Source organism: Gossypium raimondii, chromosome 7, assembly GCF_025698545.1.
Source record: "Gossypium raimondii isolate GPD5lz chromosome 7, ASM2569854v1, whole genome shotgun sequence".
Classification (NCBI taxonomy): Eukaryota; Viridiplantae; Streptophyta; class Magnoliopsida; order Malvales; family Malvaceae; genus Gossypium; species Gossypium raimondii.
In genome coordinates, this window is record NC_068571.1 from 38083264 (window position 1) to 38155352 (window position 72089).

The following is a 72089-nucleotide window of genomic DNA, read 5'->3' on the forward strand; positions in this document are numbered from 1 at the left end:
AAAGTTTTAATTCGGATGAAATTTTGTAACTCGGTTTAATACGTATGCAAATGTATGTCTTCTAGTAATGCCTCGTACCCTATTCCGGCGTCGAATACGGGTAAGGGGTGTTACAATGTGACATCACCAGATTCGGTCATAACGTTTAGACCGAGTTTGGGGTGTTACAAATATTTTATTGATTTCGCTCTTTTATGGTGGCATCATAGGTTCACTGATGAGAGACGAAGCGATACCACTATTGAGACTTTGGTGGAGTTTTAGGATGAATTTAGGAAGTAGTTTTGCCCATAATATGTCGAGGAAAAAGCTCGGGATAAGTTGCATCGACTTATGCAATAATGCATTGTTTGGGAGTTCATTGAGTTGTTACTCCAAATATTTGATTTGAGTGAGAATGAGCCATTTTACCGGTTCAAGGATGAGTTTTGAAGCCTTGGGCAAAACAAGAGCTGTATCGGCTAGGGGTCAAAGAGTTTACCAAAGCCATGGTCGAGGCAGAGTCTTTTGTCGAGCTTGGCCCAAGAAAAGACAAGTTCTAGTATTCTAAGCCCAAAGAGATGGGCAATAGTAGGGGAGACCATAAGGAAAAATAAGATAAAAATGGTAATGGTGAAAATGATAAGAATGGTGGCAATGGGAAACCACCTAATGGGAAGATTACTTTTGTCTTGAGATTAAGAAGATTGCTTGGATTTCAAAGACACCTTGAGAGGCTTAGAGTTTATAGCCATAGATTGCTCACTTTGTCCCCTTTTGTGAGTTTCTTCTTATTGTCCTTTTTCGGATCTTGGAATGAAGGCTCTAGATTTCCAGAAATTGCCTTACTCAACTTCCTATCACGAGCTTGAGTGGCTAACTCTTCAAAGGTTTTTGGCTTAATGCTTAGAAGAATGTAGCGTAATCGCAGTTCATTTCATGGATACACATGTCGAGGGCTAAAGATTCTGACAATCTTTCCTTGCAGTTCAAATTTATATTCCTCCAACTATAGATGTAGTCAATGATTGGTTCATCTTTCTACTATTGTGCGATAGTAAGTTCGATCATGCTTACAATGCGACAAGTGCTGTAGAATCTGTTGAGAAATTCACATTTAAGTTGTTCCCAATTGTCAATTGTTCTAGGATCAAGGTTAGTGTATTAGTCGAAGACATTTCCTTTTAGTGACCAGACCAATTGTTTCACCATGAGATCACCACTAGTTCCAGCATTATTGCAAATCTCCACGAAATGAGGACATGATGGCATGGATGTAACGACCCAAAATAATAGAAAGTATGGTTACAGGACTCCGTTTTCGTAAAACTGACTCGTAAATATTTTTATTAAATATTTTCAAAGATATCTTAGAAGTGAATTGAATTTTCGAATAGGTAAATTTGACAAAATAGTGTTTAATTGGAGTACAAGGACTAAATTGTGTAAGTTAATAAAGTAAGATTTTTAAAGAAATTATAAATAGAAATTGAATATCTAGGACTCGTAAAATAAATATATCATTATTGATATGTTTTAATGATGGCTGGTTATGTTTTGTAGTATATGTAATATATATTATATTATAATACTTAGTTATAATAATGAGTAAATGAAATAAAAATAAAATGAAAACAAGTAGCATAGTGGGGAGAAAGGGGAACAACTTAGCATTTTTCCATTTTCTTGCATGTCAAAGATGGGAAGAAGAACATGGGAGAAATGACTTAGGGTTTTGATTTTTTAAGGTTGAATTGGTTAGTCAATTTAGTCCATTTTTTTGTAATTTTTATGTTTTTGGGATCTTGATATTATGAGTTAGATAACCCATGTCCTATTTTTCAGTACTGCTTAAGATTTTAGATGTTACCATTGTTGAGTAGTTAAAACTTTAGGGACTAATTTGATAGATTTTTAGGTTAGAAGTGAAAAATGACTAAATTGTGAAATTAATTGTTGATTTTGGGGAATAGAGATCAAATTATGAAAATTTTGAAATTTAGGGGTAGAAATAAGAAATAGAGAGTTAAATTTGACTTACAGTGAAATTTGTATAAAAATTTGAGGTTAAATGTGGAAGTTAGGCTAGTCCCGATTTAAGGACTAGATTGATTAAAGTGCAAAAGTTATATAAATTAGCAATTGAATGTGAAATTGTTTGTGTATTAATGAAATGTATTGTTTGTTTAATTCTGTAGCTAACGTCGACCCAGATTTTTCGAAAAAAGAAAAGAAAAGACAAGGTTGTCGACGAATAGCTCGGAGTTTATAGTTTGTATTTCTATAATCCAAACTATTTAAAATGTTGCTTTTGTACATTGCATCATTTGGTAAAGTATATATATGTATAAGGTGAGTTAGCCTTTTGAAATGTTATTATTGAGATGTGAATTTGAATTGGAATCAGATGATTGAATGATTATTAATGAAAAGGTGTTAAATTGCATAGTTGTAAAGATATTGTATAATGTGTATGATATTAGTTAGGCACTTCATAACACGGCCATGTGTCTTATTGATTTTATGTGCTGGATTTTCCACACGGCATCAGGCTGTTACATGGCCGTATGACCTTACTTCGAATATACACACAGTTTGCGACACGGGCGGACACATTGGTTGGAACACAACCGTGTGACCCATATTTCGATTTGTATACGATTTGGCCACATGACCATGTTTATGAGCCACACGGTCTAAGTTTTGTCATACGACCTGGTCACACGATAGATTCAATTAAAATTTATGACTAAATAATGTTGTAGCATTTTCCAAAATTTCTATCGATAACCAAAAAATTATATATAAATTTAATAAATATTTAGATTTACTACTAATAAATTAAATTTAAATTACAAAAGATTCAATTAAAAACTCTAGGATCGATGAGATAATTGCGGAACTTGATTCCATCTCCTCATGAAAATCCAAGACCCTGATAAATAAGGAAAGCCAGCCAACCTTTGTGTGGATAATTACGTCATTTCACCTCACGCACATCCATCGCCCTGTACCTTCCCTAATCCCTCACTCCAATCAATGGAGCTTGCACCACAACCCACGGCTAAAAAGGTAAATTGGAGTTGGACCTCCGCGTTAATCGGAGCAGCCTCGGCCACGGCGGCCGCCGCTCTCATCAGTGCCAAACCCAAAGACCCAACTTTCCACCTCATCTCCATCAAACTCACTTCCTTCAAGATCAACCTCTCCAACATCAACGCCGACCTAACCCTCACCGTCCACGTCACCAACCCCAACATCACCCCCATCCATTACTCTTCCACCGCCATGTCCATCTTCTACAACGGCTCCTTCCTTGGGGAAGCTCATGTCAAAGCCGGGTCCCAACCGCCCCGCTCTTGCCGGGTCTTGGAGCTACCGGCTCGTCTGGACGGGGTAGAGTTGGCTCACCACGCGGGTAAGTTTTTCGCGGACGTGGCCAAAAGAGAGATGGCGCTGGATGCTAAGGTGGAGATTAGCGGCACCGCTAAGATGTTATGGTGGGAACATAGGTTTAAAGTCCACGTGGAGTGTCATGTTACCGTTGATCCGGTTTTCCTTGATGTGATTGATCAAGAAAATGAATCCCAATTGGAGCTTTTCCTTGCTTCGTAGTTAATTGCTGTATATGCTCTAACTTACAATGTCTCTGCTTTTGATTTATGGTAATAAAAAGTTTACATCAAGTTATTGAGTTGTCATATTCAAGCATGGATAAGCTCTGTTGTTGAAGCATATCTTTTGAAAATAACCCAGCTTTGGGTGGAGAATCAAATGTATAAGCTTCATAATCATTGCCATCTGTGTGGTGTAAAAAATCCCCTTGTTTATCAACTATGATGTTTGCATTGGAAAGTACTGAAAAGAATGAAAAATGGTGTTAGTTTCAGAATTCACGTGTCGAAGGTGGAGATTAAGATGAGTAAGCTTTTGGTGTAACAGTTCAACCCTTTTTTTTTAACTATCCAATTCATTCATGTTTTGGTATGGTACCTGCACAAAAATCTTATTCTAATTGTTATAATAAATACTTACGTTTCCTATCAATTTGATCCAAATTCTAAATAATTCAATAAATTTAACCTTTTGCATTTACAAATTTACAAGCTTTGATTCTCAAAAACTTTTAATAAAAAATTTCAACTTTTAAAAGAGAGAAACTCTACATCAATAAATTTGTAAACCACCCCCTACCAAAAAAAAAAAAAAAACACTTGTCCAATAAAACAAATGGTAAGAGGCTCTATATTGGTATCAAAGTAACCCAATAAAACATTTTCTTTTTTAATTTACAACGCTCAAACTCAAAATTTTAGATATTAAATTTTTAATCCATATGATTAAGTAAGCAATACAAGGGATATCTCAAGAAAACAAAGACACCCTTTTATATCCCGTACAATAAAATATACTCATGCAATGCATGGGCTAAATATGCGACTATTAATCAAAATATATTTAATCATTTTGTAGTTTATAGATATGGTTTCTAAGTGTTTTTTAGAATAATTACATTGGTAGCCATCCAACAATTAATAAATTTACAATAATTTAAATTTTTAAGTGAATGCTTGAATTTAAATTTAACCTATGTAAAACAAAAATATTTTCGAAACAGATTAATAAAAATTAAACTTTTAAAAAACTTAAAACAGTTTCTAAAAAATTAAACAAATTTTATAAAGACTTTTATAAAAAATGTTTATTATAAATAGATTTCATAAATAAAAATTAATAAATTTTATAAACGTTTTTCATATATATTTAATCTAGGAAATTATATATATCATATATAATAATGATTTAATACATTAATTTTATCAAATAAGATATTGAATTACAAAATATATAAAATGATTTAAACTTAAATATAATATCAATTATAAAATTTATACAAAATCATACAAATATATTTTTAATTGATTTATATAATCAAATTCATGTATCAATTAATTATATATCCAACTATTAGGATAAATTGCACGGGCTAGATGTGTGTTTCTTTTTTTTTTTTTGGCATTTTACAAATTTATAGATGTCGAACGCCTCTATTTTAAAAGTTAAAAGTTTTGGTTAGGAAGTTTGAGAGTTAAATTGATAGAATTTATAAATGTAAATGGTTAAATTTATTGAATTATTTAGAATTAGGATCAAATTGATAAAATATGTAAATATTAAGAACTAAATGTGTTATTATACTAGTTAGAAAATTTTTTATCAATTTAACGACGATGAAAATAAGAATGAATTCAAACATTAATATTTAAATTAAAAAATTTAAAATTAAATAACCAAAATAATAACACGAGAATAGTCGGATCGCCGTTTGTTAAGTTACCTTAATAGAAATAAAAGACGGTGATATCACATGATGAAGATCTCAAGTTCTTTCATATGTCATCTTCTTTCTTCTTTTTTTTTCCTTAAATTTTGATCTTGCAAATTTCTACCTACAATTAATACTGTCTTTTCTGTACATTATTAAAATTTATTACTATTTAAAGAAAGCAAGAAAATTGATAAAAATAAGCACTCATCTCTAAAAATATTATTGAGGTACTTATATTATGAATCGGATTACATTTTGTCTTATTTACTAAAAAAATAAGCAAATTAGTCACTATACATTAGATCAAAGAGTAAATTTGTCTTTCTGTTAAAAATTTCATCTATTTCCATTGATAAAAACTAGCATCTGTACGTCAACATGAAGTATAAGTGGCACAACACATGTCACTATTTGGTTATTCTGTCAGTCATACCAGTTATTAACAATAGAAATGGATGAAAATTTTAACAAAAATGACCAATTTACTTTTTGATCTATTGTACAGGGACATTTACTCTTTTTTTTTTTCGAGTAGAAGAAGCAAAATGCAATATGACACTTCGGAGGTGTTTGGTTCGTTGAATGTAACATTACGACCTATAATGTTACACTTTGGAATGAGATTATGGTGTTTGAATTTCAAATTTTCGGCTATCTCGTAATATACTATGTCATCTTATTACGGTCCATTCCTTAGATAATCTTAGATATGAGTGTAATATTAAATTTTAGACCAATTTGCCCTTTGTTTTTTTTATCGTTCTAATCAATTCAGTTTTTTCTCTTAAATAAAGGTTAAGACTAATTAAAAAAAATATTTTTTCTTAATAGTGTACAAGTCTGTTTTTTTAACATCAATCTCATTATAAGTTTTTATCATATCTACTTTTTTTTTTATACAATTGCTAGAACTACCCATAACACCTCCCCAACTCTTAAATAAGAGGATAATGCGTTTTAGCACACTCGAACCCATGTCATCCTGCACTGGCAACAATGCCAATGCTAGTCGAGTTAAGACTCAATTGGCAATAGTGAACAAGTAGATATCATACAATACAATTTTAATCATTATATTTTATTTAATAATTTATTTATTAATATATTAATTATGGTTGGTGTTGCAATCATTTTCATAAATTATTACAATTATGATTTATAAATTTATTTCAACACAATATATTTACTAATTAATATATATAAATTGTAATAAAAAAAGATTGTAACAATTTATCAAAAAATTTTGGAAATTGGGACTAAAAAAATTAAAGAAATTAAACTTATTTAAAAAAAAAATCTATAACAATGACGATTAAATAAAATGTACTTATAGGTAATCTTACATTTCATCAACCAAACACCTAAATATTACATTACAGCCAAATGAACAACACAAAATAATCTCACATTCCACCCGTAATGTTGCATTCCGGAAATCTTATTATGAAATGTAATCTAAAATTAGGTAAAGCAAACACCCTTTAATACAAGCACCTCCATAGTAACTTTACCCACATATGTGAGATGCATAAGCGATTGTAAATATGAAGATGGCAAGCCAAATCTAACTTGAGAAAAGCAAAGTCAGATTGGGAATGCCTAAATCAAATGAAAAAGGAATCTAGAGTTTTGTTTGGCCTAATCATAAATGCTATCATTGCACTATAAAATGGAACATTCATTCAAATGGGGGTGAACCAACAATCCATTCTCATATGATATTTTATTTATTTTATGTTTTCCAGTTAATTACATCCTCCTCATATGTCAGTCCAACCAAAACTTAAAATAGGTCCTAAGATGAATGAAAATTTGTAAGTGCTAACATTGAATCAAGAGATTTTTAATGGATTATTGTTCATATTTTTCCCTAAATGCTGTTATTTTTTTAATTATTTTTCAAATGTGTTCTTTTAAAATGTCAAACACATAGGATATGATGACATTATCCTACAACAATCATTACTGCTAAAGTCCAAACTATTAGATCACATCCCAAACTTAGGCTCTATCTGATTTTTCAAAAAAAATCATTTTCAATTTTTAAAAATTAAAAATATATTTGATAAATAAAAATAAAAAATGTTTTCGATAACGAGAACACTTCTGCTAACTATTTTCTATAATCGATATATGAAAATTTTAATATTTAAAAATTGTTAGCATTTTTTGTGTATATTTATACGAGTTTGAACTAGAATCATTTTATTTAAAGTTAAAATTATTGTTTTCATCATTTTAGTTTTACATAGCTTTTTTAGTGAAAACAATAAATATAATTTTTTATTTTCTAAAAATCATTTTAAAATTTCCAACGTTTTATTCAATATTTTCTGTTTTCCAAGAAAATAACAACTTCAATTTCTTAAAACCAAATGAAACCTTAGAGCAACTTAAATTTAGGAATTACCTTAAGCCTCTCATATCAAAATTAAGTTAAGCAGTTTCAAAATTTTAAATTATCTCTTACAATTGATAGCTTCGATGTGTAAACATTTCAAATTTAGTAATTAAGTTGAGCAACATTACAATGAGGTAAATGTTATAAAAATTAAAAAAAAGGCATAATTTTTGAAAATATCCTCAACATTTATAGGTTTTTGGGTTTGAACCCTTAATCTCTTTTTTTTAGATTGACACTTTCAACGTCATGATTTTTCAGAAATTAACTCAATTTTAATGATAAACGTTAGTTGACCGTCAGTCAAACTGTAGGTCAACTAAGTAGTCTATGTGGCATGCCACATAAGCACGAGGTGACATCATTTAGAAACAAAATTGTTTAACATTTTTATTATTATTTTGTTTCAATCTTCTTAAGCTTCCCCTCATACTTCTCTTTCAAGCACAAATCCACCAATTCAATAACTTCCTTCAATGTCTTCGAAACAACATGCAATTGTTACTTACAAAGAGCATTTTTCGAAAAGCAAGAATGGGTCAACAAGTTCAATAAGCATGAAGGGAGTCGTTCCAGTTCCAAAATTATCATCTTCCACCTACTAGGAAACCCTTTCACTTCCATTACCTTATCAACTGCCATCGGAACAAGCTTTTTGTGCGTGCACCTATCTTTCATCCTATTGACAAAATTTGAGGAAAAGAAAGAAAACCCAGAATAAACCTAACCATTAACAATCCACATAGATCATAAACAGAGCAATGCAACAAAGGCATGAAACTAGAAATGAAAAAAAGGTACTAACCTTATCCATGAAAAAAGGGCCAACCCATTTGAGAAAAACAACAACCAATAACCCTAGAAAGGTAAGTAAAATTCTCAACTTTTCATCCCTCATCATCATTGTTATCATCATTGAAAGTCATGAAATTTTCAGAACAAGAACCCAAATTTCCCCTATTTGGTTCCTGAGAAAATTAGAGAAGGTGAAACAATAAATGGATAGATTAATTGAAAAGCAAAGAAGGGTATCAAATATATCGAGAGCAAGCAACCTTAAACCAAACAAAGCAATGTTTGATTTTTTATTAATTTAAAAGAAAACCAAAACCCTAAAAGGGGTTACAACAATTAGTCCTCCTTTTGCTTTTTACAAAGGTGAGGAGTGAAAGGGAAGGGAAAGGTAGTGGGGGTTGGAACAGTGAGGAGTGAGAAGGAAGGGGGCGGCGGTAGAGGTTGGACATAATGGCGACAGTAGTTAGAGGGGAAGAGAGAAAGAGGATAAGAAAGAAGAAGATTGAAACAAAATGAAAAAAATGGTTAACAATTTTGTTTATAGATAACGTCACCTTGTGCTTATGTGACACGCCACATAGGCTACTTAGTAGACCTGTAATTTGATCGGCGATCAACTCACATTTCCTGTTAAAATTGGGCTGATTTCTGAAAAATCGTAACGTTGAATGTGTCAATACTAAAAAAAGGTTAAGGGCTCAAACCCAAAAACATTGAGGGTATTTTCAACATTTATGCCAAATAAAAAGTCCTATAAGCTTGTCGTTCAATCTGTCTCCATTAATGTAGGATAAAACTTAGTTAAAGATCAATAGCACTTCATTTGGCTTGTAAAATTGGCTCAAGCTAAAGCATGTATAAAATTTGATTTAGGCTGAAATCTTAAGCACTAATTACTCATGGATGAATATCAACTAAAATTGTCATTCTCCAACTTCCTTAAATTAAGCACTCAATTCATTTTCGACTCCACCCTTTTTTCACTTACTTCTTTATCTCTCCAACCTTTAAAATAAAGCATGATTACAAACGAAACAACTAAAATGAATTTTCAAAAGAAACTAACTAAATAAAAGAAACATTCATTTAAAGACACAATGAAACCGTTTACTTTTGATTTTCTAATAATAATATGTGCTTTCACTTCTATTTCTCTTTGATTTTGTGCTTTTATTCTTTTCCTCTTTTAATGGAATGAATATACATAATCAAATGAAATAAAATAGAAAAAATTACAAAGAAAAAGTAAAAATCATGTTTTATCATCTTTCACACAAAAAAAAATCCATATTCATGTCTCTAGCTATTCCAATTGATACTTTAAGCTAAAATAATGAATCTATTCAAGCACTGAATACTTAAAGTAAAAAAAAAGGGACTGAGAAGGGTTAAGCACTAAGCCTTAATTTGCCTAGGCTATAAATCAAACATTTAAACAAATAGGTGAATAAACAAAGAAAAGGGCCTATAAATGTTCAAATCATGAGCACTGAGGATATTTATATATGTAACGTTAGCTTGAAATCTCAAATGATCCAAAGATAGCTTAAATCATTCCTTCGATTAAATTTCACCTCAAGACAGATTCTAGGTTCAATTTTAATACCATTTACACACATGTAATCAATCTCTAGCTAACTACTAATTTGAATAAGTGCTCAAAGTTTTAGGGAAATCAATTGTAGAAAAATAATATAAAACTTGAATAATGCAAAACTATCTCTTAATCTTAAAACATGGCATGGTGTATCATCATCAATTAAAACTAGTTGATCTCTTTTTCTTACATATTTTTCTTTTATTCACTAAAATATCCTAACTTTAAACAATCAAAAGCAAATGAAAATAACAAAAAAGACACTTGAAAACAAGCAACTTAAGTAATTAAAAATAATGAAAGTGTACTTCTTTTCCCAAACTTAAAATCACATTGTTCTCAATGTGAGAAATGCATGATCTATACAAAAAAAAGGAACTAAAAATATGACAGTAAAGAAAGAAAACTCATTTAATAATTAGTTATGGTGTCATCTGTTGGATCTAATGCCCTAAGTGTAATATTTTCGTCTATTTACACTCGTAATTTTTTTGAACAAATTGGTTAATAAAATTATTCATGAATTGCATTAATATCCTTTGTATATTGTCTCCATGTGGTTTTTGCATGTAAAGTAAAATAAAGAAAAATATTGGCTCACTGGTTGTCTAATGTTTAAACTAATACAAAGTGGTATGACGTGGTCGGATCGTAATACAAAAAGACAACTTATATTGGTAGATGAACCTAAACATGTCCTTATATTAGTAGAAAAACCTACACATTTCCTTAGTCTAATTGAAAATTAGTAAACTGATTGAAAGATTAGTATGTCGCATATCAAATCCAATTGGGGAGATGCCTTGTTTTAGGCATCGAAGCAGATAACTCTCAAAAGATAGAGACATAGATGTGACTGACTGGACTAACATTACATCGGATTGGACCCAAGAAGAATAGATTATGAATCCGTTTATGGATTTATTCACTTGTGATATTTAAATTGTAACATACCTTAATCTTGAGTTGTAACAACCCAAATTTTGCTAAACCGGAACAGTGGTTTTGGAACCACAAATCTGAGGTTGTAAAATTTATTTTATTATTATTTTAATATTTAAATAATGATATTAGAGTTGTGTGAAATTTTCGTAAATAAATTTTCTCGTTTAAGTGTTTAATTCGGTAAAAAGGACTAAATCGCGTAAAGCATAAAAGTTGTGTTCTATAAGCTAAAGGTATCAAATAGCTATAGAACTTAAAAGTGAAGGTCCTTATGTAGTAAATATTCCATTTATGAGATAGTGGATGATAGTGAAGTGGCAATTGGTGTTATTATTAATGTTTTTAAAGGGTAAAAGGGTAAATAGGTAATTAAGTTAATAATAAATAAAACAAAGCCAAATATCATCATCTTCCATCCATTTAAAATTGAAAATAGGGTTTAAAATAGCCATTTAAGAGCTTGACATTTGGCCATGGTTTTTTGCTCAAATAGGTACGGTTTTAACTCTGTTTTTAATGATTTTTACGTTTCTGTGATCGTTGCAGCTAGAACTAGTTAGCCTAGGTCTTCGATTTCAAAATTGTTAAAGATTTTGATAGTTTACATTGAGGATTTTATGTGGTCTTTGATGTTTAATGATGAAATGTGAATATTTGATGTTAGATTTTTCATATTTTATAAAGTGATTTTGATGAAAATCTAAATTAGGGATTTATTTGTGAAATTTGCAAATTACAGAGTTGAAATGTGAAATAAATGGAATTAATGGGCTGCTAGGGACCTAGGGAAGATTCGACCAAGCATCGGTTTAATGAAATTATGTGTATTTTGTATTGTTCTGAAATAGGGACTAAATTGAAAAAATGTGAAATTTTAGGGGCTAACGTGAAAAATTCCCATTTATGTGTTTTTGGATGAATTTAAATGGATATGTGATTAAATAATTTAAATTTGAATTGATTTAGATCAAGAAAGAAAGAAATCAGAGTTAGATCGGGAAAAGTCAAAAGTTGTCGAATAGTCGTTCCGATCCATTCGTTTCCGAACGAGGTAAGTTCATAAGTAAATAAATGTTCTTAAATTAAATTGTATATACAATACATATGTTTCCGAATTGAACTGAGCATGGAATGACCTGTTTTGAGCTTTAATTGATTGAATTACGACGTCCGAAAGCCCGTATGAACCACAAGAATAGTATAGGATACGTATGTCATGATGTTAGGACTTTCGAGGTGTGGTTTCATGTAAGACCATGTCTGGGACATTGGCATCGATATGAGATTACGTGTAAGACCATGTCTAGGACATTGGCACCGTATATGATTTGTGTAAGACCCTGTCTGGGATAGAGGCATCGATATGTGATAACATGTAAGACCATATTTGGGATATGGCATTGTATGTGATATATGTGTTTCCGAGTATCCTTAACGATTTCGAATGGTTCAATAGGAAATGTTAAAACGAGTCCGAATGTGAAATTGAGCTAAATGATTCAGATACGTATAAGGTTTATATGTTCATTAAAAAAAAAGGTAAGTGAAGTTACTTAATGTGGTAATTTGGATTATATGAGAAAAATAACTGTATATGTATATGAGATTAGCTAAATTTGGCCTATTTCGAATTGAATTATATGTGTTCTTGTGATGAATTATTTCTTATGACGCACTAAGCTTTCAAAGCTTACTTTGTGCATTTTTTTTCTGTTTTATAGATATATAAAGCTAGCTCGAGTTCGGGGATCATCAAGGAACATTATCACACTGTCGATCGCTATTTCGATACTTTAAGAGTTTGTACCTTTGACGTATGGCATGTATAGGTTAATTTCGATATGGTTCATTTTGATCTGTATATATATAGCCATACGAAAATGGCTTGATAATGATGCTAATGTGCGTGTATATTGGGCCATGTAATTAGCTCTTTTTGGAAGTATGTTATATGGTATATCTTGTGTGGTGAATGGTCAAATAATTTATTTTGAGTAATGAGGTAAATGATGGATGTATTTTTTTTGACTTACGATGTATGTTCCTATAGGTTATATGATGAATATATATATTGATTGTGTATTGTTTATTTAGGTACGATTCTAAATGGTGACTAATGACTATGTTTTAGGTATGTTTCATTGGTTATATATATAGTTATAAGTGACATGTTGATGTTTGTATTAGGTTAAGAAATATTATGTTTAGCTTAATATTGAATGGTGGAATTGGTATGTTTAGTATTTAGTTAATAGCATGAAATTATACTAAAGGATGTCTTAATGTATGCTCAGTTTATGAGATGAATTATGTTTGATTATGATTTAGGTATTCGAATGCCATGTAATTGATGGTCACATGGTTCGGACTTTGTATTTATGAAGCACGTGCACTATGATTTTGATGATTGTTGGTTGGTTAGTAATTTGATTAGATAAATGATATTGATATAGTTGAATATTAAGCATGATTCATATATATGAAATGACTAGAAAAGTATGATTGATTTTGGTTGACTATGTGTTTCAAATATATGAATTTGACTTGTAAAAAAAAATTGTAAATGAGATTATATTACTTTGTGATTGAATTGTATTGAATAATTGTTCTGAACTGTGTTTTGATCAGTAATGCTTCATAACCCTAATCTGGCGACGAATTTGGTTAGAGATGTTACATGAGTGGATGATGGACTATGTATGCGTGACTCATAAAATTTAATGTAAGTAAAAGCCTGAGTTCAAATAGATAAGGAACTGAAAGTTGGTGTATTGGGTATACGACTTCTAAAATATGTAGCATCATTCAAAATTGTGAAATTCATAGCTCAAGACACGGGTAAATAATATCCTCCAATTGGCATTATATGATAGATTAAAAGTAAACATTGCCATGGATCGTTCGTCTTTGTAATGGATGACTTGATTATTATTTGATAGTAATTGACTTTTCATTAAGGAAAATGTAATGATTACCATGAGATAAAATAGGATCCATATTGGGAGAGCGGATTTATCTCAAAGAGATTAAGGATATCCTATGAGAGTAACATACTTATGACAATGTTATTGGATGAACATTGATTGAGTAGCTTTCGTAACGGTATGTCATTAGGGAGAGCTCAATCACAATACTATAGTGGAATGACTTCGTAACTAAATGAGTTTATAATTTATAAGAGAAAAGCTAGAACTTAATTATAAATCATTTGAACCCTAATCACATATATCCAATCAGTCTCTTCACTAGCTCGTTGAAACTAGAAATGAATTGAATGTTAGATCAAATGTACAAAATGGATAGAAATGGTAAAGTTAGAGAAATGAGAAATATTTGGAAATAAATGTGATTTTCTCTAAATTTAAATGACTTGAAAAATTAAGTTATGGTTTTTAAATTATTAATTGAATAATTGAAGTTTGAAAATAGAATTAATTAATTGGTCATTGTGAATCCATTGAATGTATAAATATTAAAAATATCTTCTCATAAATTATTTTACAAGAAAGTTATCATGATTTTAACGAATTAGAATCGGGTTGATAAAATTATTTAATTAGAAAATTAATTTTATTTTAAGAAATAGAAAAAAATGTATTGGGTTGGGTTGAATTATAAAGTACTGGTTAAAAGTCCAAAAAACACTTAGAATTGGACACAATACGGGAGAGGCCTAAAAGCCCCTATGTTAATACTAGGGATGACAAACCCTAGTATAATTAACTAGGGTTGCCGCCCTCTAATCCTAGTTAGATTAGGATTTTGTTTTTCTATTGAAATAGATTTATACTAATTTAACAAGGGTTTCACTTCTTCTCTCTATAAATAGATGGCCCTGGTAAGGCTATACGTATAACTTTGAAATATTGTTATTCTACCGAAAAATAGTGAGAATTTTTTTCTAAGTATAAATTCTACTTTCCCGAATAACAATCCTTCCTGTTTTTATTGAAGTGAGATTTATTTTCCCGCTAAAATTAAAGTAAATTATTTCTGGTTTTTTGTTTGATTCGAATTCGTTCGAGCCCACACTCAAAGGAGTTTGTGGTACTTGAATAACAGAGAAGGTCATTTGGTTAAAAGCCGAGAATAACAAGAATCCGTCTAGCCGAAAACACATTCAATTTCTGTAAAGGTTTATTGTTATAAATATCACAACCGGATCGGTTTTCAAAATTTTAATTTTCTATTGTGCAAGAAAATAATTTTCAAACCAGATTTTTTTCCAACATCATTCTTATCTAGAAGTAAGCAACCATTAAGCCTAAATGGTGACGAATTTAGAGTGGAGTAGTCTATCATATCATTACTTGCAAGTTGAGACATGCGTTGATTTTGAGTCAGTAGTGTCTCAAAATTTTGTAACATGTATAAAGATAAGATCTGCAAATGTTGTTATATCCTAGTTACATCTGATGGAACACAGACATTGTCATCATGGTGAGTGAGCTTATTGAACTACTCCTTCATTTGGACCAAGTCTTATGTCACCCAAGAAGCCTAAGAAGATAAGCGGGGAGAGCTCCTTTGCAATTGTTGCAATATAACATGTTGTTAGACTTGCTAAAGAAATAAAGATTTAGAGTATGACAGATAATTATAATAATGTGGTTGTTGGTCTTGTTGGGGAAGTCGCAAATATAAGTGAAGGTTTTAGTGTTATGGTAGCTTATTTTGTTATTCCTTTGGTTGTTTTGATGACTTCTAACAATGAAGAGGGGAAAGGTTATTCTTTAATCCTAAGGAGGCGAAGGCCCCATTTACCTGCCCCATTCTCTTTTCAAAGTAACGATTATTGCAATGGAGGAAATCAGGGAACAGCTTGTCATAGAGGTTTTGGTCATGTTGGTGATGTTGGGCATAGTTGGTTTCGTTTTTGTGCTCTCTAAGGATATCTTGTTTTGATAAAGCCATGAATTCTTGTTTGAGTTCTCGTAGACAACGCCAATTATTGATGCCAAATCTGTTGAGGGGTTTGTGAATGGTTCACACCATGGTAGTGCCACGAGCCACTACTAATGTTTATGAAGAGTGGAGAAGAGTCAAGACTTGGGAAAAGTATTAATATATGAGAAGAGCTCTTAGCCTTCTTGAAGGGTTGGAGGAGCTTACACAAAGGAGAAGGAACTTGATGTAGGTCTATTTTACATGATAATTACCTTATAGGGCTAAATTGCTTCTAGAATCAAAAGAAACTTCTTTTAGGATGCGGCTAGAAGTGACATGATTTGATTGGTCTTGGAGTTTTAAGATGTGACGTAATGTGACTATAGTTATTTTAAGGTTAAAAAGGTGAGGTCATGTGAAGATGACCTTGTCTTAAGCAAGCTTCATAAGCAAGCTTCATCAAGCTAATTGAATCTAATTGCGAGGTGAGCTTTATGTAAGGATCAATTGTTGGGTATAATTATTTTTATTAAACAGGTTTAGTAGTCAAAGTATCAAACAAATTTTTAGTTTTGAAAGCATAATAATTATGATTACAAACGATTAAAAGAGACAAATAAACAAAAAAGGGACAATTTATAGATGTAGAGAAGGTTAATATATATTTTGCCCTCTATACTAGTCCAAAAGTACCTAGTTGGTATCTAACTTTTTTTCTAACTAGTTGGCACTTGAACTTTTATTCCATCACTCAGGTTGGTATATCAACACTAACACCATTAATTTGTGCTGATGTGGCACTAATAGCCAATCCGATGGTAACAAGTGGTAGCATCTTAACATGCCACGTGGCAAATATAAATAAAAATAAAAAATATTTAAAAATATATAAATTAATAAAAATTATAAATTCTTTTGACATTAAAAATAAACCTGAACAAATATTTATCCGGATTCATTCTAATATGTTTTCTTAGTAAGTTTATATATTTTTAATTCTTTTTACAAAATATTAGTTTTTAGGTTATTATTAGTTGAAAAATATATAAAATATAAAAATATAAAGTAGGTAGAATTAAAATATATAAAAACTATAATATTTTAAAAAATATAATACATACATTTATACAAAATAAAAATATATAAAGAAATAAAATTATAAAACTATAAATATATAAATTATTAAAAACACCTTTTGTCTAGTTTTACCCTTTTGTTCGGTTTCATTCTTGATTTAAAATTTTATTATTAATTTATATATTTAAAATTTTCAAAATTGTATATATTTTACTTCCAAAACAAAAAAAAAACATGATATTTTATAAAAATTAAGAATATATAAACTTATTAAAAACACATTTGGAATGAATCTAAGCAAATGTGTAACAGCCCGTTTTCAATGAAATCAGAACAGTGGTTTCGAGACTACAAATCGGAGTCAAAAAGAAAATTTATTTTAATATTATTTTATGGTTTATTGTATGATAGGAATATCATATGAAAATTTCGATAAGAAATTTTACCGATTACATGTTTAATATGATGAAAAGGACCAAATTGCATAAAATGCAAAAGTTGAATTCAAGTACCTAAAGGTACTAAATAGCTATGGAATTCAAAATTTGAGGTCTTTATATGGAAAATAGACCATTTAGAGGAGTTAGTAGATAAGGATGATTAGTCATCAATGGAATATAGCAAATTAATAAGGTTAGTTTTGGAAATTAAGGATTAAAGTAATATTAAATAAAAGAAAAAATATAAGATCATCATTTTCCTAAATTAAAGACATGGAAATCCTAGTTATGGGTGTTGAGTTCAAGCAAGTTATTTTGGCTTAATTAGGCATGAATTCTTGTACCGTTTTTAATGATTTTTATATTTCTGAGATCGTAATAGCTTAATCTAGCTATCTCGGGGATTAATTTGTAAAATTATTGAAGTACTAGGGTTTTGCCATGGATGAGTATAGTTGAATTAAGAAGTTTTATGGTAGAAAATGAAAGGTTGTTGGTAAATAAATAAATTTTATAAAGAGAATTTTGATGAAATTGTGATTTAGGGACTAAATTGAAAAGATGGAAAATTCTTGGAAAAATTTTGAAATTTATGAAATACAAATTAGTACACTTTGTGTGTAGTACCCGTGTATCCATCGATACTTTAAATGATTCAACGGGCAATATTCTGTTATAAGAAAATGTATGGAAATTGCTTGGTGACTATGTTCAACTATGTTTACGGTTATTATATGTGTTTAGATGGCTAACATGATGAGGATATGTGTTTAGGCTTTTGGCCAAGTGAATTGGATATTTCTTATATACTTACCTTAAATGTTATTAAATGGTAAGTTAATTTCCATGTTTACTAAGCATTAAATGTTTACTCTGTCTTATTTCCTCTGTTTTATAGTACTTGGAAGCTTATTAAGGTTAAAAGCTGGTCGGAGCCACATCATATTATCCAACGGCCCTTTCGGTATAAATAGTAAATTAATTTTGGCTATAATGGCATGTATAGGCTAAATTTGGCCAATGATGGCATGTAAATGTTTGGCTGAAAATAGCCATTGGTATGGCTATTTGGTACATTTTGATGTACATATATATGTATGTGGTTTCATCAATTTGATGTGTGTGTATGGGTGAATGAATGAAAGTGAAATGAGGATTAAATATGCATATGTGTATTTGGTAAGTAGGTAAGTTTGTATACTTGGTTATGTGTGATATTATATCATATTTAAGACTTGATATTGGCTTGATTTGAATACTTTATTATGTCTTGATAATGTGCAAAATTGTTGATGTAGGTTGAATACAAATTGGATGAGAAATATGGCTAGAAAAATGGCCTATTTCATTCACACAGGCAGGTGACATGGCCGTGTGTCCCCTGTATCTAATTAAAATTCCAAACATAATGCTCACATGGCCTAGTACATGGGCGTGTGGCTTGGTCGTGTGACTCCCGCACCTTAATTAATGCAAGTCAATATGTTTACACAGCGTAGCACACGGGCATGTGGCTTGACCGTGTAACCCAAGTCAGTGAGCTCCCAAATTTGGACACAGGCTGGGACACAGCTGTGTGTCCCTATTTCGAATGTCCACACGTCCTGAAACATGGGCGTTTCTCTTGATCATGTGAGTCACACAACCTGACCACATGGGTGTATGTTTCCTACACCTTGGAAAATTTTTGATGTTTTCTAAAAAAATTTATGAGTACCTGGTTTAGTCCCAACTTGCTTCTAATGTGTAATATAGGCCTTGAGGGCTCAAATAAGGGACATTATGCTTGATTACAACTGGTTTATTATATAAGTGCTAAATGATATGAAAAGTCTGTTATTGGTTCTGTAAATTTTGGTAATGCTTCGTAACACTATTCTGGCGACATATATAGGTTAAGGGTGTTACATTTATTGGTATCAGAGATACGGTTTAGTCGATTCTCAGAATAACGTAGCATGTACAGTCTAGTTATACATTATGCTTGATTACAACTGGTTTATTATATAAGTGCTAAATGATATGAAAAGTCTGTTATTGGTTCTGTAAATTTTGGTAATGTTTCGTAACACTATTCTGGCGGCATATATAGGTTAGGGGTGTTACATTTATTGGTATCAGAGATACGGTTTAGTCGATTCTCAGAATAACGTAGAATGTACAGTCTAGTTATACATGCCATTATATAACCTATGATAGTGTGATATCTGCTGACCATTTTAAAACATGTTTTTCATATAGCAATGTCATCCAACCGAGCTAATTTCGAAGAAGCTGAAAGTAATGCTCAAGCTTCTGTGCAAATAGCAGCTTTGAGTAGTAGAAGGTCATATTTGAAGGCCGAGGAGGAGAGGCTAAAGAACCCTTCTTCCAAATGATGAATGAATGGTTTACTGAGTATGTAACAACAAATCCGGCTGTACAACAACCTCCACCCCCTCTTATTTCTAATCGGTCCTTGATATGCATCAAGGTACAGAACTTATTAGAACTGGTAAGCCTCTTGTTGATAAAGTTCGTAAGTATGGGGCAGAAGAATTCAGAGCTACAGTTGAAGATGATCCCGAAAGAGCTGAGTTCTTGTTAGAAAACACTATTAGAGTTCTAGATGAACTATCATTTACGCCAGCTGAATGTCTTAAATATGTAGTATCTCTATTAAAAGATTCAGCGTATCAGTGGTGGAATACATTAATTTCTGTTGTGCGAAAAGCAAGGGTTACTTGGGAATTCTTTAAAATTTAGTTCAGAAAGAAATATATCAGTCAGAGGTTTCTTGATCAGAAACGTAAAGAATTTTTGGAGCTTAAACAAGGTCACATGACAGTGTCTGAATATGAATGGGAATTTGTTCAACTGAGTAAATATGTAAGAGAATGCAGTCTGACTGAGACCGTAATGTGTAAGTGGTTCGAAGATGGCTTAAATGAAGACATAAAATTATTGGTCGGATTCTTAAGTTGAAATAATTCGTTGTACTTCTGGATCGAGCTTATAAAGCTGAAGAGTTGAGTAAAGAGAAAAGACAAGCTGAGATTGAAGCCTGAACTTCAAGTAAAAGATTTACGAGAAAGTTATACTAGTCAGCCTCGAAGAAATCAAAGAATTATCATGACCGTTCTACTACTTTTGCGGGATACTCCGGTAGAGACAGGGGTATCCGACGCTCCAGTCCAAGATCTTAGGCTACATCTGTAGTAAGTGCGGGTAGTGTTAGAAATACTAAGCCCAGATGCAAGCACTGTAATAAGCTACATTTTAGGGAGTGTAGAATGAAAAGCGGAGCTTATTTTAGATGTGGTTCATTTGACCACTATCTTAGAGACTGCCCGGAGAAACTTGAAAAAGATACCGTTCAAACTTCAAGACCGAGCAACCCCGTTACAAGAGGTAGACCACCTCATAATCCTTAAAAAAGATCTGAAGCACGAGCACCAACCATAACTCATGCTATTCGTGCACGTGAGGATGCTTCTGCACTAGATGTTATTACTGGTACTTCTCTCTTACTGATATTGATATAACTGCTTTAATTGATCCCGGTTCAACTCATTCATATATTTGCATGAATTTAGTGTCTAATAAAGATTTGCCTATTGAGTCTACTAAATTTGTGGTTAAAGTATCAAACCCCCTAGGCCAGTATGTGATGGTTGATAAAATTTGTAAGAACTATCCGTTAATGATACGGGGTTATTGTTTCCCGGTTGATTTGATGCTATTACCGTTTGATGAATTTGATGTGATTCTGGGTATGGATTGGTTAACTCAGCATGATGACGTGGTAAATTGTAAACAAAAGCATATTCTGTTGAAATGTCAAAATGGTGAAATGCTCTGTATTGAATCAGATAACTTTTACGGGTTGTTTAATGTGATATCAACTATATCAGCACAGAAATATGTGAGAAAAGGTTGTAATGCTTATCATGCTTATGTACTGGATACTAAAGTGTTTGAGTCGAAGATTAAATCAGTGCCAGTGGTTTGTGAGTATCCTGATGTGTTTTCAGAGGAATTACCTAGATTACCGCCGGATAGAGAATTTGAATTTGGTATAGATCTTGTACCGGGAACAACACCAATATTGATAGCACTATATAGAATGGCTTCTACAGAGTTAAAAGAGTTGAAAGCACAATTGTAAAAACTAACTGATAGGGGTTTTACTCGACCTAGTTTTTCACATTGTGGTGCACCGGTTCTATTTGTTAAGAAGAATAATGGATCATTGAGATTATGTATTGATTACCGACAGCTTAACAAAGTAACAATCAAGAATAAGTATCCACTGCCTCGCATTGCTGATTTGTTTGATCAGTTAAAAGGTGCCACAGTGTTTTCAAAGATTGATCTTCGTTCTAGTTATTATCAATTACGGGTGAAAGAGTCAGATGTGCCGAAAACATCATTCAGAACCAAGTTCATACATTATGAATTCCATGTGATGCTGTTTGGTTTAACTAATGCACATGTGGTATTTATAGATTTAATGAATAGAATTTTCAGACCATAACTAGATAGATTTGTTGTGGTATTTATTAATGATATTCTGGTATATTCCCGAGATGAGACTGAGCATGTCAAACATCTAAGAATTGTTTTGCAAACTTTACGAGAAAAACAACTTTATGCTAAATTTCGGAAATGTGAATTTTGGCTTCGGGAAGTTGGTTTTCTGGGACATATAGTATCGGTTGAAGGCATTAGAGTTGATCCGAATAAAATTTCAGCAATTGTTAATTTGAAACCACCGAAAAATGTATTTGAAGTCAAAATTTTTCTGGGATTAACTGGTTACTATTGGAGATTTGTAAAAGGGTTTTTGATGATAGCTTCACCGATGATACGAATATTACAGAAAGAGGTGAAGTTTGAATGATCTAATAAATGTCAGCAAAGTTTTGATCAGTTGAAAGCCCTGTTGACCGAATCACCAGTTCTGGTTCAGCCTGAATCGGGTAAAGAATTTGCGATTTACAGTGATGCGTCATTAAACGGTTTAGGCTGTGTATTGATGTAGGAAGGTAAAGTAGTAGCCTATGCTTCCAGACAGCTAAAACCACATGAAAAGAATTACCCGGTACATGATCTAGAATTGGCAGCTATTATTTTTGCGCTAAAAATTTGGCGACACTATTTGTTCGGTGAAAAAAGTTATATATTCACCGATCATAAACGTTTAAAATATTTGATGTCGCAGAAAGATTTCAATTTGAGACAGCGTAGGTGGCTTAAGCTATTGAAAGATTATGACTTGGTAATTGATTATCATCCGAGAAAAGCAAATGTAGTTGCAGATGCTTTAAGTAGAAAGTCTCTGTTTGCTTTGCGAGTAATAAATATTCGATTGTCATTGTCTGATGATGGCTCAATATTAGCCGAGCCAAAGGCTAAACCGATGTTTCTACAACAGATTTGTGAAGCTCAGAAATGTGATAATGAGTTGCAAGCTAAACGGGTACAATGTGAGTCAACTTCTGATTCAGAATTTCAAGTAGGACCTGATGATTGTTTGTTATTCAAAGGTAGAGTTTGTGTATCGAAGAATTCAGAGCTTGTACAGAAGATTTTGCATGAAGCTCATAGTGGTACTATGTTTGTTCATCCGAGGAGTAATAAAGTGTGCAATGATTTGAAACAAATGTACTAGTGGCCGGGAATGAAACGTGATATTTCTGAATTCGTATCTAAATGTTTGATATGTCAGTAAATTAAAGCTGAACATCAGGTATCTTCAGGATTGTTACAGCCAGTGACAATACCAAAATGGAAATGGGTAGAATTACAATCGATTTTGTATCGGGGTTACCCCTATCTCTGAAAAAGAAAGATGTTATTTGGGTAATCGTCGATCGTTTGATGAAGTTTGCACATTTTATTCTAGTACATATGGATTTCTCTCTGGACAGATTAGCAGATTTATATGTTTCAGAGATTGTCAGACAACATGGAGTGCCAGTCTCTATTATTTTTTATAGAGATCCGCGATTCACATCGCGATTCTGGGAAAAGTTACAGGAAGCTCTGGGTACGCGGTTGTATTTTAGCACTGCATTTCACCCTCAGACAGATTGTCAGTCAGAGCGTATAATTCAAATTCTTGAAGATATGCTTCGGTGTTGTGTTTTAGAATTCGAAGGCAATTAGGAAAAATATTTGTCATTAGTCGAATTCGTATATAATAATAGTTATTAGTCAAGCATAAAGATGGCACCGTACGAGGCTTTGTATGGTCGCCAATGTCGAACTCCATTATATTGGATTGAGCTTAGTAAGAAAAAGATACATGGAGTTGATTTGATTCGTGAAACTGAAGAAAAAGTGAAAGTGATCCGAGATAGCTTGAAAGCAGCTTCTGATCGTAAAAAATCCTATGCAGATCTTAAACGAAAAGAAATAGAATTTCAAGTTGGTGACAAGGTATTTTTGAAAGTTTCACCTTAGAAGAAACTTCATCGGTTTGGCCGTAAAGGCAAATTGAGTCCATAATTCACTGGGCTATATGAGATTACTGAAAGAATCAGACATGTTGCATATCGATTAGCTCTACCGCCAAAACTTGATAGAATTCATAATGTTTTTCACGTGTCTAAGTTACAATGGTACCGATCTGACCCTTCACATGTTATTTCCCAGACGAGTGTTGAAATTCAGCATGACATGACTTACAGTGAAGAACCAATAAAAATTCTTGCTCGAGAGATGTAAGAATTGAGAAATAAAAAGGTAGTTTTAGTAAAAATTCTCTGGCAACAACATGAAATAGAAGAAGCTACTAGTGTAACAGCCCATTTTCAGTGAAATCAGAACAGTGGTTTCGGGACCACAAATCCGAGTCCGTAAGAAAATTTATTTTAATATTATTTCATGATATGTATTATGATTAAAATATTACATGAAAATTTCATAAAGAAATTTTATTGATATTATGTTTAATCTGATAAAAGGACCAAATTGCATAAAATGCAAAAGTTGAGTTCTAGTAGCTAAAAGGATTAAATAGCTATGGAATTCAAAATTTGAGGGTTTTATATGACAAATAGACCAATTAGTGGGGTTAGTAGATCAGGATGATTAGTCATCCATGGAAATTTAATTAAAGATAAGGGAGAAATTGTAAAGAAAAAGATGAAAAGATGATAAATTTATAAAATAAGAAAATATCATCATTTTCATCATCCTTCCTAAATTATTTCCATGGAAACCGTAGCTAAGAGAAAAGAACTTAAGCAAGCTTACTTGGCTTAATTGGATCCGGATAACTCAAATATGAAGTTAGATCGTGGAAAAGAAAAAAATGTCGGATTAGTAAATTACAATTCACAAACACTTGTCAAGGTAAGTTCGTGTAACTAAATTTGTACATTTATTTGTTTGAATTGAATGTTGTGAATCAGAATTATGTAATTGTTATACATATGAAATTGGTCACATATCCAACAATGATCGACGAGTATTAAACCCCATTTGAATAAATGAAATTCGATTGGATACAGGGTTTCCGTATTGGTTGTGGTCATGCATATGTTGCGGACACACCACAGCTTGAAAGAGCGTCCCGTTATTAGCTCTCATGAGCTCCCCATTATATGGTTCTTGCGAGCGTCCCGTTAATAGCTCTTCAGAGCATCCCGATCGGTTGTGATCCTGCATGTGTTGTGGGCACACCGCAGCTCTTATGAGCGCCCCGTTACATAGCTCTTCGTGAGCTTCTCTATTAAAGACTCTCTGTGAGCTTCCTGATTAATGGCTCTCTGGAGCTTCCTGATATGGCTCGCTTGAACTTCTCGATATATGGCTATTTGGAGCTTCCCGTTAATGACTCTTCAGAGCTACCTGTTATAAGCTCGCACGAGTTCTTGTTATAGCCCAGATAAGCTTCCCGTTACATGGCTCACATGAGCATCCCGTTATTGTGCTTCTATGAGCACTTCCGAATATGAGTTGACGAATTTATTGTATTGTACACTTCGTGTGTACTAACCATGTATCCATCGAGATTTTAAATGATTCAACGGGTAAAATTCTGATATAAGTTAAGATGAATTTTGAATCAATCGTTACCCGCATATATTTGGAAACACATGGAAATATGATATTTGATGAGCTTATCCTTGTTCTTGTTATTCATATAAAATACAAGACTAATATATTTGATGAGAATATGTGTTTAGGTTATTGGCTTAATTACTATGGATGTACTATGTATGCTTACATTAAATGTGAATGAATGGTAAGTTAATTTCTTGTTATACGAACTTACTAAGATTAAAAGTTTACTCTATTTTATTTCCTCTATTTTTATAGTACTCGAAAGCTCATAAAGGTTGAAACTTGGTCGGAGCCACATCACACTATCCCTTGGACTTCTCGGTATATAAAGCAAGTTAATTTTGGTTATAATGGTATGTATAGGTTAAATTAGCCAAATGATGACATGTAAATACTTGGGTGGAACTAGCCATTGGTATGACTTGTGTTTGGTATATTTTGATATGTATATATAATTATGACTTAAACATGTTTGATGTGTGTGCTTGAAATAGTTAATGATAGAAAGCATGTAGACCTATTGATGAATGGTTTGAGATAGCATGATTGATAAAATATGCCCATATGCATATATGTGTATTTGGTAAGTTTGGACACTTGAACACATGTGTGATGATATATCATGCATAAGACTTGGATTTGGCTTGGTTTAAATGTTTTGAATTGGTTTGGGAATGTGTTAAAGTGTTAATGTAGGTGCAAGACAAATTTGGGTGAGAAATAAGACTTGGAAATGGCCTTATTTTGTCCACACGGGCACAGACACGGGTGTGTGTCTCAGCCGTGTGTCACACAAGGCCTAGCACATGGGCGTGTGTTCTGGCTGTGTGTCCCCTACATCTTAAAAATTCAAAACAGAATGCTCAGGATTTTTTACACAGCCTGACACACAGGTGAGTAACTTGGCTGTGTGACCCCTGCATTTACACATAGCCTAACACACGTGCGTGTGACTTGGCCGTGTGACCAAGTTAGAGAGTTACACGGGTACAAACACAGGGCTAAGACACGACCATGTGCCCTATTTCGAATGCCTACACGGCTTGAGACATGGGCGTGTCACATGGCCGTGTGAGCCACATGGTCTGTCCACACAAGCATGTGTCCCCTACACATTGGATAAATTTTGAAATTTTGTAAAAACTTTTTTGAGTACCCGGTTTAGTCCCGGCTTATTTCTAATACATGTTTTGGGTCTCGAGGACTCATATAAGGGACTTTATGAATAATTTATGACATGAATATTAAATAATATAAAATGTTTGTATATGATCTGTATATTCTGGTAATGCTTCATAACCCTGTTCTGGTGACGAATACGAGTTAGGGTTGTTACAACTTGGGAACCCGAGAAAACAATGAGAAAGTAATATCTAAACCTCTTTACTGGTAAGATTTTCGAGGACGAAAATTCAAGTGGGGAGAGTTGTAACAGCCCGTTTTCAGTGAAATCAGATCAGTGGTTTTGGGACCACAAATTTGAGTCCAAAAGAAAATTTATTTTAATATTATTTTATGGTCTACAGTATTATAGGAATATCGTATGAAAATTTTGATAAGAAATTTTACCGATTACATGTTAAATATGATGAAAGGACCAAATTGCATAAAATGCAAAAGTTAAATTCTAGTAGCTAGAGGTACTAAATAGTTATGGAATTCAAAATTTGAGGTCCTTATATGGAAAATAAACCATTTAGAGGTGTTAGTAGATAAGGATGATTAGTCATCAATGGAATCTAGCAAATTAATAAAGCTAATTTTGGAAATTAAGGATTAAAGTAATATTAAATAAAAGAAAAAATCTAATTTCATCACTTTTCATCGTTTTTCCTAAATTAAAGACATGGAAACCCTAGTTATGGGTGTTGAGTTCAAGCAAGTTATTTTGGCTTAATTAGGTATGAATTATTGTCTCGTTTTTAATGAATTTTATATTTTCTAGATCGTAATAGCTTAATCTAGCTATGCCGGGGATTAATTTGCAAAATTATTGAAGTACTAGGGTTTTTCCATGGATGAGTGTAATTGAATTAAGAAGTTTTATGGTAGAAAATGAAAGGTTGTTGACAAATAAACAATTTTTATAAAGAGAATTTTGATGAAATTGTGATTTAGGGACTAAATTGAAAAGATGGAAAATTCTTGGAAAAAATTTAAATTTTATGAAATACATGGGCTGCTGTTGTGATACATGAAAATCAGTTAGGCTTGGAATAAGGAATAAATTGTATGAATTTCATTTTCTGAGCTTAGGGACAAAATCTTAATTAATTGAAAGTATGGGAGAAAAATAATAATTTTTCCAAAGATGTGTATTGGATTAAATTGAATGTGAATTGTATTAAGTTGAGATAAATTCATTCGTATAGATCCAGATAGGCATGGTATAGAATTAGACAGAGGAAAAGAAAAAGTATCGGATTAGTAGCTTACAAATCTACTAACACTTATTGAGGTAAGTTTGTGTAACTGAATTATATATTTGTATGATTTGAATTGAATATTGTTGTGTGTTTGATTTATATAAAATGTCATGTATATTATGGATCACATATCCGACAAGTATTAAGTCTCGTTTGAACATTGGAAATTCAATGGATACAAATGACATTGTCATTAAGGGTTCCCGATTGGTTGTGGTCCTGCATGTGTTGCGGACACACCACAGCTCGCAAGAGCATCCCGTTATATAGCTCTTCGGAGCTTCCTAATAATTGGCTCAAATGAGCTTCCTGATAAATGGCTCTCCGTAGTTTCCCGATTAATGGCTCTCTTGAGTTTCTCGATTATGGCTCGTATGAGCTTCCTGATAATTGGCTCGCAAGAGCTTCTCGATAAATGGCTCACATGAGCTTCTCGTTACATGGCTCGAAAGAGCTTCCCGATTACATGCTCGTATGAGTATTCTTGAATATGAATTGGCGGATTACAAATTTGTACACTTTGTGTGTACTACTCGTGTATCCATCGATATTTTAAATGATTCAAAGGGCAATGTTCTGTTATAAGAAAATATGAATCCGATACGAACTGTTATCAGTATATACATGAAATTACATGGAAATGGTATTACATGATATGTTGTAATATGAGAAGGATCATACATGTATGGAAATTGCTTGGTGACTATGTTCAACCATGTTTATGGTTATTATATGTGTTTACATGGCTAACATGATGAGGATATGTGTTTAGGCTTTTGGCCAAGTGAATTGGATATTTCTTGTATACTTACCTTAAATGTTATTAAATGGTAAGTTAATTTCCATGTTATACGAACTTACTAACCATTAAATGATTACTCTGTCTTATTTCCTTCGTTTTATAGTACTCAGAAGCTTGTTAAGGTTGGAAGCTGGTCGGAGCCACATTATATTATCCAACGGCCCTTTCGGTATAAATAGTAAATTAATTTTAGCTATAATGGCATGTATAGGCTAAATGTGGCCAATGATGGCATGTAAATGTTTGGTTGAAAATAGTCATTGGTATGGCTAGTGTTTGGTACATTTTGATGTACATATATATATGTATATGGTTTCATCAATTTGATGTGTGTGTATGGGTGAATGAATGAAAGTGAAATGAGGATTAAATATGCAAATGAGTATTTGGTAAGTAGGTAAGTTTGTATACTTGGTTATGTGTGATATTATATCATATTTAAGACTTGATATTGGCTTGATTTGAATACTTTATTATGTCTTGATGATGTGCAAAAGTGTTGATGTAGGTTGAATACAAATTGGGGGAGAAATGTAGCTAGAAAAATGACCTATTTCGTCCACACGGGCAGAGACACGGGCGTATGTCCCAACCGTGTGTGACACACGGCCAAGTGACATAGCCATGTGTCCTCTGTATCTAATTAAAAAGCAAAATAGAATGTTCATACGGCCTAGCACAAGGGCGTGTGGCTTGGCCGTGTGACCCAAGCCAGTGAGCTCCCAAGTTTGGACACGGGCTGGGACACGGCCGTGTGTCCCTATTTCGAATGTCCACATGGCCTGAGACACGGGCGTGTCTTTTGACCGTGTGAGCCACACGGCTTGACCACACGGGCGTGTGTCCCTTGCACCTTAGAAAAATTTTGATATTTTTCGAAAAATTTCTTGAGTACCCGGTTTAGTCCCGACTTGTTTTTAATGTGTAATATGGGCCTCGTGGGCTCACATAAGGGACATTATGCTTGATTACAACTGGTTTCTGATATGAGTGCTAAATGATATGAAATGTCTATTATTTGTTCTGTAAATTTCGATAATGCTCCGTAACCCTATTCCAGCGACAAATATGGGTTAGGGGTGTTACAAAATGAGTGTCTAAATTTGGATGTATTTGGATAGCTATTTGCTCGGATTAATTTTTTATGTAAAAATTATATTTTTATTAATTTATATACAAATTCAAGTAATAATTATATATATATATTAACTTGTAGAGAAGAATAGTATTAGTAAAAGCAAGTGTATAATCATGAGTGTTAAACTCTAAATTCAGAAATACATTATCGATATTTGGATATGAGGGATGATTTAAAATGGTAAAATTAGAGTTTATTTCAAGTAAATATTATGTCTGTTTCTGTTTCCTCGAATAAATTCAGAAATTGCTTTTGTGGTTAAACCATTTCAACATTCCGAAATTTATCCAATTGAAGTAGAATTATGAGTTAAGAAATTGTTGAGGCAGTGAATCCAAACGTAATTAATTAAGAAAAGAAAATTTGCAAATCTACTTAATTGTTTATTTGCAATACTCCTTGATGACTAAAATACACCATTTTCTTTTTCTTTTTCTTTTTCTTCCCTATATTTTATAACATTTGCATGAAAATCTGCTAAATAAACTTCATTTGTTGATTGTAAATTTTTTTTGGTTACTGGTGATTGTAATTAATTATGAAACTTGCCCTTGTTCACTATCTTCTTCATCAATATCACCATTTATCATTTCATCATCATCATCATCATCCTCAAAATCTTCATCTTCCAAAACTTGTTCATCATTAGGCTGCACAAATTGCAGCTTCAAACGCCCATCTTCCCTACACGCATGCAAGAATTCTTGCGTGGGGATCCTCACCTGTTTCAGCACAAATCTGCCATCTTGCCTGTAAGATTTAAAGCAAAACCATGGCTTCCCACTTTTCCCAATACATGAAATCGGCGGTGGAAATCCTCCTCCACTACTTGCTCTTGACCTCTTCATTTCACCATTCTGATTCTCCATTGTTGAATGCTTTGTTGTTGGTGATGGTGCTTTCGTCTTTTTGCTTTCCCAGTCTTGGTTTATCTCATTGTTCACCTCTTCAACACCATAGGAGCTCTCAAATCCAAGCTCTTCGGTACACAGCTGGAGGCTCTCAGGGTTCAACGAGAAGCTATCACTCTTCTTATGGCAATTATCACCATTTCCATGGGAATAAACACCAATACTCCCGGAGACGTTCAATGTAGGAAAGGAAGAGGTAGTAGAAGAAGAGTGGGAAATACTTAAATTTTCCTGGAAATGAAGTTCACCAAAGAATTCAGTGAAAGAAGGTTGTTGGTCAAGGGGTTTAATCCCAGGCTTCCATGAAGAAGAAGAAGAAAGGGATTCAAGCAAAGTAGGGTTTTCAAAGATGTGTTTAATGCTTCCACAGGCAGCCATGGATGGGCTCTCCAGTGTTGTTTTCTCTAAAGCAAAGAAGAAAATACAAAGGGATTGGAAGTTGATTGAGGGCTTAAAGGAAAAGGGGGAGAGGTAGAGAGGAAGGACACGAGAAACGACATGGGGTTGATTGAAAAAGATTAAAAAGGGAGGGTCAAGTTGGTATTAATTTGAGGGAAAGTTGAGTGTGGTACCTCTTCTAGTGGAGTGGATCAAGCAAAAATAGAAAGCTAGGGCTCATTTTGGTGGTCATTATTATTATTTTAATTCATCTATAATTCTACTTAACTTATATATTTGGAATGTTTTTATGAATTTATTCAATTCAATTAAATAAAATATTTATAAAATTAAAAAATAATTCAATTGACTGATTCAACCATCTATTCTCCAATCCATTTTCGATCTAACTAATTCGGTTTTGAAAACATTTACAACTTGGTAATTTAGAGAAAATGGAATGCTTATTGTTGGATGGTAGGTTCTTAACTCTACCACCTTATTCTGGTGACATTATATTAAAATTTTAAGCTTAACATAATTTTTTTTCTAGAAGGAAAGAAAAACCTAATTAGATATACATATGGACAAACGCATATATATGAAATATTAACTTACAATTAATTTCACACCAAAAATATATATATATATATATATTGAATTTTTAGTCTTTTTAAATTTTAATATAATCATCATGACTTTATTTTATGATATTTTTCCCAATCCTGAAAAGAAAAAAAATTTATTGTATTCTAGAAATTAAGTGTTAACCAATGATAACATGCCACGTGATGCCAATGATGAAATGCCATGTAGCAAAATGGTGGTGTCCAGGATGTAATGATGTGAGTTGTGAGACAATTTGAACCCTCCACTTCTCTTCATTTTGTTCACATTCAAACAAACTATATTGAATTATTTCTTCAATTTTAACCAGATTTTTCAAATATCCATCTGCCTCAATCTTCATCATTCAATATATAGGTAGAGATTTTAGTTTTATATATGCATTTAATATTTTAATGATTTATAAATCATGCATAATAAATTTGAATATACATATTTTTTATACTGATATTATGGATATATCAAGTTTTGAAATATTAATTCAAAGAAAACATATAAAAAATGAAATCATTTTAAGAAATTAAAAAATGAAGTGATAATAATTGAGAAATTTGTAAAAAAAATTAGAATATACATTAAAAATAACTAAAAAATATTTTTACTAATTCCAAATAATTTTAACTATTTCTAAGTATATATATAGCTGCAAATTTTCAGTTCAATCAATCTTTTTATCTCAAATTTCGTTCTCGCTTAAAAAAGTGATTGGTTAGAAGATTTAAAATTCTCAACAACCAGGTTCCACCATGAAAGCCTCCTAGTAACTACTTTTTCAAATACTGTTATTAGTTTCCCATACATATTGAAGCTTACCCTAATTAGCAGAATTGATTTGAAACCATTAATTGAAAGAAAAAGAAATCATAATCTCAAATTGGGAGAGGTGGAGATTTTAGGGGCAAATACAAAAAGGGATTATGAGATAAGTGAAGTGAGGCACAAAGTAAGTGGTCATTTTCACCTCTCTTTTTTCCACCACCATTTTGGAATATTCTCAACCATCCTTTTTACAACATATCATCCATTTTCTTTTTAACAAATGTGTTAATCGCCGATAACCGTGATTATTTTTTCTATTGTGAGTGTTTCTTAAAAATATAAACAGTTGACCATGAAATGTGCTCTGTTCTTATAGGTGAGGATTGAACCCGAGATAAACAACATGGCACCACAACAAGGTAGATACTTTCCCTTTTTTCTATTGTATATGGCTGCTATTCTTCATTTTTGGTGGCCTCTCTAAGCCTACTTATCCATTCTATTCCGATATTTTTTTTTTATTCTAATTTCTAAAATTACATCAGAATTTTAGCCTCTATTTTTTAATTTTATAATATATTATTTTACTTATACCAAATACATATTGGATATATTATATAAGGAAAACATGAAACATATTGTCGATACTTGAAAATTTAATAAATATTATATGGACAGTTTGGATTAATTATTTTATAATTACAGGTAAATTCGTATTTATATTTTAAGCCACATTAACAAATTTATATAATATTGATATCATCCATAAACGAAGACGGAAATCCTATCCATAAACATCTTGAAGCTGCAAGTCAGAGTGATAGACCACCTCTGGAAAGTATCTGTGGAGTGTGTGGTGTGATCTTCTTTCAACAATCACCACAATGTGTATCGGCTTTGGAGCATCAAACTTTATACTACGTCTTTTTCTTTTTTCCATCACCAAAATTTGAGAATAATTTTTGTATCAAAGCAAAGAAACAAGCCTCATATTTAGATTCTTGCTGGGAAAAGTTTTTTAACTTTTATGCAGAATATGTGGAGCAGTGAGGGAAGGCAGATAAAAAAGCAAAAGTTAAGTGATCACATCAATCGGATTACAATGTTAAATGTTAGGGGGTCATGTATTGAATTGTGTCATCCATGATTTTATACTAGGTTAACCCAACCGCTTTATCACACCAAACTTGATAGAATATGGGTTAAGGTCGTCTAACTGGTGTTTTTGAGTATCCTTCATCGCCATGCTTCGAAACGTTCTGCCCTTGAATCTATGCGGCTCAGGTTGCGTATTCCTTTGGTTTTGTCAATAGCAAGTATGGATTGATTTTGTTCCCCGGACTTGAATTACTTGACTCACCAATATCATTATTTCTAGCCGGGGTTGGAGTATCTTCAGCGGAGATCTGTTTGTAGACCGAGGGTATGGGACTGTGTTCTTCTCCATCTGCCGTCTCATTGTTTTGACTATAGTTCCTGAAACTTGCTCTTAAAGGTTCTTGAGCTATAATTGCGGTCTCTTTCTCTTCATTATCTTTTTGGGTATATGTAATGCAGGAGATGGAAGGCCTCTGATCTCCATCATCATCAAAAGGCTCCAGATAGGATGCCTCTGTAGGCTCTACCATTGAATACTCTCTTTCTCGTAGGGTCTTTGAGATAAGTGTCTTGAGAAAGTTCATCACTTGGACGGAATACACCAGTGCGGTCAAAGGATCTGCCATCTGCAATACAAATAAGCCATGGCCCATGAGAGATAGTCATCGAACTAACAATCAACCCAAATTCCATCTACACTGACCTGAGTCATGTTTGGGGCAAAAACCACGGCAATATTACGGGCATTCATCTTGTTGAGATGTTCTTGCTGGACAACATCAGCCATAAGATTGATGGCCCAATCCAATAAAGCATATTCTGTTGGAGGTAGAAGCCTTGCAAGCTGGGTACACTGCTCTTCTGTCTCGCACTGCATTACTTGCTGGGGGTCTAAAGAATCCAAAACTCCACTTGGAAGTTCTCTGAACCAAGCCTAACAATAACAATCACCAACTTAGCATGTTACAACCTGAAAAATGAAGTGCTAAACTTCATACATGGTACAGTTAAAAAGTCATGTTTCCAGGATGTATGTTGGTATGCGTAAGCATAACATGCATGCATATGAACAAGGATCATGACTTGAGATCTCTCAAAACAGTTTCCTATGATGGTTGAAAAGTATCAGTGAAAGAAATGCAAAATTAAAATTATTTACAATAAGTTTGCCTTGTCATTGAACTCCATAACCTCGTTTAGGTTAAGATGTATGTAAGGGATATGATGAAAGAGGGATTAAATGTACCTTAATTAGTCCAGCTAAACAGTGTGCATCAATCTCTTCTGGAACTACGCCACGATTTAGTTGTTCTCTAACATACTCCACCTGACTGTTGTCTCCAGTAATTCTAAAAATCCCTTCTGCCTGCACGTCAAATATTATAAAGCTTAAAAGGAAACCAGAAAGGTGTAAACATATTGGGGTTGAGCAAAGAGAAAGGATGAAGCAAGAAACAAAACCTGCAAGCCTCCTAGAGCAAACAAATGCCTTTGCATTAACAAGAGTATTGCTGGCACACTATTCCCTCTTGAGTCATAGGATAACTGCATTGATTCTGTCGAAACTCCAAAGACATTTGCACTGCCAAATATATAATTATTAATACTAATAATAATAAAGGAGGTTTTATAAAAGGAAAAAGGATAAACCTGGCACTAGGAACTCTGGTGGGAACTTCAGGCTCAAACTCAACAGGCAAACCCAAGAAGCCACGGAACCTATCAAATGTAACATGAGACACGTGTCTGACATTGGTTGGGATACCGATGTCCATACCACAAAGCTCCCTTCCGGTACCAGAGGTCCAAGATTTCCTGAACAATGTCACCAGAAAGGCTAACACAGACAATTGATCCCCCTCTTGCTTGCTTCTCTTCTTTAATTTTCCCTCTTCTTCAACTCTTGGGTCACCACCTGTTACATTAACAAAGCCATCCCCATTACCATTTGCAAAGCTTAAGGATGTCTAGGGTGCACAGGATAACGCACCTTCATCATCATCATCATCGTCAGACGTAGTAGAAGAAGAAGAAGAAGAAGAAGAAGAATTCTCAGCGCTTGGAGGTGAAGAGAAATGAAGGACCTCCGTCATGGCTGCCAACAAAAAAAAAAAAAAAAGATTTTTCTTTTCTCAAGTTGAAAGAAAATGGCGTAAAATGTTGGACGTGAGAATCATTAAGTGATCATAAACAAATAAAAAAAAAGTGGGAGCTTGAGGTTGAAACTACAATGTTTAATGCCCTATCTGAATATTATAGGGAGATGAAATTTGAAGCTGATTTCTTGGCTATTTTTCAGAACAATAATGAAATGGTGAGGAGGAAAGGAAGTGAAGGGAAACAAATTAAATTTCTTTAGACCTCACAACTCTGTCTTATTATATTATCGTTTTTCTTTTCTTATATCAGTCATGTTTAAGTTATTTCGTTGTTATATTCAGGAAAGAAATCAAAGGATTTTGTTAGGAGCTTTTTTTATTTAGATATTCATGTTTAACATAGGATTAATATAGCATATCTAATATTCATGTTTAAATTATTTAGTTGTGCGGGTTTCAAGTTGATTGGTATAAATTAAATGATTCGATTATTATATTTATAAATTTTTTCTTCATCTCTTATTGCAACGGACTTGCTCATTTGTATATATTAAAAGATTTTTTACTTAATACATAAATTGGTTCTTAAGTTTAACATTTTTTAATGTGGTACTTGTGTTATTTTTTGGGTAAATTATAAAAATAGTTACTTTTGTTTGCCTCAGATTACATTTTAGTCACTTACGTTATCGTTTTGTTACGAAGTGGTCACTCTACTGTTAAACTCCGTTACCTCCCTAACAGTAGTCTTACGTGGTAGTCCAAATGAGTTTTAAATGCCAACTTGGATGTCTAGTTGCTGAGATGAAAATAAGTTTTTAATTAAATAAATTTAATTTGGACTGCCACGTAGGCCATCCAAGTTGGCATTTAAAACCCATTTGGACTGCCGCATAGGACCACTATTAGGGAGGTAACGGAACTTAACGGTAGAGTGACCACTCCGTAACAAAGCGATAACGTAAGTGACTAAAACGTAACATTTCAAACATAAGTGACTAAAATGTAATCTGAGGCAAACAAAAGTGACTATATTTATAATTTACCCTTATTTTCTGGTCTAATAATGTACTTGTAAATGATGAAAGTTATATTTTTTTGGTACTCAAAAAGTTTAATTCAAGTTTTGGAGTTGATTTGATGAAAATATATAATTAGCTAATAATATTAACAATTAACTTCATCAAATCAACTCTAAAAATAGAATTAAATCACATCTATCAAACTTTATTTGACAAATTAAGCATAAAATTAAATAAATTTACAATGAACACTAAATTTATTCTATTAACAAAATCATGAAAAATTCAAACTTAATACTATTAGCAATTAACTTTCATCAAATTAACCCTAAAACTCAAATTAAACATTAAAATTTAACATCATTACTTTTGGCTACTAAAATATATAATTTTGTCAAATACAAGTACTAGATTGAATATATATATATTCATATTAAAAAAACATATTAAACTTAAATACCAAAAATGGAAGATTTTTTAAGTGCGTTCAATCCTTTCTCTCCTTTTTTTGCCTAATTTAAACAAATTTTTTAAAAAACATCGAAATACATTTCAAAATCCTTTTGCAAGTTCATTAAAAGTAAAAATTAGAGAAAATATTAATTTATAAAATTTTGATATAAAATAAATTTATTTTCATTTACAAGTTAAAAAGACATTAACAACTTAAATTTTGGAAGTGAACTTGAGGGCCCTTATTGAAAAAACAGTTAAAATGTAACATCAATCCCTATATTATGACAAAATTTGATATCAAGTCCCTATACTTAAAAAGTTAAAATTATTATTATCGTTGTTAATTTTTTGTTAAAATTGTCAAGTTAATATGTTGATTAAGTTGTATTCATATAGCATAACATATACTTCACAAAAATAAGCATCTCAAATTAATAGTTTTAATGAAAATATTTTAAAGATTTAACTTTTGAAATTTGACTTTGATGAAAAAACGTTGAATATTTAAAATTAATAATAAAATGTGAAATAAAAATTTCATAATTTAAAATTTACATATGTGATCATGTTTCTTATTTACATGAGATAAGCGCACCACTCATCCAAAATGCCCTTAGTTTTAAAAATATATCAAATACATTTTATCAATTGAATTAGTATTTGATTTTTTCCCTAATTTTTAATTCATAAAAGAAATTAGATACCAATTAGATAAAAGTTAATAAGTTCAGGGGCTGAAATATACATTAACCCATTTAGAAAAAGAAAACGTGGACCATAACACACTCAATAGCGTTGGTGCCATTTGAATAAATTAACCTTTTAAGCAACTAATTGTTTTGTTTTATTTTTCCCTTTCCTCTCGTCTCGCTTCCTGTGAAGGCTAAAGCGGCTGCTTTCTTTCAGCTACCCACGCTTTCAAGCTTCCAACTTTCCCAGAAGCTCCAAGGCTGAAACCGAGGAGAAGACGCTACAATTACTAATTTGGGATTCCATTTTCAGTTTTGGCCAATACCCTTTTCAAGGTATAAAGCTCTCGGTATTAATTTCATCATTTTATTTCAAGCTTTATGTCCTTAGTTCTGATATGGGTTACTTTTATTCGACTCGTTCATGCTCAAAATTTGGTCCTTTTTGAGTAAATTAGTGGATGCTTTTGATTAGTTTGATAGTGGGTACCATACCATGTGTTTCTTTTATGTGAAACACTGCTTTGCTCCTTTGGATTTGGAACTGGTAGACTGTTGTTTGTCTTTAGTCTGCTATATATGTATGGCGTGGAAAAGTTATTGGCATTTGTTATATCTAATTTATTTGTTTTAAAAACTTTTCATTGGGAAACTTTTTTGTTAAAGAAAAGCCATTCTTGTGTTTGATTATAATGAATATATATAGGCTTCCTTTTATCATTTCTGATTTGGTTTGATTTTATTGTAACTTGTTATAACCATACTGAAATTCGAATTCAATTGCTATAGGTGCCTAACATCATGTCATGGTCAAGATTTTCTTTAAGAATTTATTGTTCAATGTTCATTGCTTTCTTTTTTGCTGCTGCACTTGCAGTGACACATAGGTGCCTAACATCATGTCATGGTCAAGAATTTCAAGTAGAATTTCTCTCTTGAATCACTCGAAGAATCTACGGATTTTGTCACACGAATCAAGGTAATCACCATGTTACCAATATACAAATTTGGGCCTTTTAATTTTGCTTGAACCATTTGGAACTTTTACTTGAAGAACTAAGACACGGGTATTTATGCTTGGTTGTAAAAGCCTAATAATCTAAATTATTCTTTCACAGTCTTGCTTTAGCCTTTAAAGGGTAATCCTCTGAAATTTGGAGACATCCAGAGTTCAAAATTTTTTTCTTTTCCATTTCATATTTCTCCCAAGTCCCAACCTTAATGCAAGCATGCTGTTCTAAAAAGTGGATTACCTGAGTGAACGTTTTTTTGTTGCTCCAGGTTTCTTCCTGATTCTTTATATTCGAGTTACAAGTTCTTTAAAGCTTCTTCTGGGTGTGGCAACAATGGTCTGATGCCAAGATGTGAATTTAGCACAAAGCCTCTAACAAGGTCTTTTGATTTCCATCCTTATGGTTCTCGATGTTTAGTGAGATTATCTTCCTTTAGCAGTCAGCGCCACTATGCTTCTCATGCGTCCCATGCTTCCACTGAGCGGAAATCCAAAAAGACTCTTTTGTATCTTACTGCATTAGTGTTTGCAATGGTGGGAAGTAGTTATGCTGCCGTCCCATTATACCGAAGATTCTGCCAGGCTACTGGGTATGGTGGTACTGTCCAACGCCGTGAGGTGAAGCTGAGTTTATGCTATTCTTTATCCTATCCTTTTACTATTTTCTGGCTTTTCTTCTTTTCCTTTTTGTATTGGTTTTCAACCAGAACATATATTTGTTTTCTTTAGAGTGTTGAAGAAAAGATTGCTCGGCATGAAAAAGATGGGACAGTAGCAACAAGGTGCGCTTTCTAGGCTTTGGATGTAAGAGCTTATCTTTATCTATATTTTTCGTGATTATCATCATAATGTCCTTTCTGTTAATTTTATTGTGATTCTATTTCAATGCTTAGTTTTTGTACTGTTTTATGTGTGAAACCTGGTTCTGGGGTTTGTTTCTGCTTGTAACATTCTCGGTTCTACTTTTTGACATTTTCTGCTTAGATATGTATATGTTTCTTTGGTTAGTTGTAATCATGATTATTTATTATTATTATTATTATTATTATTATTGTTTTTAAAGTGAGATTTGTGGAAGAATGAGACCGAAACGAGTTCCTATGAGAGTGATAAGGCTTTATTCTAACTTTTAGAGCATGAAGTCATTCCCTCAATAAGAAACCGGTTACCATTCTTCTTATTAGAAAAATGATGGGAAAACGTTGAAACTTGTTTGTTGCAAGAAACATTTGAGCATGATGGGGAAACAACTTAAACCAATAATGGTCTTAGTATGTTATTTCTGAAACAAATCAAGAGGGGAATGGGATGTTTTATGAGGTAAAACCATAAAAGGTGTCATAAGACAGATTGTAGGGTATCACTCCCTTCCGGTTATACTCTTTCTTTATTTACAGATGCGACTTTTTTACAAGAGGGTAACAATTAGGAGTGAGGTGGTAAATTTTAGTATCATTCATCATTTCACATCAGCCAGTTTGTTCAATTCAATTCATGCATTTCTAAAGATGCTATTATGAAGCTGTTAGACTTGCATCACGATAGGATCTTTCTTGTACTTCCATGCCTTCGTTTGAGAAATTTTCTCTTATCCTTTTAGGGAGATAGTAGTGCAATTCAATGCTGATGTGGCGGATGGAATGCCCTGGAAATTTGTTCCAACTCAAAGAGAGGTTCTTAACTTCTCTGTTGTTTTTGGGCACTGTAGAGTGCTTCTTTTATCAATTATTTCCTTATTTTTTTATTTTTCTGCTAGGTGAGAGTCAAGCCTGGAGAAAGTGCTCTTGCTTTTTATACTGCTGAAAACCGAAGTTCAAAACCCATAACTGGTGTCTCTACGTATAACGTCACTCCTATGAAGGTACTGATACTTACTCATGCTCCATTATGAAATTTGGATCTTTGAAATTTGTTATTTTTAAAGTTAATTTATTGGTGTTTGTTTAGATCTTTGTCAACCTCTCAAACGTTATTTGGTTGTGTGAGCCGTTAGGCTTTTTAACCCTTTCTTGCTAGCTTAGGTTTGACTTGTCATGAGATGATAAGCTAGAAAGTGGAAGAGAAAAAACCTTTAGGGCGAAAAAATTGATTACATTGGAACACATTAACTTACTGGTAATGTTTGTCATTATCATACCACAAGCCTTAAAACTTTGACTCGGTTTCTTGCTTCTTGTTCGTGTTCCTCCTCAGGCTGCTGTTTATTTCAACAAAATCCAGTGCTTTTGCTTTGAGGAGCAGCGCCTTCTTCCTGGAGAGCAGATTGACATGCCTGTAAGTCTTTTTACTGTTGAAAAGGCAAAACTTGTTGGTAGAATCGTCAACTAACCTGTACTTTCTTGCAGGTTTTCTTCTACATAGATCCTGAGTTTGAAACAGATGCCCGAATGGATGGTATAAACAACCTGATTTTATCATATACTTTTTTCAAGGTTTCCGAAGAATAGAAGGGGGATATTTAAATTCATAGTGAAAATAGAATATCATTCACATGAGAATAAAACTATTGGTTAGGATCCCGTTTTCATATACCGGGAGAAGAGGAAGAAGAAACATTCTTTTGTCGAAATTATTTTGTTATTACAGTCTCCTTTCCACCTCTTTATGGTGGAAACAGTCTATTTTTGTACCAGGCTCCTCCCTCTTCATACCAACTTTTTCAGTCATTCCCTAAACAAAACCAACTGCTTGTAGCAAAGGTTTATTATTGTTATACTAGTTATCATTTTCAATTTCCTTTCGTTGTTTCATATGGGTACTGAAATTTGCAAAAATGTTTTAGCATCTAACAAGGAAGTGCAGAACTTGTGTAAAATCCTTGGTTGTTCTAGTATGGAGTAAATGCGAATGTCACTGTTTGTGTTTTACCTACTATGGAGTTCCTATCACTGTTTGTCTGCGTTGGTCGTTGTGAGTTTTGAATCATACCAAGTACATGAACGAGCATATTCATCGTAATCTCTTGATATAATTCCTAAATCTTGTGCATTGAAAAGGATAAAAATGAAAGAGGTGTCAAAAACATAATTAACTAAAAATTATAGGTTTTAATTCATGAATTAGTAATAAACTAATTTTAATTGGTAATATTTCGTTATTACCAACAATAAAGAAAATGTTTTCTGTAGGTTGTTTTATTCATTATTTTAATTTCAAGTTTAAATTTATAATAATTATTTTTTATTTTATATCTAATATTTTAACACGTGTAAGTTAGTGTGATGAAGTTGTTGATGCCATATATAACAATGCTTAACCAATCCATTTCGGTACAAGGAATAATATTTCTATTAACTATGGAAGATGGGAACCCTATCCCAAGTATAACTTTAAAAGAAAAAAAAAGAAGGCAGCCTAAGCCCTGCAAAATCTTCATCCACTTCCTCTTTTATTAAAAGAATCTATGTTTAACTTCAAATTCAACTATAGTATCATCTGCTTCTGAATCTTTTTGTTTAATAAAGTAATGCTCTTCTATCAACTGAGTTTAAGTGATAAATGCTTTGCCTCATTCCCTGCAGACAAAGAAAGCAATACATCAAACCCAGATTTGTTGTTGGTTTCTGTCGATTTCCTCATAATTCTATTTTCTTTACAATGCAAAGTTCATTGACGAAGAAGGGACCTGTTTGATGTTCATTGGATCATGTCTACAATAATTAATTACTAGAATGATTTGAGATTTTATTTCCTTCAACTATTTTCGGGTTTGATTATCAAATAAATTCATGAATCAGTCAAATCTCATATGCTGATGCAAGGTTTCCATAATTCAAAGCCATGGGCCCTGAAGTTGAAAGCCACCTAACTCTTTTAATTTTAAGTTTTCATAATTCTTAAAAGCAATTTCATCTTCAAAAACACACTCAGATGTACATACATTCAAAGCAGTATAGTATTAATTAGTAAAAAAAAAAAGTACACTATTTTGATTTAGAAGGTTTTGTTCCATGAGATTTGTAGATTTTTTTAATATGAATTAAAATATTACACGATATAAAAAAAATGATATGCATATATTTTACATAACTATTAATATGTAACAATTTTATGAAAGGTTTATTTCATATTAAAGTAATATGCATACTATATAAATACACAAATTATTACACTTATAGCAAAAAAAATTCACAGGCAAAACTACTTTGCCTTGAACGTGAAGACCCAAAACTGCTTTATGTATTGTTAATTAGGTAGGGTAGTTGATTGAGAAAGAGTTGAAAATGAGATGGGAGTAGACACATTGATACACAACAAAAGCTGATGCCGTCAACTTTGTTTAGAGGCAGGTTGTAGTTTTGGAGGTTTTAAGGTGAGAAAAGGGGGGAAATGGGATACTGGTGAGAAAGTGGCTACCGTCTTACGGAGTTCCTTATGACTTTTGCTTTTGTTGATGGAAGCCAATTTGGACTTTTGTTCGGCTCAAGACAAAGAAGAGTTTCAATACACCAAATACATATATGTCATGAATGGGAGTTTTACGGACCAGCCAGTTGGTGCATATGTAACGTTGACAGCATTAGCATTCAGCATCCTAGTGTCCTGCTCATGCATACTAAATTGTTGAAACCTTACAATAAAATGATTCCAAATTCTCTACCAGATGATCGAACACCCTTACAATATTACAAAAAATGTTATATTGTATTATATTATATGTCTATCGAAGATTAATTGTCTCAATCATCCAGATAGCCAATTTTAATGGAATCATTTTGAGTGACTGGTATCCACCATCTAAGACTGTGTCCAATAATATGTGGCTACCTGCTGACTTCAAAGGATTAAACAGAAGGGTTTAGACACATACTATTATGGCCTCACATGTATGTAAGCATAGAGATGAATGCATGCTCAAACAGTTAAAATAATAATAAGGCATTGAATATCTCACATTATACTCCTCTTCTCTGGAATTTGAATTAATCCGATGATCCTTCCATCTTTAAATCCACAAGTTTTCCAGCAGAGATTAAGTATGCTATAACTATGAACAGAACATTGGAGACAACAGATAATGCCTGCAACACAATTCAAATCACAGAGAATAACATGACTGGGTTGTTGAGAAAATTAATGAAGATTGTAGGGGAGGTATAGGGATATACAGTTTATGTTTTACTTACAATCTTTGTGCTGGGTGATGTATATACCATCCCTGGAAGATAACCTTGAACTCCAATGTTATAAACTGGGGTTCCATTAGGGTAATAGAGACCATAATTCCTCTCTGATGCAGGACCAGGTTTTAAATTCTCATTAAAGAGTGCGAAAACATATACGTTAACCGGGACATTCGGTTTTGCCGGTGTGCTTTGTTTCTCTTCTATTCTTTTCAACAGGTTCCCATTGTACAACCCTGCATTCTCCGGTGTAGCTCCTGCTTCGTCATCGTCACCTCGGGAAGGCCAACCGGTTTCCGAAATCTGGACTTTGATATCAGTGTGCCCCATTGCTTTGATAGCTGAATAAACAGCATCAACTTGAGCATACAACATGTTATCATATTTCAAGTTGGTAATTGGATCCACTGTCCCTTGATTAGGCTGGAAAAGCACATAATCTAGTGGAACTTCATTAGGGTTGTCCTTGTATGCAAAATAAGGATATGCATTGATCAAGAAAGGTGACTTAACCTCAGCATGAAAATTGAGAATTCCGTGAAGATACTCGCTGAGATCTTGCCTAAAAGAACCGGCGGAAGGTGGAAAAGAGATGCTTAAGATATCGAGAGAATGCGCGGAAGTGACGGTTACTTGTTTATCAAGGCCAAGATCAACAAGAGCGTTGTAAACAGTTTGCATTGCAGGGAGATTAGACCATAGCTGATGATCATAGGTTTTGAACACTTCGTTCCCCATAGTTATGCAAGTAATCCGGGTTTGAGGCAGGTGGGGCTGAACTCGCTGCTGAAGCCAGATTCGAGCTTTGATAGGATCGGTCATGTTGGGAAGATACTCGTTACCGAGTCCGATAATGAAATCGACATTTGTATGGGAGAAGGTAACAAGAACGTTAGGATCAGCGTCGTAGAGTTTCATTCTGCTGATATTGAGGGATTTGAGAAGATAGGCGACTCGAGATGGAGATGGAAGATTGTTTGCGATTTGGCCATAGTTGATTCCAACTCCAAGACCAAGGATTTGGATTGGAGAACCTGATAAACACCATAAAAACAAAAGTGAAACACAAATACTAGTGAAAATTCAAGGAAAAAATGTAGTTGGTTTTCATTTGTTGAGTAACTAAAGAGTTGGAAACCTGAGAAAAAGAGAAGAAGGAGAAGAGAAGAGGCAGCCATATAACTCATCTTAATCTGTTTCTCTATCTGTCCATTATAATTTATAATACTTTCTCTGTTTCCTAATCCAATGTTTCACCACTGTATTTTCGTAATAAGAAAATATATATCATGAAAAATTTAGATACAGAGGATTCAACACAAGTGAGTGTATACATATACTCGCATGATATTTGATGTATGGCCGGTGCATAAATCTCATGCAATATCAATTTATTTATAAAATTGAATTCGAAAATTATTAATATTTATTTATAAAATTACCTTTAATGTTTAAATTATTTGATTTTGCCTCCTTGCTGTCAGAACAATATGCCACAGATAACGAATGAGACGGAGAAGAAAAAAAAGAAAAAAAGCGTGCCAAATTGTATGAACGGCTTCTCCAATATGACCATCAGGAGGAAATCGAGTAGATAGCTTTGAACAGGGGTTCCCGTTGAGAGAAGAGAAAGAAAAATAAACATATTGGATTAATTATAGAGAGGTGTCTAATATATAGTCAAAAGTTAAAAAGATGCATCACGTGTTTTTATTCAATTGGTTAATGTGCTACATGGATTAACATAATTTTTAACGACAGTAATTAGTTTAAGTAATTATCTTAATTAAAGTGATCAAAATAGAATAAATCATATTTTAAGGTAACCGTAAGTGTAATTTAATTTAAAGATTTTTTCTTAGGTTTTGGATTTTAGGGTGTGAATATAAAGAGTTAAAAATTTTATGATATTAATTTCAAATCACTCGTGTAGATATTTGAGCAAAAGTCTCTATTGAATGGAAAAAGACACATGTCATTTATAATTTGAGTTCATTTGGTTTTAGTTTCTTAACAAGTTGAAAGCCTTGAATTTAATGGTTTAGACTATGCATTTAGTTAAGTTTGGATAATAAAAAATTCCATTAAATAAAAAAAAACTCATTTTCTATTTAAAATAAATTAAATTATTGAAACAATATCTTATAGATTATTTTGAATAAAAATATTATTAATTAAAGAGTAATTTGAAGCAAATCAGATCATATTTAAACTTATAATAAATGTCTTAATTCAGGGTGGGCCGTGGTTGAAGCTTTGGATTTGCCGAGTGCTGTCCAAGGTAAAAGAGTTTGTATGGAGGTGTTTGCGGCTCTTTGTCCCCCCAAAGGCACGGCTGATTGAAAAGGGTGTAAACATTGATGCTATGTGTGCTCGGTGTGGATCCATGTCTTAATGTATTGTGAATGTGCGAAATCTGTATGGAGGACGGTTGGTTTTCAGTTACAGCAGGCCACTGTTACGACACTTGTTTCAACTCTTCTTGACTTGCCAAGTGGTCGACAACAATAAAGGGGGCTGACGCTGATTTGGTCCCTTTGCTTCCATTGAAACCTCTACTGTTGGAAGGCCGTGCAAGTGCCAGCCGAGCGAATTGTGGCCTTTGCAGACGAGCTCTGGCGTGTTTGGGAGGAAGCTGGCCGAGTGTATGTAGCTGCCGGGGGTGAGAGGAAGGTGGCCGACGCAATAATGCTGGCACTTGGGTTGGTCCTATGTTGGGTGTGATTCAAGTGTAATGTAGACACCTCACGCTTTGTCATGGATGAGTCGGTTGGTTTTGCGGCTGTTATACTAGACTCGTATGGGCATGTGCTTCGAAGCTCCACTGGGCGAATGGAAGGACTGATTGAACCTTCATTGGCTGAGGCAATTGCCATTCGAGAGTCCCTCTCTTGGCTTAAGTCGCTTCATTTGGATCGGGTAGTTATTGAATCAGATTGTTTGATGGTAGTTGAAGCACTACCCGTCTCTTACAACATCAACAATTTGGTAACTTCCTTCATGATTGCTTGTGGTTACGATCATCTTTTGCTTCTTTGTTCTTCTGTTGGACTTGTCAGAATGTCAATAAGGCGGTTTATCCTCTTGCTAGGGTCGCCGTATTACATACAAACCACACTGAATGAGATGTTCTTCTCATTAATGTTCAATCTATTTGTATATTCTGATCTTACTTCTCTTGTGCATCATAAGAATGAGGGACCTAGAACAGGGTGCAGCACGGGTAAGCTAATAATTGATGAATTGTTGTTTTAATTTTTAAAAAAACTTATTTTTTTGAGCAATATTTTAAACTTTGACCTCAATTATTTAAATACTTTTTTATATAAATTTATTTTAAAATAACTCATTAGATTTTTTTCAAATTTTATCAATAACATTTGTAAGATATAAGTACAAGTACAATGACAAATACAACATTGAATAATCTATAATTAGAACCAATCAATCAAAACAATAGATAACAAACTAATAAATAAAATATCATTGGGTCTACATTAAAATAGAATTAGAAAAGATCCATAAATGATGAAATTTGAACTAGAACCTGCTATTGCGCAATGTACACATATTTAATTATTATAATATACATTTTAAAAAAATAAGCTAAACATTTACAAATTTTAATTAAATAAAATAAATATTAAAAAACTCATTTTAAATAAATTATTTATTAGAAAAATGATAAAATAAAAATAAATATAGATCATATCAATATATCAATGCGTAATGTAAATATGGTTAGTAAATCTATTTAATTTGATGAGAACCAAATGAACAACTAAGAATTCAACTTACAATAATTTTAATTATTTTATTTAGGATAAATAAGGGTAAGAAGTGAATTTAATCAATTGAATTTTTCCACATGATTTTAAATCAAAAGTAGATTTTTTTTTTTTAAGAAATATGATAATTTTTCTATGAAATACTTGAAAAAAATATGTGAAATTATTGGTAGGGATGTCAATTGGGCGAGGCAGGGGATTCCAACTAAGAATTATCATCCCCATCCCTTCCTCACGACCCGCGAGACTAAAACCATCCCCACCCCATCACCCACATAGGTCCCCAAACCCACCTATTCCTTGTTATACTCGTCTCGTAACCCACTTCATATAATATATTTATAAGTATCAGTGAAATAAATATAAACCAATTTTTTTATGAAAAAAGTATGAAATACATGTCCTCCGAACTCCCACCACATATGTAACATTATTTCAACTGTCACCATTTAAAAAAAAAAGTCGTCGTGACCCTTTAATTAATAAATAAAATATAACTTCAACACGAGTTTAAAAAATTCAAAAAATAAATTCCTTACATAATATCTAAATACAAGCAATGTCTCAAATATATCATAAATGTCTTCAAATGCAACACAAGTGCAACAATTCCAAAAATCAATCAATACATGTCACTCCTGTTGCTTCTGTATCACATTCATCTTCTAATTCTTCTATCAATTGTGAGCATTGTATCTCTTTAACTTCACCTGAACCTGCATATGAGAAACTATGTTGAGTACTCTTCTTTTTTTCTAAATTGGGTGAGAAATTATGGAGTGCTCTCCTTTTTTTCAAAAAAAAAATAGTGAATGTGAGTTGAGTATTATTATCAAAATTAAATTTTTATAAATGTTTATTTTTTAAAAATGCTTATTATAATATGCGAGGCTGGTGGGGATGAGACGGGTATAAGGTTATATCCACACCTGCCCCACAACCCACGGCAGGTCTAATTTTTGTCTCCATCCTCGCCCCACCACCCACGAAACCTGTACCCATTGACGTCCCTAATTGTTGGGAAGGGCGGGCACAGATCCCCAAAAGGATTAGTTTTCTTGAATTGTAAAACAGACTTAAAAAAAGCTTGGGTTATATCCAAAAAAAAAAAACTCTTTTCCTTATAAGGTATTATATAAATTTAATCGCTAAAATAATGGGATAAATATCAATTTTATAAATGAACTTTAATTTAATGTGCAATTTGGTACATGAATTACGATTTGGTGTAATTATATACATGAAACTTGAATTGTGGTTCCTATGTATACATGAAATTTTAGTTTTGATTCAACTGTACATATTTAAAGAAATAAATACATAAATTTATTTTATATTAGATTAATATAATTGTTTGTATGCAATATATCAACGTAAAATGACACTAACTAAATTAATATAATTATTTGTATCGTAATACATAAAAATTATTTAATGTTTGGTATATGACATATTCTTCACGTTATACAAGTCTAAATTTTATGCTATTCATATATGATTGTTTCTATTTTCATTAGAGGTATTGGATTTAAATATTAAATATAATATAATATGATATAAATTTGGAGAGAGCTTACATATAGTTTATACATTGGAGGACTCGAATTTGAACATTTATATGTTACATTTGGTAGGAGTATTATTTTTACAGATGTTTTAGTATATGAGTTAGCAATAAATTAATTCAATTGGTAATATTTAGTTACTCCTATGACTTATTTTTAGCAAAGAAATTATTTTGAAGAGATTTTATTTTTTACAAGAGTTATTACTCATCTTTCTAATTTTAAGTTTAAATTTATACTAATTATTTTTTATTTTATATCTAACTATTATAATAGATACATGATAAATAAAATTTTTATTATGTTATTACACTACTAATCAAACGTGGTATTAAAGTTTTGACCTTCAATTTTGTTAACACAACCTTATAAAAAAAGTTAATTTTTTAACCACTAAAGATTAAGATGTAACAACCGTATTAAAATAAAGGAATATATCATACTTCAAATTCTATTGTAAGAAGAAATAGAGCTGTAATTGAAATGAAATAGAGCTGTAATGAAATAGAGCTGTAATGAAACTTAGGGTACGTTTGGTTCATTGTAATGAAATAGAGCTGTAATTGAATAGAGCTATAATCAGTAATTCAATTGTTTTGTTGAATGGAATGGAATAGAGCTGTAATAAAATTCTTGTGTTTAGATGAATGGAATAGATGTTATAATAGTATAAGGAAAAGACTTAAATAACCAAAGTATTCTTAGCGAAATTTTGTTATGTAGATGATTATTGTTTGTTATCAAATTTTAATAAAATTATTGTTAAATATATTTTATTTAAAAATAAATAATTTAATCATATTTTAACATAATTATTATTAAATATAATTTAATAAAATAAAATATAATTTAATAACATTCTTAATATAATTATTATATGAATTAAAAATCATAATATATAATACTATAAAAATAATATGTAATCTACTTTATTATTTTTAAACGCAATACATATTTAATGTGCTAAAATATCATTAGTGAAACAAATAATTTAATTATTTTACAATAAAAATAAAATATTAGAAGTAATAAATAACTTGAGAATTATATTTCACATCCAAACATAATATTCATATATTAACAAAAATTACATGATTTCATTGGTTTATATGTCATAATCCATATGTTATAAAATATTACAACATCAAAAAGTTACATCATTGTAATGACATTCTATCATGTCATTATTCTATTCAAGTTACAGAACTAGAGAAAGCTAAGACTAGTAGAAGAGACAAAGCGGAAGAGAACACAATATATAAAAAGGCTCCAATTGGTAAGAGCTCGTTGCCAAACATACCACCTCAAATACCAGAATAAATGCATCAAATGTATTCACATAAAACCAAACAAGCCCCAAACGGGTGTGATGACAAAAAATTAACCTTATCTTTTTTCTCTTAGAAGTCCAATACAGAAGATTTTGCACTAAAGTACGCTACAACAATCGTTGGAAAAAGGGTACATTGGAAGCTTGGAGGCTCTTGCAAAGTCTATGATCCTCTTTTGCCAGATTAATCAACCAAAACTTTTTTTTTATATGGAAACACAACAAGCAGAGGGACAAGTGAAATTAAAAAAGTTCATCCTAAGACATAAAATTAAGATTTTGCAGAGTCAAAACATTTATATTAAGTTCTCTTAAAGCAACAAATATTTTAAAAATTATATACAAATTCCCCATGTAAAGAAGCATGACACAAAAGTGTAAACCAAGTGCGAGACCAAATGTTTTTCTATCCAATTACATGCTATTTTGCTGTTGTGGTTTCTTTTTGTGTTTGCACCCGAGAAAGAACTTGCAATTGCAAACACCTGTTTATTATATATACATATGTGTTGTTCAAAATGGATCTATTTTTGGATATTTAAGGTTAAATCTAAACATGTAAGAGTGCCAAGAATAGAGCATAAAAACAAAGACCAACTTGCCAACATTTGCTCAAGAAATGTATGAAAATGTTAAACACCCTGTCTTGTTGTGTCATTTGGTTATTCCATAATCAAGCAAATTAATGGGTCACAAATAGCAGCTACCCAAGCAACGCTTGCTTACAACTATCTCTCAACGTGCCTTTCGCTTTGCATGTTGGTATACTCATGAATAAGCTTTTTAATCATAGCCACACAAAGCATAAAATTTTCACTAGCTATATATGTTGAAAGAAAGGGGGCTTTAAAAGAAAATAAAAACTGTATGAAACCACCACGTTAAAGGAAGAAGGGAAAATTTGAGCTAATAAATAGTGAATGGGAGAAAAAGGATGAAATCATTTGGATTTGTATGGTAATTATGGCAGTCCAAGATTCTTCAATTCATGCATCCAACATAGGATTGACTCTAATGGATACACAGAGTATTTCATTTAGGCACAATTTTCTTTGCTAGTTTATATCCAAATACGAAAGAGGAAAAGAAAAGTTGAAAGAAGTGAAAGAACTTTAACTAAAAAAATCAGAGAAAAAAAAAGGAATCAAAGGCACTTACCGTAAATAAGGAGGTTCAACTAGAAGGAAGATGAAGATGAAGATGGCGAATGGATGCTTGATTTGTCATCGATTAAGGAGCTAATTTCTAGGGTTCGCTTTGGGGATAAATGTCGAGGAAGAAATCTGAAGTGAAAGTGAAAACGATGAAGAAGAGAGGCAGGCTATTTTGGTCCAAAAAAGGAAAAATGTTATTGCGGGTGGTTTTGAATATCAATTCAGACCCCCAACCCCTGAATTGCTATTACAAGTTGTCCAGTAATAGAGGCTGATTCCATTCGGCCCGTAATAGGCTATTACCTTAAACTAAACAACAGTTTATAATGGGTCCATTGAATAGAGTTGGAGTGCCATCCAACCAAACATACTGTTAATCTTTAAATTATATAGAGAGAGAAAGAGGAGAGGAAGAAATTCACTTACACTAATATAAAAATTAAAATAATTTTTCATCTTTTCGTATATTTTTATATGATTAATATTTTAACAATTAAACCGTTGAATTTATCGATATAATCGCACTTACTATTCATGTAAATTTCAAACCAATTCAATATCTTTATGATATTGATCTAAAATAATGTATACATTAATATTTATCAAAGGTTGAAAGTTTTTTACATAAAACAAATAGTTAGAAATATTAAATTTATAACAAATTTGACATGCATAATCTATATGAATAGAATATGAAATTTAATAATTAAATCATTAAAATATTAATAATATAAAAATAAATTAAAAATTTTTAATTTTACATCAATATAAATAAATCATTCCCGTAAAAATAAATTTTACAGTTTGAAGTAAGTCCAAAGGATTATTGCTGCCCTTGATCTTACAAGTAACAACTCAAATTTAATCTAACCAATGAATCATTTCATCTCTATATCCTAATTCAAGGAGGGATGATTTTTTTCTGTTTTCGAAAAATGTTTTATATTTCTTAATTGTATAAGATATTTTTCGAAATATGAATTATTTTTCCATAAAACAAAATTAAAATATTATCTTTAGCTTTTTTAAAAAAAAACTATAGAAGCGTACTTCAAGTTCTACACTTCAACCTTAAGAGTCAAATACGACTATTATATAAATATAACAACACATGCTACGATGATTTTATTTGAAAAGTCAAAAAAGAAAGTTTAATGGTTTAAAAGTCACTTTATTTTTTTGAAAAAATCAATTAAGCCATTGTAATTTTTTATCCAATTGAGCTTTCAATTAGTAAAACTAATTAAATAGACTTTTGACTAATGTTGATTGTTATAATGCTGACAGTCGAAACCATTTTTATTTTGAAAAACGGAGTCGACTTGGATTTTGAAAAAAAATGAAAATGGGAGTCACCACCAATCCTTTTTATTTAGGTGTGATCGGGTCATCTCAAAAAGTGGTTATTTTTAATAAGTGATTTGACGTTATTAAAACAATGATTTTAGTCCACGAAATTCAGAAAAACGGGTTCGGGAGTCGGTTACGTACGAGGAAGGATTAGCACCCTTGTAACGCCCAAAAATTGGTACCTAGTTAATTAATTAATGTCTTAATGTCGAAAATTGAAAACTTTGAAGAGATTTAAAATACGATCTTTTGTTTTTTTAAAAAAAAACTTATATAAAACAAGTTACTCGATAAGACCCTCTCATTTCGAAAAGAGAAAATGTTACACCCAATGAGTTAGGGTATGATATTTCACTTCCTCAAAAACGAGCTTGTCCAAAAAAACTCGTGCAATAAAATTTAAAAGGATATTCAATTGTTTAAGTCAGATGAAGAAATCGCAGCCCAAAACGTTAGGGTACAATTTCTCAAAATTCTAAACATTGAATATTACCTTTATTATTTTTAGAAAAAAAAACCTCATCTCGAGAAAACAACGTGTCATATCCAATGCGTTAGGACACAACGTATTGAATTCTCGATAATGAGCTTTTTATTTATGTTTTGATTAAAGAGCATTCTCGATTATTCAGATTCAACGAAAGAGTTGGAACCCAATACGTTAGGGCTCAATCCTCTCGAAGATTCCAAATACCGAGTATTGCCTTTATTTTTCAAAATTTTCTCTTTAAACGAATTTGGGTAAAAATTATATAATGGAGTAACAATTGTGGTAATGTAAATATAAATAGCATGATCAAGAACAAAAAAAATAATAATAATAATGAAAAGATAAATAAAAAACAAATCAATCATGTATACACAATATCAAGTAAATAAACAAATAAAACCAAAGCATTTAAAAATATAATAATGATAATAATGGTCATGTGAATAAATAAATAAACATCAATAAAGCAATAATAATAACAAAGAAAATAGATAAAAATATAAAATATAAAAATATATATATGTACATATAAGAAAAATATATATGTATGTGAATTATAAAAATAAAAAATAAAAATAAAAATATACATATTTTAATATGTAAAAAATATAAGTAAGTATATAAAATTATGAAACATAGAAAATATATAAAAGTATGTGTATATATATATTTATAAAAATTAAAAATGTGTTCAGTATATGTATATATTATAAAACGTATGTATGTATACATGCATATATATAACAAAATTTGAAATTTAAAGGCATAAAAAGTAAATAACAATGATATAAGATTAATGATGCCACATAATAGTATTAATAATATTAAAATAATTAATTTAATAATAAAAACTAAAATAACAAATAGAGGATTAAATAGCATCAATAATCAAAGATCAATGAATTTAAAACAAAGAGTATAAAAAAAGGCAAAATAAAATGTAAACAAATTTAAAAATGATTAATAAGGGAAAAAGAGATTTGAAATCAACAATATACAAATCAATAAATAAATTATACACAAATCAACAAAATAAGAACAAGCCACAGAAAATAAAAACGTAAGAGAGAGAGAGATTTGAGTGAATACTCTTAAAAATTATTATTACTCCCCACTCCAGTGTTTTACAATGAAGGGAGAGGCCTCTATTTACAGTTGAGCCTCCCCAAATCCAACGGTATAGATCAATTACATCAACGGCTAAGATTAAAGGGTATCTACAAATTAAATCTCTAAGATTACAAAATCATACCTTCTAAGATTGCATATCATATCTAAGATTGCATATCCTTGAAGATTATGTTTCCATAAGCTTGTAGATGGACCTTCAACCTTTTCAAGTAATGGGCCATTCTGTTCGGGCCAAATTATATAATTTTGTACTGGACTTTAGACTTTGTTTTATTATTTTGGGTTTATTAATTTTTTGTGAGCCTGGGCTAAATTGGCCTATTACACTGATGTGGTCATTAACGATGTTAAAATGATGATCTATATTAGCGATAATTACTGACATGACAATGCCACTTCAACTGCCATGTCAGCAAAAACAAAAATTTATTTATTTTAAAAAATTAAAAATAATATTTAATTATGTAGAGAAATGATCAAGAAGTTTGGGATGGACAATTTCAAACCACAAGCTACACCCATGAGCTCTTCTACAAAGCTTGACAAAGATGAAGAAGGTAAATGTGTAGATATAAAATTATATAGGTCAATGATTGGTTCTTTACTCTATCTTATCGCAAGTAGACCTGGCATTATGTTTAGTGTTTGCTTGTGTGCTAGATATCAATCTTATCATAAGGAATCTCATTTACAAGCCATTAAGAGAATTTCTAGGTACCTTAGAGGCACTCCTAATTTAGGACTTTGGTATCCTAAAGATTCATTCTTTAGCTTGCATGCTTTCTCGGATGCAAATTTTAGAGGTTGCAAACTAGATAGGAAGAGCACATTCAGTACTTGCTAATTCATAAGCAACATGTTAATTTCATGGTTTTCAAAGAAACAAAATAGTATTGCATTGTCCACCACTGAAGCGGAATACATTTCCGTCGATAGTTGTTGTGCTCAAGTTTTATGGATGAAACAACTTAAGGACTATGGAATTGATATATATACTATTCCTATCAAGTGTGCCTAGTGCTATTTGTCTCACTAAAAATCCCATTCAACATTTTAGGACTAAGCACATTGAAGTAAGGCATCATTTCATTAGAGATCAAGTCCAAAAGGGAAATGTTTTTACAAAACCATTAGATAAAGAAAGATTTTGGACCCTTAGAAGAGGGTTAGGTATTATCACATTACCTTGATTTTGTGTTTAAGTAATTCTTTTTACTTTGATGTTTTCAAAATGCTTCGTCTTAAAATTTGCTTGAAAAAGTATGAACAAATTATTTCAATGGCTCTCATATGCAAGAAGTTAGGGGGAGTTGATATTGCATGACTAGTTTATTTTTTACTTATTTGGTCTAATTTACATTATTGTAGAATGCCTTTGAATATGCTAAATTAGACTTTGTTGGATGTTAATATTCAATTTTTGCATGCCTTATAATACTATGTGTTTCATATACATCATGCTTAAATCTGACATATTTAAGCATATGAAATCATTAGAATTTGCTAAAAAGTCATTCTAAGTTACTTTAGAGCATATTAGAACTTACAAGTCACGTTAGGAAAATTTTCTGCACTTTGGAAAACAAATTTAACATTTTGTATCGATACCAGTACTATTTTATCAATACTTTTTAAAAAATATTAATACTCATTTAAAAAGTAGCGATACTCGTTGGGTTTTAAATACTCTTGTAGCTTATTTTTTCGGTAGATTAAGAAAACCCACAAATTTCTTAACTCATTTTTGAAAACCTCTAACCCTAACTTCATAAATCTTCAAATTTTTACTTTTCTTTAAAATCTTGACACAAAACAACCAACGTTGCCATTTTATATAAGGATTCAACAAGTTTGCTTTCAATTTTCATCATTTCCAAGCAATTTTGAGGTAAAATTCATTTTTCTCATTTCAATTTTTATTGAATTTTTATCAAATTATTGGTTTAAAATTATGGTTTTAGGTTTATTTGGAACCTATATATTGTATTTTCTTGTAGGAGGTTGCCTAAACTTAGTTAAAATTTTGAAAATTTTCTTTAAACCCTTTGCCTATTTATCAAATTATTGGTTGAAAATTATGTTTTAGGTTTATTTGGAACCTATATATTGTATTTTCTTGTAGGAGGTTACCTAAACTTAGTCAAAATTTTGAAATTTTTTTTTAAAACCTTTGCCTACACGTTGTTTGATAAAATTCTCCAACTAAATTTTTAAGTGCAAATAATGTTGTCTTTAGGCTAGTTAGTTATAATGCCTATCAAGAGATATCCTCGTTCCGGTCCTTCATCTTCAAAAACATCTAGTGGTCAAACCGTTTCGTTTAATGTTTGCTTTAGATATGCAAATGATTCTTACAGTGTTGATCATTATTTTTATAAACGCAAAGTTAATGTGTAACAGCTCGATTTCGACCCTAATCGGACATAGTGATTTCGGGACCACAAATCCGAGTTGGAAAAATATTTTAATATTATTTTGTGTGTTTATAATGTGTGAATTTGATTGTGTGAAATTTTCGTGTTTAAATTTTATCGTTTGAATGACCGATTAAAGAAAATGGCTTAATCGCATAAAACGAGTTAAATGTGTGAATGCCTAATTGAACTTGTCTTTATAATATGATGCACTTATGTTGAAATTATGCCATAACTAATATTAGTGGACGGCTAAGGACAATATCAACCTTAAAATATATATAAATTATATTTATTTATATAAGGTAAAATTAGTAAATTAAAATATATTATAATATATGATAGATAAAAACATAAAAAAAATTAAGGTTATTATCATCTTCCTTAGCCGAATTCATGCAAAAGAAAAAGAAAAGAAGCCAAGCAATATTCGGCCATTTTGAAGCTTGATTAAGGTTAGTTCTTTGTTCGGTTTTTGATAATTTTTACGTTTTTGAGATCGTTGCTTCGAATACTATCCGACCCATGTTTGAATTTTTGATTTTGATGAATATTTTGAGTTGTTCCATTGATGAACATTTGTGTTATGTGATGTTTGATGATGAATAATGAAAAATATATTTTAGATTAATATGTTTTGTATTGGAATTTTTGATGAAATTAAGTAATTAGGGCTAAATTGCAAAAATAATATTTTGAGGGTTAAAATATGAAATAAATGAAATGTGTGGATTTGTATAAAGACAAGGAACATTCGGCCTAAACATAGTATGTGCAAATTTTATGTATTTTTTGTTTTATGCAATAGGAACTAAATTGCAAAAAAGTGTAAAATGTTAGGGGCAAAATGGTAATTTTTCCATTTATGTGTTTTTGGACTAAATTGAATGGAATAATATTTAAACTAGTTTTTTTTGAAAATATTTAGATCAAGAACAAAAGAAATCGGAGCTGGATCGAGGAAAAACCAAAATCGTCGATTAATCGCCTTATTCCAATTTTCACCGTCCGAGGTAAGTCTAATAGCGAATAAATGTTATTAAATCAGAATATATTTATATATCTATTATATATTCAATAAGCTGAAATTAATAGTATATAAGATGTAAATAAACTTTATTGAATTTGGTAGGTTGAAATTAATTGTATAAATTATGTGTAAGTTAACCAAAGTATGCTTTGAGTTCAATAAGTTGAAACTAATAGTATAATATATATATATATACATGTGGTTCGAATGTATGTTTCAATTTCCTTGAGCTGAATTTAATGTTATGAATTATATATATATATGAGGTTGGAATGTATGTTACAAATTTTTTAGCTGAACTTAATGTTATGAATTATATATACATACATGTGGTTCGAATATATGTTTCAATCTCTGTGAGCTGAATTTAATGTTGTGAATTATATATATATATATATATATATATATATATATATGTGGTTTGAATGTGTGTTTGTTATGAAGAATTGAATATAATTCGATTTTTATTGAGATACGGTTATTGAGAAAGACTTATGTAAATCATAAAGAATTATATGAAAAATCAGCTTCGTATCTGAGATAATCAGGCTTTATGCCTAGCAGGCTTAATGCTGGTGAAATATTTCAGACTTTACGTCTAGCAGGCTTAATGCCGGTGTACTGAATCAGGCTTCAAGCCTAGCAGGCTACGTGCCGGTAAATCATCTCAAGACATATGTTTAGTAAGTTCCTTGTCAATCTAATCTAATATCAAATGGATTGCAAAATTATAATAATCAGGTATGTGTTATGTTATATCTTATTTAATGATTAGCTAAGTACATTGGTCGATTATATTTATATAAAAGTTACTTATATGTGTATATGTAATTGATAAGTATATTCAGCCTTATGTTAATGGTAGATATAAGTTTAAAAGTATATATATATATATTATTAAATAGTCATGATTAAAATGTCTTGAGGTTAATGGATGTTTGATAATGTTTATATGTGGTGTTTGCGGCTTTAGCAAAATTTTCTAAGGAATCATGTGATTAGTATATTTATATGTTTTGCTAAAGATTTACTAAGCTAAGTTAGCTTACTCTGTATTTTTTTCTTTTATTTGTCTTTGTTTTATAGTTTTTTTTTATGATCGCTACGTACTCGAGGATCGTTAACAAAACTTATCACACTATCGACAATTTTCTTCAGTATTTCACTAAGTCGATTTTGAGTGTATGGCATGTATAGCTTATTAGGAAAGTTGATTTTGGATCAAGTACATATTAATGTAATTAAAAGCCATGCGAAAATGGCTTACTTTGTTTTGATCTATTTTGGTGTCTATGCATATAGTTTTAAAGGTCATTAAAATGGAGATTTTATTTATGCATATTTGATTGTAGTACAAGCTGTGATAGATAAGTAAGGGTTATTTAATCTGCTGAACTCCATACTTTAAAATTTTATTTAGTTTGATGTTCATTCATTATTGCTTTTGATATATAAAAAAAAAAAATTGAAGTTAACTTACATGTTGTTCGGTTTGTACTGCATGAGGGAGTTAAAGTTGAACTTAAGACAAGTTATTAGCTAATTAATATGCTGCTGTTATATTATGAAGCATTGACTATCCAAATTAGGGCATAATTATGGTATTTAGATAATTAATATGCTAATGTTTTGATGTGAATCATTGGTTGTCCGATTTAAGACACTTATTGTATTTTAGTTGTTAAATGTTGCCGTTAGGAGGGGATTATTGCTGTCCAAAGCATGTAATTATGCTGTCCAAAATAGGACATCTTTGGTTGAGTCATACTAACATTAAATGCTTGGAGTAATAAAGATTAAAACTAACTGAAACCTGTAGCAATGCTGTCCAAAAGTGGCATTTGTTGTGTCTATTTATATTTTAAGATCTGGTCCAATTTTGTAAGTAAATTGTTGACCAATTTTGGTAATAATAAATATCTATTACTTGATTCAAAAAAAAAAATTAACTGAACATGGATGTTAAGTACCGGTCAAATTAGTATTAATTCTATCCATTTCATGCTTTAAAGAATTATCTGAATATGATGTTACATAATATTGTGTGTTCAATGTGTATAGATAGGGCAATCCATTTTGTGTATAATGAGGTGGTCCAAATTAATGTATTAAAATGTTGTTCAAAATTTGCATGTTTAATTTATTGTCTTAAAACAATGATAAAATAATAATAATAAATAAATATAGTTTGTCTTATTTGTTTACTAAAGTTTGAAATAAGCTTTATATTTGGTAAAAAAAATATGCATTAAGTCTGGTAATGCCTCGTAACCCCAATCCGGCGACTGATACGGGTTAGGGGTGTTACATAATATTTCATGGACATTGATTTTGATTTCTTAGCCAAAATTAATTTTCGATTTCTTGAAACTTTAGTCGAATGGCATTGATTGACTCTTTTTTTTTTTAAATTCATTCACCAATGTATGCTAATCTTTGTTTGAGCATTTTATTCGAATTCTAGACTCGAACATGATGAAACGGGTGAGGCAGTGGTTGCCATTAACTCTATTCTTACGAAAACACCTATACGTCTCACCTTGGAAAACTTTGGAGAATTTTTAAAACTTCCTTCCGGTGGTGAATCGAATGAGAAAGGCTCTTACAATCCGGCCTTGAACATTCGACGCTTGTATGCATCTGAGCTAAATGTCCATGATCGTGTTTTGCATCTTATTATCACATGGATATTGCATCCGATTTCAAAACATGCAATTCTTCGATCCACCGGTTATTGGTGGATTGATTGTTTTCATAGTAATAGGCACCTCGATCTTGCTATAATTTTGTTTAATGACAAAACCAAGATCATTGGCAAGGAGCTCTTTAGCAATCTCACCTTGCCTTTTGGAACCTACATGTTTTATATATTTACCTGCCTAAACATCCCTACCAATGTCGATCCTCCCATGTCTATTAAACTTCAACCTATCAGTTTTGCTGCTCTTCATCGTGTTGGCTTCAAATTGGATCCTCTTATCGACAATTGGGTTAAGGATGATCAACCTAATCCCTAAAAGGTTGATGATGAAGACGTTGAAGATGAGCATGAAGAAATTCCTCCACTCGAGCTCCTATTCATGCAACTTCTTCTGCTCCAACTCAAGAACAAACTTTTTCAGTTGACACGCTAGCCATTCTTGGAGCGATTGGATCATTATGGGATGATTTTTAGAGGCTTAGACATTAGGGTGTCTAGGATAGAAGATAATTTCAACTCTAGGATGTCTAGGATAGAAGAAAATATGGTGTATCTTTTGACTCAATTCCCTCCTCCTCCACCACCTCAAGAAAACTAGAGTGCATATCATTTCCTCATGCATTATAATCATTTTCATTGCACATTTACGTATCTTTATATGTTAGAACTTTAATGCTTATTCTGGTATCTTTTGTAGGTACTTGGAGGTTTAATGTTAGTTCTTTGCTTTCAATTTTTAAATTTCTATTCTTGGACTAACAAAGTCTCTCTCTTAAGCTTTATTTGTTGACTTTTGATATAATAAAAAGGAGGAGAAGAGAAAGGTAAATTTAATTGGTATTTGGTTGATTTTTTTTATGACTAATCTTTTAATGTCAACACCTAAGTGGCCAATTTTTCACTCACAAGTCTTTGTTTCAAATTCATAAAATCAAGTCATTGATTCAAATTGAACTTTAACAAAGGAGTAACAAATTCAAAATAAATTTACTAAAATGTTATGTTATATCAAAAGGTGGAGATTGTTAAACTAACTTTATTTAATAAATTGTTTTGATATAAGAAACAAAAATATTTTTAAACAAAGTTTGTTTTTAACAAAAAAAATATAAAATTCAAAGCATAAAATCATTTCAATACTTTCAAACATCTTTGAAAATGTTTTGAACACATGGAAAATTTTGGACAAAGTTCAAAATGATTTTAAACTCTTTAACTCGATTGAAACATTTTAAAATCGATTGAAAATTACTCTCTATAAGAAGTATAGATATTTTTCAAAAGTATCAATACCCATACAATTTTATCAATACCCTTTTCAATATTGATACCAAACTTGCTTCTTGACTTGAAACAAAAATTGAACAAAAGCAAAAAGTACCGATACTTTTCAAAATATATTGATACCTATTGTATTTTTATCGATACCATCTTTTGATATCGATACCATTTTTGCATTTTGACTTGATGATTTTTCAAACAATTACAAAAAGTATCGATATCCTTTCAAACATATCAATACATTTTACCAAGTGTCGATAAAATGTCTTTGGTATATTGTAAACCAACTTTAACGATCACTGAATCAAACATTAAATGCTAATAGTATCGAAGTATCGATACTTTTTCTTGCAGATGAATTTAATGATCTAATATTTTCATCCCCAATGGTTCTATTTAATTCCTCAACAACCACAACAGTTGAAAATCAATTAGAGGATACAAATATCATCTTCTAAAGGTCCTACAACAACAAGAAAGAGAATTAAAGCTAAAAGATCAATCAAACAACTTTTGTGCTCAACTTTTCCTTACTCTTTTTATATACACTTGTCAGCTTCATTGTTATTCTATCAGCTCAAGTGTTCTTCTTTGTAATTGTACTTAATTGGCAAACACTTTAAATTCTTGTTTTCAATTTTTCTATTATTATCTTTAGCATCCACAAAATTTTTAAAAAGTCAATTCAACCCCCTCTTGGTAATTTCAGTTTAATTATTTGAGCTAACATTTTGATTCGGTTAACGATTAAAGAATTATACAGTTCGATTAATTCGGTTAATACTAGTTCGGTTCAATTACTAATCGAACCGACCATTTTAACAATCTTAAATAAAAATGTTGAAGAAGTAAAACTAAAAGATGATTTTATTACATGTAATGTATGCCCTAAATAAAAGAAGAACAAAACTGTAATAACTCTTTTTTTATGACTTAATAAAATATTTCTAAAGTTTGTTTTTGTAAACATAGTCATAATTTTAAAATTTATACATTCTTTTTTGTGAAGCAAAGTTAAATAATTTTTTTAAATGAAAGTAATTTATAAAAATATTTCATAAAATAAAACTCAAAAATTGACATATAAATTTTACAAGAATAATATAATTAGAAAAATTGAAAGCTCAAATTATTTTTATGAAACATTTTATTAAAATTTCCAATTTATATAATTTTAAAATAATGTAGAAAAATAAAATATATTAAATGTAAATTATGCTAAAAGAAGCAAAGAAAAGAAAAATCATTGTTGTAGTCTTATTTTCTTTAATGGGACTATAATTTCCTTTCAAAAGTTAAACCACGGTATTGAAAATACATGTGAAATGAGGGAAAAACACCATTAAAAGCCCCTTTTTTTTAAAATTTATCGAAATGGGCCCGATATTTTATTATTTATCGGAATGACCCTTTTCCTCGAAAGCGCGTCCACGTCAGCACAATGTCAGGGGACGTGGCAGAAAAACGCGTCCCTGAGGGCGCGCTTTGCCTACGTGGACATAAATCACTCCCGTTTTGCTGCCACATAAGCGCTCCCTTAGGGACACGTTTTGCCCGTTTCTCCTACGTTAGGTTTTGGGTTTTTAGGGTTAGGGTTAGGGTTAGGGTTAGGGTTTAAGGTTTTTAAGATTTTTAGGGTTAGGATTAGGGTTTAGGGTTTCTTAATTAAATTAATTATAATTTTTTCAAAATTGGATTAGGTTTCATGTTTATGGTTTTTTAAGAAAAAATCAATTAAATTAGGGTTTAGGGTTTAAGGTTACATGAGTAATTTAATTAAAAATTTATTAAGGAAATCGCTCCTACGTTGACGCGTTTTTGATACAGTAGGTCCTGAAAAAATAATTTCGAGTTGATGTTTCTGAGCAAATAGTATAAAAAAAGTTTCAAGCAAGATGTTTTATCAGAAGAATTTCTGAAATCACTCCCACGTGGACGCGCTTTTGCTACAGTAGATTCTGAAAAAATAATTTCGAGTTGACGTTTCTGAGCAAATAGTATAAAAAACGCTTCAAGCAGGATGCTTTATCAGAAGAATTTTTGAAATCGCTCCCATGTGGACGCACTTTTGCTACAGTAGGTCCTGAAAAAATAATTTCGAGTTGACGTTTCTAAGCAAATAGTATAAAAAACGCTTCAAGCAGGATGCTTTATCAGAAAAATTTTTGAAATCGCTCCCACGTGGACGCGCTTTTGCTACAGTAGCATGTTTGGGCTGAGGCTATAAATGAGGCAAAAAATGTTCTCAGATTGCATAAGTTACAGCAAAAACAATTTAGAGAGGTTAAGAAGGCTAGAAATTAAAGATGAGTGAACGTATTAGTGCTGTTATTTACTATGATTGTGAGGTTTGCCACACCGAGAACGGTGTTGTTTTTTTATCGAGAATCTGATGTGGTGGTTTTAACGAACATAGATTTGACAGAACTTCGTAAAAGAATTAGGCTTAAAATTTTCGAAACGACGCCAATGAAAGTTTTGTCTATTACGTATCGATTTTGTTCTTCTGTTGACCCGGTGACATGTGACTCATTCGACATAAAAGGTACTCGTAGCTTGGAGGAAATGATGCAGACCCATCTTGCTAGTGGAGCACCTTATATTGAGTTATATGTATAATTTACATCGCCAAATGATGTACTTGAAACTGGTGTTCGAGAGGTATACACGACCCTTGGCCGACACTCGGTTAGCGGGTTACAAAACACGGAACAACCCATGTTTGGTAGCGATGGGGAATGCACATCCCCTACAAGACACTCTGTCGGTGGATGGGACATGTACGTCGGTGGCTCGATGTATGATGCTGGAAATAAGTACTAGGGAACGGCATCAAGTTCTAGTGGTTGGCAATCTACATCCAATTGGGGACGTTATGAAATGCCCAGAAGAATGGATGATGTACTCCCTACGACGTCCACCAGTGAGGGGACCTCGTACGTTGCAGATGATGCTGGGTTAGAAGATGACTCCAATGTGGATTCACCTCGAGAGCCCGGGCCCGATGGTACAGAAGTTGGCTTATTTTCTGAACTGGAGCCTATTCCAACAGAACCTGAAGATGCTGAAAGGAGTTCAGATGAAGAAAAAAATCCACGATTCAGAGCATACTCACCTCCAGCCCACATGCATAATATCGATCTGTCTGCAGATGATACGTTGGAGTTTCTAGAGCTACCACACCGGTTGCGTGATCGTACAAGTTCGGGGCTGGTTTCGGGTGAATTTGAAGTTGGTAATCAGTTTTCCAACAATGATAGTTTTATTGGTGCTTTGAAACAACATAGCATCACCAACGGCATTAACTACTACGTGGTTAAATCTAAATCTGATAAGTTTGAGGCAAAGTGTACTGTGCAAGATGGCACATGCTCATGGAAAATCTACGCCTCGTTAAGGAAAAGGACAGGGTTGTGGGAGATAAAAAAGTACAAAGGTCCACATACATGTGCTGCAGGTACAATATTGACAGTTTTTGAATAATACTGTTATTATGTAATGTTGCATTATTTAATGTACTCCATTTATAGGTGTTTCACAAGATCATCCCAAGATGGATTCAGCTATGTTAGCTAGCTTGATACTACCCACGGTGAAGGCAGATCACAGAACTTCAGTGCCGGTCTTAATTTCCAATATTCGTAGCCAAATGGGGTACACGCCCTCTTACCGCAAGGCTTGGATAGCTAAGCAGAAGGCATTAGAGAAGATGCATAGTAGGTGGGACACTTCATATAATGAAATATAGCAGTGGTGTCAAGTGCTAGAGAGATACGTCCCAGGTTGCATCACAGACCTTGAAACGAAAAATACGTACTACAACGACCGATTGTTACATGGATGCCAAGTGTTCAAATGCCTGTTTTGGACCTTTAAGCAATGCCGAGACGTATTTCCATACTGTAAGCCATTGGTACAAATTAACGGTACATTTATGTTTGGTAGGTATACTCATCAGCTATTGCTTGTAGTGGCACAGGATGGCAGTGGGAGAATTCTTCCAATTGTGTTTGCAATAACACCGGGGGAGTCATCTGATGACTGAGATTTCTTTCTATCTAGGTTAAGGAGGCATGTGTGCTCCTAACCTGATATATGTATTATTTCAGATTGGGGTACAAGTATACTAGCTGCATTTGATCGACATGGAAGCTTATGGCAGCGCACACACCATAGATATTTGCCTAAGGCACGTTGCTTCCAACTACTATAGGCAATATCCATCTAAGAGCGAGCGACGACAAGTGACCAACATGGGTATTTAGTCTTTATTAATATTATTTCGTTTGTCATTTTGAATTTATTGTAAATGAAAAAGTGGTATGTAATATTCGCTATGAACTTATATTGGTAGGGTATGAAATAAATAAAGACTGTTTTTACGAGATGTTGGCAGTTTTGCGTTCAATTAACAGCGAAGGCGCGGACTACCTTTGCAATATACATTTCGAACAGTGGGCACAAGCATACAACGGCGGCCTACGATATGGTCATATGACCTCAAACCTGGCTGAATGCATAAATTCTGTTCTAAAATGAACGCGCCATCTACCGATAACATCGGTTGTGCGAGAGACATCTTTTCGTTTGGCGGTGCTATTTCCAAAGCGAGCAGCGAGTTATACAGGCCAGATGCAGGGAGGCCATGTATGATGCAGTAAGGTAGTGCAAGAAATTAACAAGGCCAATGCGCGAGTGAACACCATACACACAGTGTGTCACGATTGAAAAACTTATGGTTTCGCGTGACAGAGTTTGACAGACCGCACCAAGGTGTTATTGGCGGGCAATATCATGTACACTTGCGAAATAAGACTTACAACTGTGGGATGTTTGATGCACTTCGTTATCCATGCGCTCATGTAATTGTAGCTTGTCAGAATCTCCGTCTGGATCCGATGAGCTATGTCGACGAAGTGTACAAATTAGAAAACATGTACAACGTCTAGAGACACGTTTTCCCACCGGTCTCAGATGAACGTAAGTAGCCGCCCGTATCGCTTGCTCCTTTTAAGCTGTTACCGGATAGAGAATTGCATCGCAAACCGAATGGTCGACCTTGCTCAACTAGAATACGTAACAATATGGATATCCGAGAAACAGCCAGTCAAGGCAAGTTGTGCGGATGGTGTAGGAATCTAGGCCATACAAGCCGATCATGCCCAAATCGCAATAGTTGAACGTCATTGTAAACAACTTTGTATTATTAAGAATATTTACCTATTTTGTGAAATGAAATAATATGCCAAGTGTTCAACATATTGAATTATTTAAAATAATTTTTATTATTAAGAATATTAACTATTTTGTATTTTATTAAATGAAATAATATCAAAATATTCAAAATAAACTATTTTGTATTTTATTACATAAAATTATATCAAAATATTCAAAATAAACTATTTTGTATTTTATTACATCAAATAATATCAAAATATTCAAAATAAACTATTTTGTACTTTATTACATTAATATAAACTATTTTGTACAAATAAATTAAAATAAAAATCAATCTCCGTGCCCGCCAAATTCAGTTCCACATGGCGGTCGTCAACGGTTACGCGCTGGATTCCTTCTTTGTTCAGCTTTCAGCGGGGGTTGTGGTTGCTCCGGCGGGGATTCTGGTTCATCCAGTAGGGGATCTGGTTGTCGGTGTTGGGACGATGAGCCACCTTGGTAGAATAGTGAATGTAGAGGTGTTTGCATAACCAACGGCAAAGGTGTTTGAAACCCATACGATGATGGGGTTTGGTAAAAAGAAGAGCTCCCCGACGCCCCCTCTTGTGATCCCTCATGCGACTAGGGAGATGAACCGGGCCATTAACTCCAACCTGCCATTGGACTAGGAAAAGGAAACATATAAGGGTTAGGATACATAAAAGGGCTAGGATACGCACCTGGCATCATCTGAAAAGGTTGTGTCGTGGGTATCGTTGGTTGAACTGCTGGGTCGGGTGATTGTGTCGGTGCTATTGCTGGGCCTGATGAAGTTATGGGCACTGATGATGGGCCGGGTGAATTTCTGGGCCTCGTTGATGGGCCTGCGTCGTCGTCCATTCTTCTTGGATTTAAAGGGCCACGTCATTCCCATTGGACACGCAATTGCCGCTGCCTCTCCTCTGGCGAGAGTAAATACAGCTTGCCATGGATCCTAAACCATGGCATGTATTCCGGCATGCATACTAAATCTGGAACGATGATCGGTTCCTGAGTAGGTATATAGTTATACCGATCTTCCCACATCTGGATGTAGTGTGACCAGAATCTCGGCCAATCTGTATGCAATTACCGTAGGTCAATTTTGTGATGATCATCCAACACCTCAGTTGACACGGGAATCGGTTGTCGGAATCTAAATTACCGTAATACTCTGTCCGACTGGTGTATCTCCACAGTAGCAAAGTTGACCAATGGGACTTTCACATGCCAACCGTTTGGATTTTGCAAGTACTCATCCAAAATTACTACCCGAATTGCCGGCTCCTCGTATGGTGTCCATTCAAAATATATGACCATGATGGAAATATTAGTTATGTACTAAATACTAAATACCAATCGACTATCTCATTATGGAAATATATATATTTTATTTAATACTTACTTGTGCTTCCGACCATTGGTCCAATAGAAGCCGTATATCTTCAAGAGAGGTAGGTAATCGAGCATAACTTGCCGGATGGTTCCACCTAATTAAATAAATTTTTAGCATTCGATTATATTTTAAATCTACGTAATAATTGTAAAATGTAATATAAAATTTACCTCGTTATAAGTGGGAATGTTTACGGGTGGTCCACTTGAGGACGTAAAAATAGAAAGCGAAACCGTGCCCATGACTGCAGTAGTGACAAGCAACCTCTAATTTTCGCTTTATTCGGTCACGTCGCCCCGCACATCTCCCAGTACAATGTTGCCAACACGGCAGACCCCCAGCTAAATTCACCAGCTGCTCGAAAATTAACGAGTTTCAGCAGCCATCTTAGATGCACGAGGTTCCGTGACAAGTCCGGCATCAGATAACCTCTAATTATCTGAAGAATGTATGCCCGAGCATATCTGATTCTTTCTATTTCGGTTGAATCATCATTCGGATCCGGGAATATGTCTCGTAACCAGCCCATCTCGATTCGACCTCCGTTAATATTCTCCAGAATAGCGCCCAACAGCTCGTAGCATACCGCTCCCCAATCACCAGATTGAACAGACTTGGTGACTGCTTACCCGTCCACTGGCAACCCCAATTGCAAATTGACATCTTCCAAAGTGATAGTGCACTCTCCACATGGAAGATGAAATTTGTGCGTCTCAGGTCTCCACCTCTCAATCAATGCACTAATGAGTTTCGGGTCCAACTTGCATCCCCGACCTACCGTGGCCACGTGCCAAAAACCCGCCTCCCACAGGTAATTCTCTACCAACGGTGATAGAGGACCATACATATTGCGGATATAACATTGCTATATCCGATCTACAGACTTTTATAACAAATAATAAAATAATAATTATTTAAAATTACATAAATAAAAAAATCCTAAATAATATTTTAAAATTAAATTTAACACTTACCATTTTCATTTGTTCCACGGATATATGCTTGTCATCAAGACGAATCAATTCCTCGGCCATTGCTAAATTGGTAAAAATTTTTACGATTTAAAAAAAAATTCAAAAAAATAAATTTTAAAACTATTTTAAAAATAATTAAAAATTTGAAGCTCTTTTAAATAGGAATTTGATAGGAATTTGAGAGAATATTAGAGAGAAATTGAGAGAAAGGATTTAGTTGTGAAAAAAATGAAGGTTGGGGGGTTTTATAGTTTTTTTTTACCGTTGGGGGGGTCACCAACAATCAAAAAAGTAGTCGTTGCTACTGTTCACACGTGGGCAAAACGCGTCCCCAGGGGAGCGCTTACGTGGCAACAACACGCGCCCTTGAGGGAGCGATTTATGTCCACGTAAGCAAAGCGCGCCCTCAGGGACGCGTTTTTCTGCCACGTCCCCTGACATCGCGCTGACGTGGACGCACTTATGGAAAAATGGGTCATTCCGGTAAATAATAAAATACTAGGCTCATTTCGGTAAATTTAAAAAAAAAAGCTTTTTCTTGTATTTTGCCCGTGAAATGAGGTGACAACTAAACATACAAAGGGAGAAGAGAGATCTATGGTGTGTACTTCTAATGATGATTTTATTTTTAGCTTATATCTTCTTCTTTTTTTCGTTCAATAGCTATAATCTTCACAGCAGTGACGGAGTCAGAAAACAATAGTAAAAATATAATTTCATCATTTTAATATTTTATATCTTTATAATTTTTAAAGGGTTAAATCAAATTTTTATTATTTTTAGAGTTAAAGTATAATTTTACTATTACTATTTTAAAATTTTATAAATTATAAAAAACTTAAATTAAAAATTTACTATTTTAGGGGGACAATGAGGCTCTGGGGCTCTACTATTCTCCGCCACTATTTAAGAGATTAGAAGCTTGAAACAATTTAGGGTCTGTTTGATTAACGGAATTGATTTTTCGAAAAATCATTTCCAACATTTCCAGCGTTTGATTGGCGGAAAACATTTTCCATTTGGAAAATGAACTCCAAAACACGGGAAAATGGGTTACATTTTAGGGAAAATGTCTTACCGATTTCTAAGGGGTAAGACATTTTCCATGACTCATCTCTTCACTCTCTTCACCCTTTCCACAGACTCCTCTTTTCACTCTCTTCACCCTAACGATTGCGACCTCATCATCTCGCCTCATCTTCTCGCTAGTTCACCTCATCTCTTTGCTTGCCTCGTTAGCGTCTTTGGTTCACCTCTCTTTGGTTTATCGAAGGTAAAATTGCAAGCTCTAGGTTAGGGTTTCAATACCCTTTTTGCTCTTGATAAGTTTTTCTTGAGTAATTTCTGAAATTTTAAGAGTAATGTGAATTCGGGTTTTTTTCCTTTTTTTTCTCCCTCTTTTTTTTGGGTTTTGAAACTTCTTGTCAGTGATCGGATTTCATCGAAATTTCCAGGTAGCGAAAGAATCGGGTTGGATTTTTTATTCACTGAAGGTGACGACTGACGATGACTTTGGTTTTTTTTTTTAAAAGCTGAATTTTGTTGCATGTTAAGATTTGCTCTTTTTTGAAGCTTCAATTGTTGAATTAAAATGCTTTAAATTGTTGTTTCCTTTTTTTTCATTTTATTTGAGAATTTCCTCGGCTCTGTTTGTTTGTTTCTATTTTTTGTTTCATTTTCTAGAATCAAATTACGAAAGATATTAGATATCATCGGTTTGTTGTAATTGCAATTGCATGTTTGATTATTTGACAAATCAAGCTAAAATTAACTTTGTATTTTGCTAATTTTTGTTGTAAAATTATTCTTTTGCTAGTATTAAATATAATATTAGGAATTTTAACATTGCGGTATCACTTTTCTTTCAATTTGTTTGCATATAGAAATGTAGCCCGACTATTTTCTTTCATCTCTTTTTTTGTTGAAAAATTGCTTAGAAATTGGAAATCTGCAGCTTTTAAACAGTTTAATTGGACACCCTATTCTGGTAAGTCGGCTTGCTCAAGTTTCTGCCAGTTAGTATCTATGTTCAAGGCTCATAATTTTACAGTGACATACATACACGAACCCATAAGTATTTTATTTGAATTCTGGTAAATATTGTGGCTCATATTAGAAACATCTTCCTAGGACCCTCATGATATCACTAACCTACCCTGATGCTTAATAAAAGCTGCTGAAGAAGTTGAGTTTTGAAGAAGTAGATCTTGGAAGTGTTTATTGATGTTTGAGATGCATTAGGTA

The 72089-nt window shown here is 32.3% G+C and overlaps 5 protein-coding genes and 1 long non-coding RNA gene across 9 annotated transcripts; 2 read left to right on the top strand and 4 right to left on the bottom strand.

Annotated features, from left to right (window-relative positions):
• Positions 1-2885: 2885 nt before the first annotated feature.
• Positions 2886-3680, top strand: LOC105792808 (uncharacterized). The gene has a single exon (XM_012621608.2). It carries the CDS (start codon positions 3019-3021, stop codon positions 3592-3594), a length of 576 nt encoding a protein of 191 aa, XP_012477062.1. The 5' UTR covers positions 2886-3018; the 3' UTR covers positions 3595-3680.
• A 26727-nt stretch (positions 3681-30407) lies between these two features.
• Positions 30408-31160, bottom strand: LOC105792801 (protein FANTASTIC FOUR 1). The gene has a single exon (XM_012621597.2). It carries the CDS (start codon positions 31158-31160, stop codon positions 30408-30410), a length of 753 nt encoding a protein of 250 aa, XP_012477051.1.
• A 2666-nt stretch (positions 31161-33826) lies between these two features.
• LOC105792740 (rho GTPase-activating protein 5) lies at positions 33827-36003 on the bottom strand. The gene is made up of 6 exons (XM_012621493.2): positions 35635-36003; positions 35295-35559; positions 35106-35226; positions 34891-35010; positions 34348-34578; positions 33827-34270 (listed from the first exon to the last, which is right to left on the bottom strand). Exons 1-6 carry the CDS (start codon positions 35735-35737, stop codon positions 33827-33829), a joined length of 1284 nt encoding a protein of 427 aa, XP_012476947.2. The 5' UTR covers positions 35738-36003.
• Positions 36004-38060: 2057 nt separating this feature from the next.
• LOC105792777 (cytochrome c oxidase assembly protein COX11, mitochondrial) lies at positions 38061-41654 on the top strand. The gene is made up of 8 exons (XM_012621558.2): positions 38061-38246; positions 38788-38889; positions 39192-39540; positions 39652-39704; positions 40523-40595; positions 40679-40783; positions 41116-41196; positions 41268-41654. The coding sequence occupies exons 2-8, from the start codon at positions 38810-38812 to the stop codon at positions 41367-41369; spliced, it is 843 nt and encodes a 280-aa protein (XP_012477012.1). The 5' UTR covers positions 38061-38246; positions 38788-38809; the 3' UTR covers positions 41370-41654.
• Positions 41655-42139: 485 nt separating this feature from the next.
• LOC105792748 (glucan endo-1,3-beta-glucosidase 14) lies at positions 42140-45646 on the bottom strand. Of its 4 annotated transcripts, none has more exons than XM_012621547.2 (4): positions 45488-45646; positions 44049-45079; positions 43817-43943; positions 42140-42437 (listed from the first exon to the last, which is right to left on the bottom strand). In XM_012621547.2, the coding sequence occupies exons 2-3, from the start codon at positions 44961-44963 to the stop codon at positions 43845-43847; spliced, it is 1014 nt and encodes a 337-aa protein (XP_012477001.1). In that variant the 5' UTR covers positions 44964-45079; positions 45488-45646; the 3' UTR covers positions 42140-42437; positions 43817-43844. The 4 variants fall into 4 exon arrangements, with proteins under 4 accessions (XP_012477001.1, XP_012476959.1, XP_012476975.1 ...); XM_012621505.2 differs by lacking the exon at positions 45488-45646 and adding an exon at positions 45184-45353; XM_012621521.2 differs by lacking the exons at positions 42140-42437; positions 45488-45646 and adding exons at positions 42452-43692; positions 45184-45354.
• Positions 45647-50417: 4771 nt separating this feature from the next.
• LOC128042331 (uncharacterized) lies at positions 50418-52230 on the bottom strand. Its single transcript, XR_008197555.1, has 2 exons — positions 51887-52230; positions 50418-51213 (listed from the first exon to the last, which is right to left on the bottom strand). It is a non-coding gene; the product is annotated as an uncharacterized LOC128042331 (long non-coding RNA).
• Positions 52231-72089: the final 19859 nt, after the last annotated feature.

Coding starts and splice junctions, on each gene's coding strand:
- LOC105792808 (XM_012621608.2), top strand. CDS start 3,019: ATGGAGCTTGCACCACAACCCACGGCTAAAAAGGTAAATTGGAGTTGG.
- LOC105792801 (XM_012621597.2), bottom strand. CDS start 31,160: ATGGCTGCCTGTGGAAGCATTAAACACATCTTTGAAAACCCTACTTTG.
- LOC105792740 (XM_012621493.2), bottom strand. CDS start 35,737: ATGACGGAGGTCCTTCATTTCTCTTCACCTCCAAGCGCTGAGAATTCT. Junction 35,560..35,634: donor CGATGATGATGATGATGAAG/GTGCGTTATCCT, acceptor TTAATGTAACAG/GTGGTGACCCAAGAGTTGAA. Junction 34,579..34,890: donor GTTTAGCTGGACTAATTAAG/GTACATTTAATC, acceptor TGTTATTGTTAG/GCTTGGTTCAGAGAACTTCC.
- LOC105792777 (XM_012621558.2), top strand. CDS start 38,810: ATGTCATGGTCAAGAATTTCAAGTAGAATTTCTCTCTTGAATCACTCG. Junction 39,705..40,522: donor GATGGGACAGTAGCAACAAG/GTGCGCTTTCTA, acceptor TTATCCTTTTAG/GGAGATAGTAGTGCAATTCA. Junction 41,197..41,267: donor GAGAGCAGATTGACATGCCT/GTAAGTCTTTTT, acceptor ACTTTCTTGCAG/GTTTTCTTCTACATAGATCC.
- LOC105792748 (XM_012621505.2), bottom strand. CDS start 45,232: ATGAGTTATATGGCTGCCTCTTCTCTTCTCCTTCTTCTCTTTTTCTCA. Junction 45,080..45,183: donor CCTTCTTCTCTTTTTCTCAG/GTTTCCAACTCT, acceptor GGTGTTTATCAG/GTTCTCCAATCCAAATCCTT. Junction 43,944..44,048: donor CATCACCCAGCACAAAGATT/GTAAGTAAAACA, acceptor ATTGTGTTGCAG/GCATTATCTGTTGTCTCCAA.